A 72089-nucleotide genomic window follows, 5' to 3' on the forward strand; every position below is an offset into this window, starting at 1 on the left:
TATTTTATTCAATTTAGTATAGTGTTGTAACTGTTAAATTGGTGGCCAGTTGGCATAATTTTCTTAAAGTGATAGGTAAGTAACTAAAAAATACGCAGTGACACAAATGAATGGAAGTGATGTCATGAATTAATCAGCTTGATTGTGAAGATTCAAGGTCATACATTCTTCTTTTGACAAAGATACTGCTACGTTCAGTGATCTAGCAGGTCAAACAGTCTCTGTTAAATCTACTCAAGTCTGAACATAAAGAATAAAAGAAACTGTGACAGTATGTAAATAACTGGACATGGCTGTGGTCCAATAAAACTCTATTTCTTTCTTTACAAAAATAGGTGACAAGATTGGATTGAGCCTAGGGATCCCAATTTGTAAATTCTTGGCTTGGACCATGAGACTGTATCACTTAGGCATGCAGTAAACTGCAATAATAATGAGATCATAAAATATAGTAACTTATGCAAGATACCTATGCACTCATGTTCAGCATAACTGTCCAGTTCAGGCTGGTCAGCTGATCATGCCATTGTGGATTTGAGTCATTCACAGCCCCTTTTTCTTTTAGGTCTGAATTTTGCTTCCACAAACCCAGGGGTTTATAAACTAATACATTAGAAGTCTTTGCAGCTGATATTTTGTGTTGGAGAAGAAGCAGGATAATCACTAAACAAGCAGTGAAACAATGCAAAAAAGAAAAATAGAAAATAGAAAAAAACACTTCCTTTTAGAAAAAGGAGGTCTTGAAACCTTTGTCATTGGTTGACAACATGTGGAGCAGAAACATGACACCCTTCTACCACAGGTGTGGGCTTAAGCTCTTTGTTGAGACCATAGTTGTTCTGTCTGGGAAGGATTTCTTTCTTCATTGCCCTCTGTAGTCCTCAGCTTTCTTTCCCTCTGGATAAGTCTTGTAGTATTTTTTGCTTGTTTGTTTTTTTGTTTTTTTTGTAGTATTAACTTACATAACCACATATGAGTAGGCCCACTGTATACCATGACTTCCTTTGCCATATCACCCACATTTCACACTTTAACTTTTGAAGGTTTGGACTCCCAGGCTACTGTAGAAATGAGTCCATTCGGTTTTTCATATCATATTTCATATAATACAATTTTTGTGAAAATTCAGCAACTGTCTATTTGCTTTCAATGTGCTCTTTGTTAATATAAACACTGCATAAAATTCACAGTAGTCATAGGTGGAAACCTCCTTTGTTTAAACCACAGAATCTTTAGGTCTATTTTTACAGCTCCTTTGCTTCTACTTTAAAAATAGGCACATAGTGTTGTCGGAGGTTGTTATTGTTTTATGAATTCTCAGAACAATCAATTGCTTTATAATATGTTCATTTAATAAGAATAGAAGTGAAAACTGTATTAGTAGTAATCCATAGTTATACATTACATTATGCCAAGGGTATAATGTGAAAATACAAAGAAAGCAATTTGCTGTATTTGCTTATACGTTATAAGCCATAATATTGTACTTCTGTTCACCCTTGCCTTTTTATATGTAACATTCTAAGTTTTCAACAAAATTCTTGTGAAAGCACCGTAATGAAGCAGAAGTTTATACAAAATATGTTAATTCACCCCTACTTTTCACATGAGAAGCCCTGTGTTTATCTACTTCTAATGTTCTCCAAAAATTGATTGAAGCCATGAACAACATGCATTAAGAACAGGGTGAAAGAAACTTATTGGCAATGATCATGCTAACATAATTCACTTTGTTGAACATTTCTGAGTACTATAGTTTGCACTAAGTAGAAAACAAATGAGACAAAATTGAAGCTCACACAGCTAGAAAGAGGCTGAATGTTTAACAGAGGTGGGAAAAATTTCAGTTGACTTGTCCAAGGTATCAACAACCACAAAGTATGGAATGGTTTTAATGTTACAATTGCTCCACAATTAGTTCCACAGTTACTTATTTCTTCATTCAAATCTGATATTTATAGACTTGTTAATATAATTAATCTACTTTGAGGAACTTTTATTGGTAAAATCTTTATAATTTGAAGTCCTAATGCTCCAATATAGAATACAGACCAAGGACATTGCTAGGAAAATTGGGAAAAAAAGTAAACAAAACAGCTGGAAAGAGAATTAAGGTTAAAAAGTAAGCTTTATTATTATGGTTTTCATTAACACATTCTCTCTTTTCTTTAATATTTCAAGTTAGATGGGGTGGGGATTTAGTTCAGTGGTTCTGGCGCCTGCTGCACAAGTTTCTGAGTTCGATCCCCTGTACCAAACAAAAACAAAAACAAAAAATTTCAAGTTAGAGAAATAATCTTGGTACAGCTGAGAAAAACTGAGAAATTGGAAGCATATTTTGTATTACGGAAGTAAAGCAGTAAGTTCCCTTTCAACTAGGCTCTCAGTGAAGTAGAGAGGCTAGATCTCTTGAATTCTCAAGAATATATTCTTAAGGATATATATTTCATTTCTTTTTTTTTTTTACATAGCTATCACCAACTGAGTGGGTTCAAATATCTTGGCTTCCTTGTAGAATTTCTCTCTGTGTGTTACCAGAACATCCTCATTTCAATAGTTAAGATTTATTTCTGGTAAAGCTTTATTTTCAATTCAAAGTTTAGTTTGACCTTCCTCCTCTCTGAAAGGCAGAAAGAGCTTCCTTCTCTCTCTTGTTTATGGACTGTGCTCTGGCATGGAACAAAACTTGCAGAGACACAGGTGAGGGGAAATAAAGTCAGGGCCTTCTGACATGTAGTGAAGTCCTCATTTTGGTGTAGCCTGTTCCAGTTGACCTTAACCCTTTGCTCAGGTGTTGGTCTCCACGCCCTCAAGTTGGGCACACTTCTATTCAGCTCTGTAGCTGCCCAGACCCATTTTTTCTCTCTGTAAACCATCTGGGATGTGGAGTCATGAGGAGAAATGAATTTTTATTCACCTCTACTATGATATCCCAGGCAAATGATCCATTATTTTATTCCCATGCACACTAAGATGACCTACTCCTCTAAAACTGCACCCCTTCCTTGTTCCGATTTCAGACATCCCTTCATCAGAGGTGGATGATGCTCCTTATTTCAAACTCATACCAAATAATTTTCTCCCACAGGAGCTAAGAAGAACAAAAGCTATAAAATCCATAATATCAACTCCGTGAATATTCTCTGGAACAACTTGACAACACTCTGCTCTTACGTGGATGCCAGGTAGGAAAGCAAGTTAGCAAGTTCAGGAGGAGAACAAGAAGCCAATGTCATTTTTGCCAATACTTGGAGGATTTGCACGTGATTTGGGAGTGGAAGGACTTGATTTTAGGCCTTTCATTCATTGGCCCTACACTTCCTAAGAGGTTTATGATTTTCTCAGCCATCTTCTTATGTTAGCATGATATGGAAGGCAGAAAGAAGAATAGCAAAGTTATTAAGTTATTTACTTAGCCCAGAGCAAAACTGGCTGATCTCACTTGTTCATAACACTTTCACTTTAGACTGTGGAGTACTTGGAAGTTTTATGGGAGTTTTTGGCCATGGCTTCAATTCTAGGACAACAGGAAAATTTCCAACTTGATATTCTTCAAGACCTTGTTAGTCACTTGGACATAGAATTCTGGCATGACACACCCATTCCACTAGCTGTCATGGGTGGCCACAGGAAACACATACCTATTCTCTCAGACTAAACCCAGGAAAGTCATCTCCTTATTCTCTTCACAGAGCATCTCAAGCTCTTTTTGCCCGAGAGAATACAGATCTCTGCTCCTATCTGTTCTTTAAATTTAGCTAATGAAAGATGAGGGTAACAGCACAAATCACTTCCATGAGCACAATCAGAGTGAAATTCCTTTGACAGCGGAGAAAGACTGAATTCTTAAAATCAAGTCGTTAAATGTCAAAACTGGAAGGAATTTCAGAACTGACATAGGTCAAGTCTTATTTTACACAGGAGAAAACTGAGGTCCAAAATGGATGAAGGAGAGGCTGAAGACTGTTGGCTCTTTGAGAAAGAAGAAAATGAGAAGCCAGATTTCCTTGACAACTGGCGATTTACACAGAAGTTCTAAAGTTATTTTGTTAAACTATCTTTTTGAATATCATTACCTGTGGTTCTGGGTCTCAACCTATATTTGCAAGATTGAAAGATGGAATCTGTTTTGAAATTATCTTTACACAGAAAAAGATAATAGTTCAACAAACCTAAGCACACAGAGAAGTGAATCAGATGTGTGTCACTGAAATAATACTCAGTTGTTTGTTGGTTTGCACTGGAGATTGCACTCAGGGCCTTCTCGCTGGGTACTATTCCCAGATTGTTTTTCTTTTATTCATTTTTTTCTTTTGAAGGCAGGGTGGACTCTGTGATTCTCCTACTTCAGCCACCCAGGGTTATAGGCATCTACCACCAAGCAGGGCAACAAACTCATAACTATGAGTGTTCAAAAAAAGTAAAGATGTTTGGTATTGCTATTGGATACCAAGCAGGTAAGAGGGTTCTTCTTGGTGTTTCTGTGGGAATGAAGCAAGTGTGAGGATCCATTTCCTTCCAGGCCTTCAGGTTCATGAGGGGGCTCATAAAATCTCATTTGTATATGTCATGGGAAAAAGAACAGAAGACAAGTTTTCTGTGGTGTAGGTCCCCAATACTACTCATCTGCAGTCAGCACCAATAGTAAAGATATTAAAAAGGCTGCAGTTAAAGTAAAATAGCTGCCTAATGAAAATAGTACTCAGTACTAGTAAAGCATTGAATTATTTAAATTATTTATATTAGAGTATAAAGAAGAGTATAGAATAAGTATAGAATAATAATAAGAAAAGTATAGAAGAGAATGTATGGTCTTTGTAAAATAGAAGCCTATGTTAATTTTTCTTAAATTATATATTTAAAATCATCCTATTCAATATTTTGGGATAGCTTAGCTACTTTCCTTTCTTATCCTTTACATTGTTTCTACAAGCAATAAACTTCACTCACAATTAGTATCAACATTCATTTAAGGACTTGGAAATAATAATTTAGTCATATGCCCTGTCGTGACAAATGGCCAGCTTTAAGATGCCAACTTTTATACTGGTTGCAGGCTGCACCGAATAATAAAAACTCTGTTCTAATGAGCTGACATTTCCATCGCCCTAAAGAGGTCCTATAATTAGGCATCTAAAAACAGTGATGCTATTATGCAGTTGTAGTTATTTTTAATTGCTTTATTCCTAATGAAGGAGCATTATGGATTAACTCGCTACATTTATAATGCAAGAGAGAAACATGCTGGTGAAAATAATGTTCACAGATATCTGCCTTTATCTCAAAATAAGTAAAAGAATTTTCTTAATCATTTTATTAGCAGCTTTCACTGGTTTCCACTTAAGATGGAAAATGTTCCTGTTTCATACTGTGGGCAAAATCACTAGGGTCATTTTGAATGCCTATAGCATTGATGGAGAAAGTGCAGGAGGATACAAGGGTTTGAGTAATATGGAAAGGCCAGTCAGCTACTCAGGCGCGAGATTACTGTATGTAACAGTTAGTGTGAAGACAGTACACTCGAGCGCCTTTTACGTTTATGCTGAAATCAGGAAAAAAGTACAAAACTACACAGAGATTCGGGTACCCTTCTATGAGAGTTCTAATTATTGGAAGCCCCTGAAGATGATCTCATTAAGAATTCTACTTAATGAAATTCTACTCACCAGGCCTCTTCTTCAAGTTATCCTATCTCTGATGGTCTCTCTGATTCTCTCTGGGAGAATGTCTACTTCCATCCCAAGTGGGAAGGCTCTCAGAGACCACCACTCTCAACCACCAGGCGGTGATGGATTTGGGGCAAATATAAAGAAATCTTCACAATTTTGTCACCTGAGGCCAGCAGTAGTACAGTAGCACTCCCATGCAAAGTGATATGCATTACTCAGAATTCTTCAGAGACAGGGAGACAGAGACTGAGGGTGTATGTGTGTGTGTGTGTGTGTGTGTGTGTGTGTGTGTGTGTGTGTAAGTATAAGGAACTAGCTTACTGGCTTATTTGATTATAGAGGCTGAGAGGTCCCCAAATCTCCAGTCCAAAGGCCTGAAAACAAGAAGAAACAGTGGTGTGAATTCCAGTAGGAGACTGAAGTAAGACAACACCAATGTCTGACGTGAAAGATCATCAGGAAAAGAGAAAGAATTTTGTCTTGCTCATCTATTTGTTCTATCAGACCATCAATGAATGTGCGATGTCCTGCTTACATTGATAAGGTGATAAGGGCAATCCACTTCATTGTGTCCACCAATTCAAATCTTAATCTCAACAAGAATAAAAGCTCAGAGTCATCCTCAAAATAATGTTTAGCCATAAATCTGGGCATCCCCTGGCTCAGTCAAGTTGTCATGTAGAATTAATCATCACAGGTTCATTCCTTTGCTGGGCTTCTGCTTCTTATATCATGTCAGTAACTTCTTGGATCTTAACCTCTCTTAGCTCCGTAAGAATAAGAGATATTTTTTTCCTCGTAGTTACAAAGAAATTTTCATGCTTTAGTTAAGGGGCTCAATGATTTTTGCTTAAAAAAAACACACACTAAAAGGAAACAATACTGCTTGTAAATGTTTAGCCATACCTCACAGAATACTCTAGAATCCAGAACTCCTAATTGGAACTTTTTAATCTCCAATGGACTAAATAGACTTTTTTTCTCAAAGGGAAAGAGTTGTACCTAAAATATCATGTCTCACCTCTTTGGAGTAGATTTGAAAAGTTAGTCTTTACCTCTTGAAGACTTGGTACTAATTCAGGTACCAAGATATAAGGATTTTACTTATCTACAGTTTTTTTTAAAGAAGATTCCCCCATTGTATATTCTAGGACTCTAAACTTCAGCCTTGAGATATGAATATGGAAAAATTTACTTCCTTTCTTAAAAAATTAATTCAGAAGTTCATGATATTCCTTGATAAGACACTTTCAGCTTAAGACTTTCATGTATATAACACTTTAATTATAGAATCCATGGTGTATTAAGATACATACATAACTATTAGAATGGAATGAAATAATTAAGAAAATGAAATATAATAGCATTTGCTTTCCCCTGGTACTATCTTCTCTCTTCATTAATCAACTCCGGAAGCATTGCTAGAATGCACTCCATTTCTAGGTGGTGTATTTCTTATTTGTTAATGTCTTGTCTCCTCCCTATGGTTTCAATTTTAAATTAAGATGTTTCCCTAGATGGTTTTTCTGGAAGAATTTTCTTGACATAACATCGACATTAATCAGACATAATTCATAAAACCAATCCATACTCATTAAACCATAATAAAATTGTTCAAACTCTTATGCAAAATATTTATATTTGACAAACTATTTCCCTCACCTCTAAAAAATGTGCCAGAAACTGACCAGTTCTTTATTTTATAAATTATAAAATTATAACATGAAGAGACATGCCCAAGCTACAGAATTTGGAGTGCTGTGAGTTAATCTCAAGAATTATGATTCCCAGTGTCATGGTCTTTCCCATTAATATCCTATTTGAGCATCTAGATCTTATAAAACTTACTAGAGTAAAAATAATATAGTTAAACATATGATGCAGACAAGATTCCAAAAGAAGAAATCATCTTTTAGATTGAATTAGACACAATTTAATTTCAAATATTTCTTAAGCATAATTTCTACCAATGTGTCATGCATAACTACAAAGGAGCCAAATAATTACTATATCTGTGAAGATATACATTTATTTTTACTTTTAAAATAATTGGTAAATCAAACAGCAAAAGTGGGTTGTATTTTTTTCCACTGTTTATTGGTACATATTAGGTATACAATACAGTTACATTCATCATTGGGATCTTGTACCTATACATGATGTATCTTGGTTCTTATTTTTTCCCCATTCCCCTGACCTCTCTTCACCCCCTCCACTCTTTCCTATTTACAAAGACTTTGTGTACATTTTTTTCCTTTTCTTATATTTTTTCTTTTTCCCTTCTTTCCTTTTGGGATGTATTATTAATGGATGTCCTTAATATAATTTTAGATTACAATTAAAAAGTTCAAACTCTCCAGTGCATTATCAGGTTTTGTTTTGTTTTGGTTTTTTTGCTTCAAAAAATTATAAATTCAGATGTATGAAAAATGATGGTGTGCTTTTTTATTGTGCTTTTGTTTAATAGCTGCAAATTTTCCAGTGGGATTGATTCCCATCCATCTAACTATCCTTGTGGAACAAAAGTGAATAGACTCAAGGCAAAATAACTGTTTCTCTGAAAAAAAGAGAGAGCATTGCACTAAAGAAATAAAATTGTCAACAAATCTGTGCAAAATGGGAAGTTAATGAGAGCAATTTAACAAACAAGGTGAAGGAACAGTGACCTGGTGCTAGCTATGGTAGAGAGAACAGAGAAGAAGTGGGGCTTGGTTTGTTAGAGAAAACCCATGGTTTTAGCATACACATGCACACAAGTACACAACTACATAGCTACACACCATAACATACAAAACACACTTTAAGAATAAATGGGGTTAAGGGATTAAAAACTATCAAGATCTATTATATACATGGACCATTGCCCTAAAACAAATGTAACTGTTATGTATGACAAACATGTACTAATAATTTATATTTCATCTAAACTTGTAATTTTATTTATTACTATTTCTTTATTTTATACAGTATTTTCATTATTTCCACCTAGACTATTTTAGTCTTTACTTCTCAATTTTGAGTTTCCAATTTTGATTCCTCTTTCAGGATTCTAATAATTATAAGAAATCAAAAATTTTAGTCTGAAACGATTCTTGATTAGTTTTCTGAATACTTGTGTGTCTGAAATTTATTTGATTTGTTGCTTTCACATATGTGCTACCTGGTGCCTTACACACCAACTCAAACCTACTAAATATTGGAAGTCACTCCATTTTTGTGGGTCATTTATGCTGTAAAACTGCCTCCAAACCAGATTCACTTGTGTTGGTAATCTATTGTATTGGTGCTTTTGTTTGTTTGTTGAAGTTTCTTTGCATATGTGAAGGGTTATTGGATTATTTGTTTTTAAAAGTTAAATATAGACATGGATCTAATTTTATAAAATTTACCTAAACTATCATGCACTGTTTTCAGCTATGGATCTTCTTCATTATTTAAAAAGAACTTTCTCTTATGTCTATAATTATATCATTGGTTTGATATTTTTTGAGGAACATATTCTAAGTTCTAAAATAGGATTTGTTCTAAGTTCTAATATAGGATTTGTCCTGATATATTATCTCTTTTCCTATAAATTCTACCTTTTAAAGCCATTTCTCTCTTTTGGGGCATGTTTATCAAGTCTATCCTCTGCTTATTTATTTCATTTTTTTCTATGTCAGATATATTTATTTTATAATAACATTGATATTTATTTTATTATAACATTGACATTTTATAAAATGGATTTCCATAAACACACACACATATGTAGATATATGTTCTCTTATATCTTATTCAGAACAAGAGGTTATATTTTCACTACTATTGATTCTTAGATTTCTCTAATATCAGTACAAATGAAAGACAAAGGAAAGCTTATTCTTCAAGCCATCATTGAAAATAGTCTGAAAAAAGAAGCATGACATGATCTGGCAACCCAGTAACAGGTGTACATCCAAAGGAAATGAAATCAATATGTTGAAGAGACATCTGCAAACCAATGTTCATAGCACCATGATTCACATTATTCAAGAAATGAAAGCAACTTAAGTGTCTGCCTATCAATTAATGAATGGATAAAGGACTTTTGGTAAATATGCACAACAGAATACTCAGGCCATGTAAAGAAGGACAGTCTGTCATTTACAACAGCATGGTGGAACCTGGAGATCATTCTGTTTAGTGAAATAAGCCAGGCTCAGAAAGACAAGTCCTTATTGATCATATATGGAATTTTAAAATGTTGATCTCACAGCAGTTAAGAAAACAATAGCGGTTACCAGAGGTCAAGGTGAACAGCAGGAAGACAAAGATGGAAAAAGGTTGATTAATGGATGTACTATATATTTTTAAAAACAAGCAGAAAGGGTATAAAGTATTTTCATCATAAGTAAGTGACAAATATTTGAGGAGATAGTTATATTCACCCAATTAAATCATTACACAATGCATAAATGTATCTAAACACCACATAGTACCTCATAACTATGTGTAATTTTCATGTTTTTATGTATCAGTTCAAATAAATTTAATTTAAAAAGAAGAGCCATTCTTCTAAATACATCCATCATTTAAAGGCTATAGTAGGGATCCTAGGAGTTGGGTGTGAGAAGAGAAATTGGACACAGTAGGGGAAGAAAAAATGGTAGGCGAAAAGTTCAAGTCTTCTTTTTGGTTTAGCAATCCCACGAGAGTTAAATTTCATGAGCAGAAGTAAAACAAATATATACAATGGGCTTTTTGATGGGCACAAAGTCATCCTCCATTTTCTTCTCAGCTACATTTACCTTCCAGCTCATACAATATTATTGTATCTGACATAGACACCTCAAGTTAAAGCCCAAGCTTCCTCTGCAAGGGCTCTTCATTGTCATCGTGGTTCCTACACTGTACACCATGAGCAATTAGCTTCTGTGCTGTGAGGGGACTCATTTGTAAATATTGCAAACAACTGCTATAACACAGGCAGAGTCACACTGTCTCTCCTCACCAGGCAAGCTCATAAATATCTCTGGCATTCTGGAGAATGAACCTTGTGAACATATTATTATGGAATGTTGACAAAAATTCCAGATTGCTACCCAAACTGTATGGAATGCAAATGATCACTTTCCTATCTTATTGTGCTGGAAAAAAAAAGAGCACATTGTATGATGCATATCAATGAATCAAAACACTGAAAACATAAAACAATTTGAACTGGTTTAGTGCCGAATCAGATTGTAGCAACACAAAATGCAGTGAAAGAAGCATGTTTAATTAGAAAATTAATGTCATGAATTGGAGGCTAGAGGCAATAAACATTTTCCTTCAGAATCTATTGCTAATATGTGAATGGCCTGCCAATTCATATTCAGATGAGTATATGAATTTATATTCTCAGTATTTACTAATGTCACTGACTTAATTTAATTTATAATAAAATATGCATTTTCCAGAAATTAGTACTACATCACTTGTAAATATGTACTGCAAATATTCTACTTCCAGTATATAACTTGTTTATATTGAAAATACAGGGGTATATCTTTGAGAGATTTTAGTATTTCTGGTTTTGCAAACACATAATTGCCAGCAAGGCATTTAATAACTCAGAATTTTAGAAAGCTGACCATTTTGTCATTGTTAATGTGGACTACATTGATCTTATTTAGCTTTATTTTTAAATTTCTCATTTCATCTAGCAATGCGGGTAGAAGAAAGAGAAGCCATAGCACAGGTAGAAGAAAGAGAAGGAATAGCATTTGAAATAATATTGATAAAACCTTGTAATAATTGACCACTTAGATGACAAAGTACATGCTAAAAGCTGTATATTGACAAATTTCTTGCATCTTCAAGACATACTACAATTTTTAAATGAGTTTTACAGACATTAAGCAATTAGCTGTAAATCTTAAGGTATTTTTTTAGCCACTTTCCTATCCTAATGGCTAGAATTTTCACATTGAGACAGGTATTTGCATTGCAGAATCATGCCTCTGGATTGCTTAATGTTGAATTAATTTGTCCATAACATGTATTTATTAAACTCTATACAAGTGCCAGACCTGTGTTAGATCTCATGGATCCAGGGAATCAGATAAAAGAGCACCTACCTTCCGGGAGCTTAAAGGCCACTGCATTGAATGTCAAGTTATTCACTCATTTTTTATCTTCTTTTTGCCACATTTACTAATATATTGAAAAACATGTCAATAGGTATCTGTCATGTTTTAAATACTATATTAGGAACATATAATACAGAGCAAAATTTCTTTTGTTCAATAATTTCAAAGTCCACCTATTGCAAGAAGACAAACTGACAGTTACATGAAAACACAATGTGCTTTGATAGAAGCATGTGAAAGCGGATGAAGGGGTGCTTATAGGACCCAAAGAAGGTTACTCAAAACAATAGCAACAACAACAACAGATGACAATGCTGAAGCTTAAATAATGACTTGGAATTAGTCACACAAATCTGGGACAGGAGAGAATTGACAGGACTTTAAGCAGAATAAATAACATATGCAGATATGTGGAGACAAGCTAGAAAAAGATTTGAGGAAGAATGCCTGAGGGAGAGAGGTTGAAGTCTTGAAGAGATTCTGCACCACAATAGGGAATTTGTCCTCTCAATGACAAGGGCAATTGATTTACATTACGAAAGAGACAGATATGATCAGCTTGGCATCACTGAAGTCACCACAGTGACTGGATCATATGAAGGCATGAGGTATGTGTTGCATGCTGACTGGAGTTCTACAGAAAGCAATAGACTCTATTGTAATTAAACTGAGTGAAAGAGCACTAGGGTTTAAAGACATTTCCATTAGTTTATCTTTCCTGCCATTTCACTGGGCTTCGAACACACGTGGATAAACACAGTCTGACATGGAAATAAATCAAGCAAATGTTAAAACTGCAGCTGGCAATGCCGATTACATTTACCCAGTTCGATATACGTGTGCATAATGTTGTCCTCTGACTTTCTGCTTTAAAAGGAAAACTATTAGATCCATCATGTATTTTATTACATACCTAAAGTGCAATAAATATTACCTACCAATTTCTTTGGAATTAAAGAAAACTTTTGAGACAATTTTAAAGATTGAGTAGGCAAATTTATAATAGTTACAACTTTATGTTTAAAAAGGTGGGGGATAATTGTAGACTACTTTAAAATATATTGAAACATCATGTCTCATTTGAAAAGATTTGTGAAAAAATGCATATTTACCAAAGTTCTATGATCATCTCATTATTCATTACTTAGAGATTTTATCCTATGACTTCCATCAAAAAGCTTTGAGTGGTACCTAAATGTTCTAGGGAATGTTGGATACACTCAGGATCAAATCTGTGCCTCATCATTATTTAAGGATTCACTTTGTGAAAATATGCATTTTGACTTTTACTAAATTTTGCTCTGTGTCTGTGCACACATGTGTATACATGTACATGTGTATATGTCCAACTTAATTCTACATGGTGATTTTTTATCTTTAATTATTTTATTCCCAGAGGAATTCTCTAATATTTTATTCATATACATTTGAAGGCAGTTCTCTTCATAAGCTTAAGACAGTACGAAAGATCTCCTTACATGGAAAGTAGAAGGAAATTATTTTTGCTTCCCTTCCATATTTGTACCTGTGGCTATGCTGACCTGTGAAAAGACAATATCCTGTTTCCTTTGGACAGATAGGAGAGCTCAAATGAGAAGCAGGTTCCATTCAGGTCTTTCCCATGCTGAGGTGGACTCCTGTTCCTACACCCAGGATACCCCATTACACATAGAATTTTATGCTTGGTATATGGAATAATACATCCCGCTGGCAGTAAACCCTTAACAGTCTTTTGTATATCACGAAATGTGCAGCTGGCCAATTACGTTACTCTTTATAACATCTACTACTGCAGCCTGAGAGTTCTGTCTTTTTCTACCTATGGACAGAGGAACAGCAGCCTTTGGGGAGAGATGATCACAATCCCTTCGGTGTTTGCCTGAGAGTAGCTCTTTTTCTGTTTTCCAATGGACAAAATAGTAGACTTTAAGCTGGCCCGAGCATGCATGGGTCACCCAGTGAAAAATGTTTAAATGTAGAGTAAGGTTGTTGATATTCTTCCATAGTAAGCTCAGAGAGTGACAATAATCATCAAATGAAATATGTTCTGATTACTTCTCTTATTGCAAGGTGACAATTTCACATTTATCCTTGTGACATTAAGCTGAGTAGTAATTGATCCATTTTCTAGTCTCTTAATTCAGGACCTCTAAAAAGGCTAAGCAAATTATTATAAAAAATGATCTGTGCAAACACATTTTACCTATTATTTCCTCCCATATTTGAAGAGTACAAAATGCAAGTAGTTTGTTATCATCATCATCATTATACTGCTATTACCATTACACATGCATCAATCTGTATTTCATTTAAAGAATCTTTGAAATATAAAATATATTTTTAACTTGTGCAATAGATTTATCTAACAAGTCCTGCTAATTAGCCTAGTATGGCAAAATAAAAGAAAATCATATGAATAGAGCTATTTATTTGATCTTACACATTTTCAGGAAACAGAAAAATTATTGTAAGCTTAAACATTGACGATTTTTACATTTTTTATATTTTTCTATGAGGTGGGTAAAATTTTACTGTTATTTTCTTTCTTAGAAATCATAAGAGAGGAAATTTTGCAACAAAATACCTCTTAAGCATAGCTAGGGTCAGGGATCTATAACTAGTCATTTTTACTACTTACTTAAGATCCTAAATTTCTAAGAGTCAATCATAAAGAGTATCATGAGTTTGAAGATGTACCTGGAAGTGAGTTTAGCCTAGATCAGCTAAATGACAGCTTTTTATTACCCTGAAAAGTAAGATGAGATCTAAAGAGTAAAGAAAGGATTTTGCCTTCATATGATTTTTATTATATTAATAAAAGAAGTAGAATTTTTAGGAAAAATGGAAGTACGATTTTGATTCGTAAGAATTTTTATAATTATTGCAGTTGATCGATGATCTTTTCAATTTAATAAGATCAAGATTACTCTTACTTTTTACATTGAAAATGTGTTAGTCTAGAAATTTGGGGATAACTGTGGCTTGCTCAAAAAAGAAAATCAAGGACTGGAGATGTAGTGGAGTGGAAGAGCATCTCTCTACTATTCACGAGAAGGCCCTGGGTTTAACATCACTGCAAAGGAAAGAGAAGAAGGAAAGCAAAAGAAAGAAAAGGGGAGGGGAGGGGAGGGGAGGGAAGCATGATTTTCGAGTCTGCTCAATGAGGTCGTCATTGTCAAGAAGATATTCCTAGACTGTTACAGACACAAAAAGTTACTAACATGCTTCTGTATATGTCTACTTGTGAGTGTGATGTACCAAGAACATACCACCTCACCAATAGAAGAAAAAATGCTCTGGTAACCACTAACCCATTGCATAACCATCCCTGAGTATCTGGATAGCCATCCCCATTGTCAATAAAATCCTAATGGAAAAAAGTGGCATATGTATGAAGTAGAGAGTAATCAGAAATTGGAACTCTATAAAGGACTTGGGTTATAGATAAAATTGGTAACTGGTAGAAGCTAATTTTTATCCTACTGGTCTAATGTTCTTTGAGCTAACTAATTGATTATTCTAAATGTGCATTGGTTCACTTCCTGTAGCATCAGCACATGTATCAAAGGGATCCCTGAGTGAGAAAACATAGAACTGGTAGCATGGGTATTGAGATTCTAATAATTACAGAAGCCTACACCTTGGATTATCTCCTTACTCTTAATGGTCAGAGAAGGTTTAGTCAATCCAGTGGACGTGGTTGGATTTTATCACAAGAAGCCTATGAACATTATTAAATAATGAAGAACACAAAATAGGAACTGGAAGCTACTTTATATATAGCTACATTTTGATGTTTATAGAATATTTCAAAACAATTATTTAAGATCTAAGAGCACAACCACATTTCACCTTTGTATTACTAAGCCATATATTCAAGGTGAGATGTTTTATTGAGAATGCCATGTCTTAGTTTAAATTGTCATGATATAATTTGCTGCTGATGGGATAGTAAAGAAAGGAGCAAATAAAGGATTTGCCTAGGGTGACACACTTCAACAGAAATTTTGGGGAAAATCCTATGTTCTGCTATTTAGTAGTCAGTTAAAATCATAAAAGCATGCTCTTTTCCAAGTCACTTTTACTAGGAAGTAGGAAGTAATAAATATATTCCTTACTTTGTATACAAGCTAAGTTTTGATGAGGTTAATTTTCTCCACTACATTAAATCTTTTATAAATGATTGAAGTGAAAATATCCATGCCAGGGAGAAGACTTCATCATGATCTCATTACACATCAGAAAACCAGAAAGTTTAAGTCTATAGCATCAGACTTTCCTCACTCATGGTACGTGTTTCATTCATTCATTGTAAACACTTTCTAGTACACACTTATTTAGACAAGCTAAACATCAGTAACAGAATAATTAAGAACACTTAAAATACAGGTAATTAGTGATGTAAATATACATCCTCTTACACATACCTAGCAGGCATGCAAAATGTCAAACCAAAGGAGTGAAGAGCAACTTTCATCGTATCGTACAAATGCTACGAAAACAAATTTCCAGGGGGTAGAAATGTATATTTAAATTTTCTACAGCTCTCTCTTTAACAGCTACTACATAATTAGTCCTCCTGCAGAGGTGAAGTGTATTTCTGAGCTCCTATGCACAACTGTAGAAATACTTTGTCCTGGAAGTGTATAAGAAAAGTTCCCCTGTGGCCACCTGAACACCATTGTTTTCATAAGAAGATGATTTTCAAGTTCTAAAAATATTTTAAGAATGAACTTTAACAAAACAGTGTACCTATGACGTAAAGACTACATATATTAGTTCCAATGTTTTTAAATGTCAGAAACCAGTCTTTTCATGAGTAATTTATTTAGCGTATGCTGTGTACCAAACTTTCATTCATGTACATTTCTCTGGGAGTGTCCTGGCTGCAGTACCACAGAGGTATGAGAGAACAGAAGAGTCTTTGAGTGGGAGCTGGGGTTGGACTATTGAGGGTGACCATTCCAAGTCATTAAAGATGATCTTCAAGTACTTATATGCACCAGATATTATCACTAGGAAATTTAATGTAGTTTACATAGAATTCCTTTACTCTTTTCCAAGTATAATTTATATTTATTCAATACAAACTCATAAAAATGTCAAAGTTTTCAGTAATGCTTTCCTGTTACTGGCTTGCCTGTTTGTCAACATTCCTTTATGTGAGGTCTGCAAGTCTACGTATTTTCACCTTTTATGACATTTTTGGAACTCATTCTCTATTAGATTTTTAAACAACGACTTCTAAATAATACTCTAGTTTCTCTAGCCTAGTATCAGATAAAAATTATCTATGCTATGACCAATTTCATTATACCAGCATATCATCAAAATTATAATCTGGGTGTGGGTTTGCTGCTGTGCATTCTGGAGTTTTTCTTAACTGACTCTGCAGAGTTGTATTAATTTATTTAGGATAAGCATTTATTATTACAAATTCCTGTTAAAAATATTTACCTAGGGCTGGGGATTTAGCTCAGTGGTTCCATCTCCTGCCTCGCAAGCACAAGGACCTGAGTTCAATCCCTAGTACAAAAAAAAAAAAATTTACTTTCACGAATAGCCATATAATAATTAACATCAGTCCCTTCAATATATTCCTTTATTCTTAGACTAAATATTAATAGGCACAGTGGAGAAACATGACAAACCTTAAATGAAGTATGCAGAAAGTAGGGAGAGGACTTATGAAGTACTAAGAATTTTATTATTGAGAATTCTGTCTACCCATCTATAATTTCTTCATCTTTTATTCTTGAAAATTACACTATGAAACCCTGCTTTCATCGACAGCTTTCTTAGTTTTAAAGATGAATTAAATGTTCTTCTCCCACTTCTTCTGTAATTCTTTGACCATCTTATGGAACAGAAACCTTCCCTGATCTTACTTTGCACTCTAAGTGTAACAAGTAATTATAAGGAATAGTCATCCCAGCCTTTTGGCATGGCCAAGTTTGGTTAATATAAGCCTTGTTAGATGATGACAATAGACATTTCTGAAGCGATCAGTTGCTTTCAAAAAGGACAATTACAAATGACAAGGACCTTCAAACTTGGAAGTAAGTCAGCTTTCTCTTGTTTATTTGCTAGACTCAGTCTGTGTCAAAGTAACTCAAGTTTAGTTTTCACTTAAATAATATTTTGGGAAACAAATCACATTAACTTGATGAGATTTCCTTTTACTTCATTCCTCTGTTCTTCAAAATTATGAATTGCCTTTCTTGACACTAAGATATCCACGATGATTAACTTGGCTGTTTACTAAATTAGTTCTTTCTAAAATTAGAAACTTCAAAGTGCTTTTATATTTAAATGACTAGCACTCCAGTAAGACTGCTGATCAGTCATTTCAAGCTAATGATTAAAAACAGCAAATGTTCTACTCTCCTTAGCTACTCTAAATAGTGTATCAGGCACAGTGGGCTCTATTTATTATCTCTGGTTTTAACATGGGCCACACAGATGAGACAGCCCAGGTTAGGCACTGTTCAGAGTTTACATGCTTCACGCAAATATCTGATTTGAATGGTTGTGGAAAATGACTATTTAATAATTAAAAAGTGTTCTTTAGTACGCCATGTTATTTTGGGATTTGTTTTCCCCAAGAAATGAATTTTGTTCTTTGAAAAGCTGTATTTTCATAATTCTGTACAGCATAGAAAAATGATGATTTTCTGAATGATTCCAAAGATCTTTTAATTATTCATCAAGGAGAATGTGTGCAGAAGAAAATTAGGGGGAGTTGGTAGACTTCATTATAAGAACCATCATTTAGTTTACAATTAATATTCTTTAAATATTGAAATCATTAATTCAATTCAGAAATAATAATTGTTGTTTTTCAAATGATACAAAACAACCATGAACCATCTGGCTTGAACAATGAATATATCAGTAGGTTGCTTTGTTAAAATAGCAGGATCTCGTATCTTTCATGACTTTATAAAACTCACATCTGAAGCATCTTTAAATATTTATTTGAGAATAACAGTGTAAGATATAAATAATTTGTTTGTTAGCTAATTGTCCTTTCTTAATTTTATTTCCCTTCTTTTACCATTCCCTACCATCTTCACATGTGAATACACCGAGGGTCATGGACCTAGGCATTCTCTGTCTCTATTCTCTGTCATCTTTTGAATACTGTATTATTGTTTGTTTTGTTCAGTTCTACTTTTGTGGCCTTAAACAATGCTATAAATGTTCCCATATAAGATTCAGACATTTTTTGTTAGATTTCTTCCTTCTTTTCTTGGTAATGATTTTGGTGTTATTATAAATTGATTTTTTTCTGTCATCTCTTTATTATTTGTAAGTTGAAAAACTATTACTTTTTGAAAATTAATTTTATAGTCTGCCACTTGAATGAATTATTTTATTATTTCACTTAACTTCATCATTTATTATTATTGTTTTATGATGTTCTATCATATCTCTAAATGGAGATTCTTCTACTTTTTTATACCTTTTATGCATCTAATTAATTTATTCTTTGTAATTGCACTGGCAATAAGAGTAGAATAGTATTTGTTGTGCCCAGATCGCGAAGTCCCCAAAGACCACCAAGGAGCTGATTCTGATGCAAACACACGAGGGTCGTTTATTCAAGCTCGAGCAGGGACTCTCAACCGTCGCCGCCGACGCAGCGGGTCAGGATTGAGAGCCCCGAATTTCAAATTAGAGGGTTTTTTATTGTGGTTACAGCAAGGTTTGGAGATTTTTCACTTAGCAGTTACATGATTGGTTGGCATTTTGCAAGCATGAACTGTATATTTCTGATTGGCTAGGCCCATCGGGAGTTTGAGGGGCGGTTACATGTAGGTTTTACGGGGGAAAAGAGGGACAAAGGTTAGTGGTCGACTGTCACGTACTGATGGTCAGCACATTGACAGGTTGTTCTATAGATAGTAGACCCGGAACGTTCATTTCCTGGGCAAACAGATGGTTGAGTAACTAATTTAGGAACTTTGCTTCGTTACAGATTGTGTCTTTTGTCCCAGAGAAAGCACATTTTAACCATTAATTTGTGAGGACAACAGAGACTAGGGGAATAGTGGATTTTAGCAAAATGGAGTCGTTTTGGTCTCACAGTATTCATCTTTATCTTGTTTCTCATCTTAGTAGTGTGAGACCAAAGTGACTCCATTTTGCTTATGTGAAACCAGAATGACTCCACTTTTGCCCAAAATGGAGTAGTCTCCTTTGTCCTCTCACATTAATGATTAAAATGTGCTTGATCTAGGACAAAAGATACAATCTGTAACAAACCAAAGTTCCTAAGTTAATTACTCAGCCATCTGTTTACCCAGGAAATGAACATCCTGGGCCCACTATCTGTAGGAGCCGTCTGTCAATGTGCTGACTGTCAGTGCTGAGTGGTCGTGACCATTAGTCACCGTGTCTGCTGACCATCAATACGTGACAGTGGGCCACTAACCTTTGTCCCCATTTTCCTTGTAAAAACCTATACATAATCCCCCCTTATCCCTGATGAGTTCAGCCAATCAAAAATGTACACTTCATGCTCACTAAATGTTAACCAATCATGTAACTGCTAAGTAGAAAATCTCCAAACCTTGCTGTAACCTCTATAAAAACCCCGCTAATTTGAAACTTGGGGCTCTCAATCTCGATCCGCTGTGTCGGTGACAATTGAGAGTCCCTGCTTAAGCTTGAATAAACGACCCTCCTGCGCTTACATCGGAAACGGCCTCCTGGTGGTCTTTGGGACCTCACAATCTGGGCACAACAGTAGTAATACTGTTCTCAGCATTTCTCTATTAAAGAGAATAGTGAAGATTCTGAATCAAAGTACAGTATACAAATTCCTCCTCTCTCTTCCACAGAAAGAAGCCATAAAATGTGAATAGAAGCTATTTATGATAACTAAAAACAAGCAAAAAGTAACCAACCCTCAAGCAAGGCTTTATACTTTATATAAAAAAATTAACTCAAATTGTATTGTCTAAATGTGAAATGTGCAATTGTACAACATGTGAAGTAAACATAGGAGAAAAATACCTATGACCTACCAAGGAAATCTCTAAAATTGTGAACCAGGTGAACCTTTTCTCTTTATATGGTTGTGTAAAATCTGTGTTATACTAATGTTACAGAAATCTTGGAAAGAAATACACAGAGACACAGAATTTGGATAAAATAAAATTTCTTTTTGCAAGTGGGCAGGAACACCAGAAACCAGTCTGGTCAGTATCCTGGCCCCTTTGTTCAGCTTTTCCCTTTTTATATCCTTTTTAACCATTATCTCATCCCTAGTGGTCTTTGATGTGTAAATACAATTCCAGTTCCTATTTACAAGTCACAGACACAAGATAGGCACATATACATTGTAAATTCACCCTGGCATGGTAACTTTGTTAGGTTAATGAAGTTACTGGTTAGAGTCAGATAATTGTCACCTTAAACAAGGAGTCAAGGGAAAAGCAAATCTTAGAAGAACACATTACTTATTTTGCTTCTACAACTACCTTAATATTCAATCTATTAAATTATCTAAAACTTTTCTCTATCACTAACAGGAAGTTAATACAGAAACAATGTAAGACAATGTAAGAAATTTTAAAGTTTCTCAAAGATCAATCTAGTTCATATTAAGTGAAGATGCAACAATTTAAGCTTAAGGAAGGGAAATAATTTAACAGGTTAAATGTTTTCAAATCTATGACTTCCTAGCAATCAAAAACATATTTATCATTGAAGGATGGCTATAAAGCAACATATTTTACAAATAGACAATTTCAAGAGAAAAAATTGAACACTATCTTATTTTATCTGTAAGCCATTATAGGCAAAGCTGTAAGAAAGGTATAAATAAGGTAAACCTATAGATAAAGCTTTATCTTTGTAAAGCCAACTCATATTAAAAATTTGTATTCCTTTGGAGGTCCTTCACTTAATAAATGAAGAAACACTAGAATTAGAACATTTCACAACTTGTAATTGATTAATGGATAGAGGGATTAGAAGTCAAAAACTAGAAAAAAAATGTGAGACAAGCTAACATTATGTGCTTGTGGATTGAAAAACATGCCCAGAACCTAAAAAGTAGTTTTGTCAAAACAAGTCTATCTTTTATCTGTTCAAGATTCTAGATCTACCAGGCAATAAAGAGACAGCTTAGAATGCATCCTGATTAAAACTAGAAAAATTCTTGATGAGTTCAGAACAAGAAATTTGTTTTTTTTTCAACAAATAAACTGAAAGAGGAGGGAAAAGCACAATGAAAGTAGAACCTATTAATGTAAAGAAACTTTAGAAGAGTAACAAGGGGTAGGCCCTATGTGAATTTCCTTCAAAGAAAAAAGTATACAGAATATTCCTTTAAGGTTGATTTTGTGATGTTTCAAGGATAATAGGTTGAACCTTGAAGATATTATGCTAAGTAAAATAAGTCAGTCATAGAACAAGTATTATATAATTCCATTTTATGAAATACCTAAAATAGTCAAAATCACAGAAACAGGTGACTTAAGGCTGGTTGCCAGGGGATATGAGAATGTGGAAATGGAAAATCATATTAAACAGATGTAAAGTTTGTTATACATACGATGATGTTTTAGAGATCCATTATAAAACATCGTGCTTATGGTTAATAATAATATGTTGTACATATACAGAAAGCAAGGCACAAAAAGTTTCCTGTAGAAATTTTGTTCTTCATTATACATATTCTTAGTAAATATGCATAAATATATTTACCAAGAAACAAATGAAGGTTCACAACACTGATTATAATTGCCCCAAGCCATGTAGAACTCACATATTTAACTACAGTAGGTAGAACTGGGACTAAGGTGAGGTAAATAAATATTGTTCTTAAGAGAAAAATATAAAAGAAGCAACAAAAATCTTATAGTCGTGATAACTATTGATATAATATTAAAAATCAAAATTAATGCAAAAACTCATGATGAATAAAATTAAAGTAGTAAATTCTTAAACTGAAATTCATATTATTTTTCCTTTAGCCTCAGGATTCAATATGGCACCACATGGAACTAACAGTACAATGAATAATACATTGTGATGTGCAATGGAATGCTATACAGCAATGAGAATGAATGAACTATGTGTACAGTAAGTAACCTCGATAAATGTATGTCAAATTCAAAATGAATGTAACTAATCTAGAATACTAGAAATCAGGATAATATTTTCCCTTGGAAGAGTGCAAGAGAAAGTTTCTAAGAATCCAGGAATATTTTGTTTCTTGATTTGTATGTTATGTGAGTTTTATACTTTGGAAGACTTCATCTATCTCTTCATTTTTAGTTTGTGAATTTTTAATGTCCTATCCTTCCATATAAAAATTTTTAAAGAAATTAGATAATTGGAAATCTGAGCACTGAATATTTGGTGATTTTAAGAGATTGCCAAAAATTTAGGTGTGGTAATGATAAAGTAGTTTCATAATTAACTATAAAAGAAACCTTATAGTTTAGATAGTTACTGAAATACTTATGGATAAAATGGTATCAAGTATAGAATTTGCTTCAAAATAAAATGGAAATTGGAAAAGTGGAAGAGGGAACAGAAGAAACAAGACTGGCTGTGGATTCTTATTTGCTGATAGATAAGTGTACTTTTTTATGCTTTCATGCATAGTTACAATTTTTATAATTAAAACATCGAAGAAAACTCATGGGATCACCACCAAGGGACTACTTTGACAGGTATAGAAAGAAGCAGTATGCCGTGCTAGCATGATGGTGAGCACCTTGCTCACAGGAAATAATCAATAAATATACGTTGACTGTATGAATATATTCACATTAAGAGTGGAGAAAGGTGGGATTAAAAACACTAGCAAGTAAATTCCTCTCCTACATTTTATTCCTTATCTAAACCTAGTCACTGAAATGAGACTTTGTAAGAGAATCATTATTGTTTTAGGCTTGTTTAAATATGATACAATGAATTGAATTTGAAATTTTTTTGTGAAAGGTATTTTATTCTTAAGTACCCAAATGCATTTTAAAATCATTAATATAGAATGTCACATGACTTGTACTTTCTGCTTTTTGCTTCCAAAAATATTGTTTTTACTATCACAGAATTTGGATGAGAACTTCTGATGTCACATTAAACACATATTTCAAAGTTCAGTATTGTGTTCATCTCTCCAGAATGTTGTAACTAAGCTATGTTATACCTCAAATGCTTTCTCTCTCTTAAAGAAAGGCCTCAAGCCATGAACAGCAATTATGCAACAATAAGGTGTTCCATTAGATGTGGAGTGTATCGAAAAAGTTTAAAGGAAAAGTATTGTTAATGAAATGAAACTATGATTTCTCAAAAGTTAGTTGACTTATTTTCCCAAGTTTGATTTATCACAAAAAAAGGAGTGATAGAGTTTTCCCTACTTCATTTGAAAATCTACTATGCCTGAATTGGGATGGATCAACACAGACATGGTGGTTCTACTACCAGCTCTCTTAGTAACAAAATTCTATGATGGCCAAGTAGTGATCATAATTGCTTTCTATATTTAGCATTTCAGAGGTACTTTAGATTTTGCTTTATTTTGTCTGTCCTTTCTTTGATCTTAGTTCCATTCAAATTCAATTTTTAATTCTTGAGTTATTACTGACATTCACAGCAAGTTGAAGAGATAATTGCTTCACTAGGTGCCTCTAAAAGCATCAAGTGGAGCAATCTGAAGAGGATCTTGTTTCCTACTCTCAGGTCCATAGGGACTTGAATGTCTCCAAACTTCTTTGTTTTTCTACTCACAGGATGAGTAGGTTAAACAACAAAAGTGTTTCTACACAGAAAATTGTGCATATATGAATATGCTCTGGAAAATAAGCATATTCTTTAAGCCTTCCGAACAAAGGCAGTTAGTGAAAATCAATTAAGCTCCCAATATCTGAATAAAATTATTTACTTCAATGATGAAAAAGTCTGATTTCTGTGCCCACTCTACCTCATTACCATTTTACAGACTAATAAAGATGTCCCAGAACAAAGTAACTGTGGCTATCCATGCATGGACCAATTCAGCTGCTGTGCTCATGCCTTCAGACCACATATTTATATTTTATAGTGCAAATTGATTAGCTTCTGTTCTATGCAACTGGGTAGCATTTCCTAGAAATACAGCAGTACTCACCTGTCTTGGTGAGTCCACCCCCCCCAAAAAAAGAAAAAATTAACATACTCAGAGTTGTACACTCTCCATTTAACTGAGTTTTCTGCTTTGACTTAAAGACCTCAGCTTAGCTTTAGTGTGTGCCCTTTCTAAGCTTTGGAGCTGACCTCACTCTCCCTCTTGTATGGCCTCTATCTCACTGTTACTGTCCATGATGTATGGCCCATATGTTTCCCAAACTCTACCTGATACATCATATAAGCTCACATACAACTTTGATGTTTCTGTCTCTGTTGGCACTGATATTTCAGAATGTCTACTGCCCATTATGGGTACAATAAATTATATTTTAAAAGTATTTACCCAAATCTTCTATTGAGTGAGGTTTCAAATGTTTAGTGGACTGATATACTGTTATAATTTCTTGAAATTTCATCTTAGGGTACATGTAGAGGATACTGAACTCATTAAAATATTCTTCACTTTATTATGTATAACAGTAGTAATTTAAAGAATATCTACTTATCTCTGCTTTTAAGCATTTTAAGCTTAATCTTACACAGCAGGCATAATAGAGAATAATTCCAAGACATCTTTACAGAGAGAATATCTTGGGATAAAACACTGTGTGTTCTGTTTCTTTCTTTTTTTTTTCTTCCTTTCTTTTAAATTTTTGTTCTTGGAGTTAGGGTCACCCTATCTAGTTCAGGGTGTCCTCAAACTCACTGTGTAGTCCAAGCTGGAATTGAATTTGTGGCAATTCTTCTGCCTCAGCTTCCCAAGTGCTGGGATTACAGGCATGTGCCACCATGCCCAAACTGTGTATTCTTTTTCATCTCACCTTTATTACTTTAATATATCAAAACTGTGTCTTTATGATGGGCGTGACACTATGCTAGATAATAGAAACTGCCATTCTCAAAAATTCAGGCTGAATTTTGGTATTTAGCAAAGTTCCTAATTAATATCCCAATATGATATCAGACTTATCAATTGTAAAGGGCTCTCACCAAAATCTTTGGATTGAAAATAATGTCCATATTTATTTTTTAAATCTCAATTTTAAAAAATAACTTATGCCTCTTTGGTTAAGGGTTCCTGAACATTTCTCTACGAAGAGTGGAGAAAACATTATATCCAAAATTAAACATCTTTTTTTTACCATCTTCCCACTCTCTTTGACGTTCTTAGTTAATGTATAAATATTAAAAAGCTACACAAAATTATTCCAAAGGTTGTTGGTTGCACGGACACAGTAGGGGGTTGTTTTTCTCTCTTATGGGAACAGATTCTGAGCACAAATGTTACCAATACCAAATATAACAGTACAGTTTAATGATTTTTTGTTTTCATTTTGTAACAGAAATATGCACTAAATATACATTACAAAATACAGAAGAACATGAGGAATAAAATGCGCTCAATTCATTTCTACGACTGTTTACCTTATGCCTGCCATGTGCTGCTGTGCCTAATCAAGTTGGCTGGGCCCACAGAGGTGAAGAATTCAGGTAAGGTCCCTGTTCTTATGGAAATTTTCTTGTATGTGGTGGAGAAATTAATAAGACAAAAGCAGACTGTAAAATCAAATGTGATAATGACCATGTATAAAATCTTAAAAGGATAAGTGGTATCAACACTACTACTAAGTAACATGGGCTTTTAATTTCTAGAGTCAGACCTGCAGCGATTTCTACCTGGCTGGCAGCGCCCTCCGGATGTGATGATCCTTACAAGGAATAAACCCACTTGCTCTGAATGCACAACCATTGTCTGGTTATGATCCTCCTAACAGTGTTCATACATCAAAGCAGCACTCATTTCAAAGCCTTTTTGAATTAAATTAAATATTTGAAGCACTAGAAAAAAATCTTCCTAAAAATAACCTATGCTTACTGAATTCCTTTCATCTAATGCCATGTTCTGACAAAAAAAGTAATTGGGGTTTTTCTTGCATGACTTTGCTCTCTCGTATTCTTGCCATCTGATTGGTTATGGCGTGGCCAGACCACTGCTTCTCATCTCTCATTTGGCATGTTATTAGTCTAAACAGAATTCTATGCAGGCAAACATTAATACTGATACAGAAAATGAGCCGGACTTTAGCCTTTAATGTTAAGTTATTTAAGAAGCATATATTTTATACAAGACATTGTATTATGTTACAAAGCAGAGAATGAAGGAAAGTATGCATGAAATTAACAATACATTTTTATATACACATTTGAAGTAAGATACTAAAATGTATTTAATTTATTCTGTTGTTTTGTTTGTATAATCACAGCTTATGCCCTTTATTTCAGCTATTAGATTGTTCCTTTCTACAGTGTCATGTCGTTAGTGACCAGGAAATATCATGAAAGTCCCACTCTCATAAAAATGTTTACTATGGATCAAAATCTGAGAGTTTGTTAGATTAAATTTCCAGATACTGATTGAAAACAATATCAATGGAAAAAGACATGTGTTCTTTTGACAGGATATAATCTTCACATTTATATATAATAAATGAGTATAAAAATGCTATTCTTTATCATATTTAGACATTTTAAGAATTCAACAGAATCATGTCTATGAATAATATTGTAAAGAGATGATTTTATTGCTATTAAAAACTGTTGGGCCAGGGATTTAGCTCAGTGGTTCTGCCACCTGCCTCGCAAGTGCAAGGTCCCAAATTTGATTCCCGGGACCAAAACCAAACCAAACCAAAACAAAACAAAACTGTTAAGTCAGACATAGGAGAAAAAATTCAAAATATGAAGTAGACATGAGTTAAAGCCAGAAATTGTTTATGATTATGGAAAATTTGTATATTAAATATAATGTCAACCACATAAAATGCATACTATGTTACATGTGTATAATATATAAAATATTTGTATATGTGTATGTGTATTATATATACGTGTCTTAGTTGCTACATCACTTATTTTCAATGATTTGATGATTTCAGGGGAAAATTTACAACTAATAGGTTTAAGTGAACAAAGCTATAATTCTGATCAGGATCATGTTATAGTTAGTTCCAACCAGTTGTAACATGACAGCTCCAGAAATTTTTTATTTTATAAGTTTACTTGTTAGGGCATAAAAATTGAGATTTTAATTACAAGAGACAGCTATGTCTTTAGCTTTAAAACAGTACTATAACAATTAGTAGGCACAATAATCAAATTTGCTTTCTGTTTAAATATATCTCCAATTCACCTTTGATGGCTTAGAGAGTTTGAAAAATTCAATAATATACAATTTATTTTTCTTCTTTTGAAAATAAAATAGAAACACATTTGACCTGTCAGGCTTGTCAACATACTAATGATGAAGTTTTTGAGTACACACGATTCATAGGTAAATATCTGAGATTTGACAATGTGAATTAATACCAAAATCTATAATAGACCAGAGATTGAAAAGCATACCACTTTTCTGGTCCAAGGTGATTGAGCAACAGCTTTACCTTTACAAAAATGTCATCATGGAACTTTGCAGAGCAGTAAACGGAAGGGGACATGGGATAGGCACCTTGCATGCAAAGCATCCTACCAATTATGGCCTTACTTGTAAGTGTCACTAGATGATAATTTTAAATGACTTTAGGGTCTTGTACATTTTTATTGATGAATGTGTCACAGGGTGCAAGTTCTGAATAATGGCACAAACTTCACTGCCCTACAAACAAAAGCTTGTAAAGAGAACTTTCAAAGCTGAGACATGAAAGGCCAGCTCAGCTTCGCTGGTCTGTCAGGAATGGCTCTTCGGTTTGAGTGTCTATGACATCCAAGCATTATGGCCTGGTCCACAGCCTTTCCCCTTATTTACTTATTTGACATGATCAGTGTGTTTTAAATTTTTCAAATTAAAAGAAAAGAGGACTAATGTGGTAAACAAACAAACATTCCCCCTAGTTACCTTTGATGAAATTATTGCTAACTGTTCTTGGTTTTTCTTTGTTTTGCTATGGGCTTTTTGGTTATAGGAAAAGCAGAATTATGATCTTTGTCTGCACTTCACTGTTATTCCTAAGAAGTTATTTATTGGTGATAATGGATACAAATATTATAATATAATAGGTAATTTTTAAAGTATCCAAGACTAAGTTTATCTTTTTCAATATTTTTTGTTATGTCTGTATCAATGACTTATTATGTAAAGTTATATAATGTTTTGCAGTATGTTTTTAATTATAGTTTATGATATTCAATTAAATATAAAGTACCTGGTTTAAAACATTACAAAATCTCAAATAATGAATTTATAGACTATTTTATTTGCTATAGTAACTAGAATTTTTTCATCAAGAAATACATTCCTTTGGTAAATAATTATGTGAAAAGCTTCAAGTGTTTTACAAAGTTTTCTACCCAAAAATCTTCCCTTGAATACTATGCTCCATTTGAACTACATTCCACATTAAAGCCAGAGTGAGGTTTTAGAAACTCAGAAATAACCATGCCACTAATCTATTTAAAATGATCCAATGACTTTGATAGCTTTCTGAATCCCGACCAACAGTCTTACCATAAAGGTCAAAGTCTTGTCTGATCTTTGAATGTTCTCTTTGTGTTACTCTCCTCCTTTGTATTCCAGCTACACTGGCTTTTAAGTTGAATCAGGCTCAGGTAATTAACCAGCCCTTCTCTGTCTACAGAGGCTTTCGATTCCCAGCTCCACAGCCATCTCTCCACTAACTGCACCACTTCCAAGCTCAGAGGGACTTCCGAAGGAATCACCCATTCTGCCCCTCCACACTATCCCCTTCTCTATCTAGGTTAAGTCTTTCTGATATTATCCTGTCATTTTTCTCCTTGGTTCTTAACACAATGGCTTTTATTAAATATTTATTTGTATTTTTATCTCTATTTCAACCTCCAGTTCCTACTAAAGTATTATTATTCATAATAGGTATTAAATACATGTAATGCAAATGTTCTAAATATATAAATGAGGTTATTCAAACCAATATTCTATGCGCTTTGTTGATGTTTATAGAGCCATTAAAAATAGGAAATTTTTCTTTCCATCTTATCATTTTTGCTCATTTAGTTTGCTGTCATGAAGATACTGTTTGCCATTTCAAATTGCATTTGATATGATGTTTAATACAGATTATATGAAATGATTTTATTCAGAGGAGAAGCAATCATAGATTTTATTTAAAAAACCATTTACCCATTCACCCCATGCTGAACCATTGATTCCAAAGTGTTGCCAACTAAACATTTTCAGAAAATGCCTTTGTGGGTATATTTGTGCTTTCGACTGATAATTCTGAAGTTGAAATAGGTGCTGCTTTATGAATCCTCCACCCTGCTCAGCCCAAGGCTAACTCTGCCTGTGGAGGGAAATCACTATTACTGTGAGAGTAATACCACTTTCACCCCTGCTGCTACAGCTGCTGCCCATTCCGATGCCTTGAGGATTGGAAGCACAGCAAATGATAGCTACCCAGGGACTAGATTTAACTATTTAGGAGAGTAAGCATTTAATTGAGGGTTCCTTCTAACTGAAATACTAAATAAAAATAGCATTGAAAAATATAATTTCAAAAGGAATCAAAGAGCTCCCCGGAATACTTATGCTAAAATATGTATCTCATGGCTTCTCCATTTCAGGTATTCCCACTTCTCAAATGGAAGAGGAGCTTGAATCTATTTCTGTTCTCTACCAAAGGCCATTTCCTCCATGATATAATGCCAATTATTTCTTAACACTGGTGGACATAATTTAAATGATCACGCCTTAATAAGATTTCTGTCCCTTGATATCATCTGTTCTTTTGCTAATGTCCACTGCACATGAGATTTTTTGGGTTTTCACCAAGCTCTCTTCCATCAGCGCTACATGATGAGATTTATGGGCAAAAGTACCATTAATATTAATAAGATTATCTCTTCGTAAATCTGATGTTACTGCTGATAGAGTAGATTCTGAAAACAGTAAAATTCTTTACATTAATTAGAGAACAAATCAAGTTATTTTGTCAAATATATAAATACATAAAATAGTTAAGCAATGAAGTAATTAACATATGAGTAATTAGTCAAAGTCATGAAAATTCTAATAATCATGATGATAAAGAATTTCAAACAATTACCCTCTTTATTCTACAATCCTGTTTTTCTTTCAAGCCAGCTGTATAGCTCACTTTTAAATAGTAAAACAATATGGCCTTTCTGGATATTGTATGGAGGAATGGTTACTACTGAAGAGTTTTCATTTGCATGGTACTCATCTGAGGTAAATCCACATGGTATTATATCTCCTCATGTTTTCTGTTTCTTCTTGTCAGGTAAAAGGGCCCAAACCCAACACCAAACCAGGCCACAACAAGCCTTTATTAGGGGAATAGATCTGCCGGGCTGTCTCTGAACAAAGGAGAGACAAAAGCAATATGGCTGGGGCAGGGAGAGTCTTTTATAGAGACTGGGGCTGAGGCGGGGTTGAGTGAGGTAGTGACTAGGGAATGTAGGAGCCGGTGATGTCACTAGTGGTAGGAGGTGAGCAAGTATTAGGTTACTCTCTAGGCGGGAACAGGGGCATGGTGGGAAGAAGGGTTTGTTCTTTGGTGGGAGCAACTATCTTGGCATGATGTCACACAGAGGAGGGGGCAAGGTATGATAGGAAGAGGGCAGCTACTATACATAATAGCTGCTGAGGTAGTGGAAGACCTATCACTTCTCATGTGAAATATCCCATGATTCCTTGACAACTTCACTTCTGAATTATATATTTGTATTTTGTTTGATGTTGATTTTTTTCTCTTGAACAATTCAAACAATTTTCTATGGCAAGATAAAGAATATAGATCTGACTACAAGAAGGCTGTCATTCGTTTGTTAGTTTTCCAACCCACATTTAATGAGCATCCATTATTTACTAATCAAGGCCAGATATGTAAAGATAAAAAAGACTTCTCCTGCCTTAATTAAGTCAAAGAAGAGCTACAAACACAGACAAGCAAAGTAGCAGCGTAGATATACAGTAGTGATTATGTACAATGGAAGCACAGAGAACAGAAACTCCATGAATTCTTTTTTTTTTTGGTACTGGGGACCAAACTCGGGACCTTGAGCTTGTGAGGCAGGGAGCAGAACCACTGAGCTAAATCCCCTGGCCCTCCATGAATTCTTGATGTGAACAACACAAGCAATCTGGAGAAGGTAACAAGAGCTGAAAAAGAAAGACCTTTGTACTCCTGTATTCAAATTAACTAATTCTTTGGGCTACTAAGGATTTTAACCTCCAGATATGGGGAATTATTTAGATAAAAATCTAATTGTTGATATCATGCTTTTAACTGCATCATACAACATAGTACCCATTAAATTTTTTCACAGGTAAGAGAAGTCACACAGGTTGAACAACGCAAAGAGACAGGGAACTATAAAGTCTGCTTAGGGAAATAGAAGAGATTAGAGTATGGATATCATGCGACCACACTGTTTACCCTTCCCAGTGGCCTTCCTGTCATCATGATTGTCCCACTCTAAGTCACTATCACACTGCCTTGCTATCAGTCTTGGGATAAGTGAACTCTAAGCATGCCACCTCTATCCACATTCTTTCAGAAGAAAACTCAAGAACTTTAAAGGCCTTCTAGGCTTCAAATTGCATTCACTGACAATACTGTTAGGCTGCATTGCCTCAGCTTCCAACTCAGACTTTACACTGAATCACTGGTGGACCTGAGCCTGCAATTCTTCTTCATGGCAACATATTGACAATGAAATTGTCTTTCACAGACTCAATTCTTTGTTTTCCTTACAAATGTTCATTTTATCTTCACCTGGCAGCTCAAAGGTGACTGTATTGGTTTCCTTTTGCTGATGTAACAACTTATTATTGCAAATTAAGTGGCTCAAAACAGCAACAAAATGATTACCTTGTAGCTCTTGTAGTGAGACATCTGAAATGGGTCTTGGGCTAAAACCAAGATGGTTGCACAGCTGAGCTCCAGCTGCAGGCTAGAAATCTGGGATCAGATTACATCTTGGTGTGGCTCTGGTATAATTACAGGCAGCCAACTTAACCTTCTGTTTTCACATAACAGGAACAGAAGGATGATATGTCCTCCTCTTCTAAGAGCATCAGCTCTTTTGGGTCAGTCTTCCACAGCTGTGAACTCATTTAACCTTAATCATCACATTAAAGGGCCTATATCCAGCTCAGTCACATGGGAGGCTAGGGCTCTGATACATAAAGTTTAGAGGGATACAATTCAGTCTATAGTAACATATTTTCCCAGATTCATATACTTGAGAATTTTCCCTGTACCCTAATTAGCTGTTTTTCTCTCTCTTTTAAATAGACTCATTTTTTTTAAGGATAGTTTCCATGCCTCTGCAGTCTTATAGGTATAGTGTCTTAAAAATAAGTGCTTATTTAACTGAAACATTTTTATTATAAATAGAAAAATAGTATCAGCTGTCCTTCGAGAAGACAAAGTCAACTATTTTTTAAATTAACCTTAACAGAAGAACATGGTCAAAGCATATGATAAAGCAAGCAGGATATGATCTATAAGAGCCAAAACATGGGAAGATCTTTAGTGCTCCATGAATGGGGTTAAAATTTATTCAAGCCTATTGTCTCCAAACATCACTGTTATTTCTACAAATCTCTCCCTTTTGTCAAAATAACAAATGGTAAAATAATGGGGAGCCCTGCCATAGAAGAGAAAAAAGTCTTATGATCTACAATGAATAATCTTTTGAGTTACTTTCCATATTATTATAATTGTACTTATCAAAAACCATGTAGAATTATAAATCTTCACATCTTTTATGCTTTCCTCTCTAAGTTCACATTAGAATGTTTTTTAGAATGTTCAATTAGAAATTTTGACAAATCCTTCAACAAATATGTTTCAGTGTCTCAATAAATATAATGCAATGAGCAGTTTCATAAATACATTAAAGTGTTTTTACTTGACTTACTAGCTAATGTATACATTCAAATAAATTTATTAAGGACATCTTGATGGCAGTGACGTATTTATATCTATTAGTAAACAGAAGATGTTTTATGTTTCTATTAACTCTTTTACTTTACTGCAATTAAATCAGAAGAAGAAATAAGAAGATTGTCCTTTTAAAAATTTTTAAAATCTTACTCTGAACTAAAAATATTCATAGCCTTACATGGATTTTCAGTAAGAGAGTCATCACATAATGCTATATATTCTTCTTTATTTGTGATAATTGAGAAAAGTAAAACCAAAGATTTTATCGTCTTCATCATTATCCACTACCATAATTTATGCCAGGTAATGTTTATGCCAATATAAACATTGAAAGAACTTTTATTACAGCAGCAGCTTTAAACACATTTGGCAAATTATATAACAAAATATTGTTTATTATAATAATGTGAGTTAAATATGATTGCCTCTTGGGCACTATAGTTTAATAAATTATTATTTTACCAAAACATTATGCTAAAGGATTTTTGTTTGCTCTGGAATAAAATAAAAAGAAGGACAAAGCTGTCTTTGTTTTAGTAACTGAACAACATTGCAAAGAACACAATAGGAACACAGTTGTCTAAACCTTATGAAATCTATAGAACAGAATTCTCTTTGACTTGATTATCTGAAATTCTTAAAACTAGGAATTTTGAAAGAATGTTATTAATGCTGAGAAGAATGAGAGATAATGGGTCTAGTCTCTGGTTACTCATCTCGGGAGTTGAAAAATGGCGACCAATATGATCCAAACTATGGGTGTTTGTGCACATATCTGAGAGTGAAGGTGGGTAGGAAAGAAAAATTAGTCAAATATGATATACAGAATACTGACCAGATACCTAAATTTCAATGAAAATAACCATAAATACTATTTCATCCATTTTGAAGAATGTACTAGAACACTTAGGTGTGGTATTGTATCTAAAGACAGCTGTCTCAGGTGCTAGTACAGATTACAGGCTTGGAGAATTTGTCACAAAACTTGAAAAAAGTTCATAAACAGTAGAGCCAGCAGTAGGATACTCTTTCACTCCTATCATGCAAGGTATATTCAGTGCTTGGCAAGGTCAAGTATGTTTGATATTTTAATGATGATTTAATTCTTCCCCATCTTCTTATTTCTCCATTCCAAAATATCCAAAATTGCAATAATGATGCTTGGTTCATTAAACTTAAGATGTGGCAGAAATTTTAAATTTATTCATAAAGGTACATTATAATGCAATCATTGATTGTTTCAGGACACTGAAAACAAATGTCAAGTGTGTCCCTTTGTGAAATTATACAATTGTTGTGTTTTTCCTTAATTTATTCCAAATGATGCAACTGGATTTTAGCAGCTGCTCAACTTGGTGTGCTGAGAGGAAGATAATTGTGGGAGGACCTTACTCAGCCACCATTTTTCTTGCTCAAGAGAGTCTGAAGTTGTATTTTTTACAGTACATTACCAAAAGTTTTTCCAAGTAGAAAATATACTCATTGTTCTAACATTTTATAACTATAAATCAGAGAACAGAGTCTCATTGGACATGTAGTCTGAGCCATCAGACAACCAGAAATATTATCACACACTGCTTTACAATTGCATAGCAGGGACTGATAACTCTTGCCCCAAGAAACAATTATTCTCACTTTTCTCTGTGGTATATAGACTCAGAGAGTTCCTTATTTGTGTCTTCAGTAATAGCAACATTACTGAAAAAGTTTCTCACCAAGGGACAAGGTTCTGGTTATATATTTTCATCTTTATTAAGAAGTATAGTCTTTGCAAACTTGGCCTAAACTAAATTAAATTGAAAAAATCATGTATAAAGTCCTTTACAAAGCAAGACGTCATATTACAAAATATTGAAACCTACAGGAGCTCTACCAGTTTCTGATACACTTCTTTATATTCCCTTGCTCTCCTGACCCCTGCAGCTACTGTCCTTCCCTTGGACTTTTCCTTTGCTTCCCTGATGCAGCAAGCTTTGGTTGCTCCTAGGCCTTCCATTCAGCTACTATCTTTGTCTCCATCTCCCTAAGGATGTCTTTTATTTCTCTCCCATGTACAGCCTCTTAGTTTTTTGGATTTCATGTTTTTGCCTTTTTCTTGGTTTTCTTTGGCTTTTTGTTTGAAGGTCATTCTCTACAGGATTCCTGAAAAATGGGTTGCAAGACATAGTTTTTTGGATCTTCTCATATCTGGGGATATAAATCAACCATCTTAATATATAGCTTGGTAGCTATTGGTAGATAAAAATAACTAAATCTGAAATATTTTATGAGTTTGAATACATTTCTGTATTGTATTCTGCCTTCTTTTGCTGATGTTGAGAAATCTAATACTATTTTTCTCCTTCTCTCTGTATGCAAATTTCAAGGATTTTTTTCTTAATTCTTTCTGATCCTCAATTTCCATGGGTGTGCGTGTGTGTGTGTGTGTGTGTGTGTGTGTGTGTGTGTCTTTCACTTATTTGGGCTAAGTGCTTCGGGGACTTTTTACTTTAGAAACAGACTAATTCTGAAAGAGCTTTTTCAAATTATTTTTTTGATAATAGAAAGAGCCTCGTTTTCATCTTTTTTATCACAAGTGACATAATCAGATGTGTGATTTTCTAGACTGAACTTGTAACTCATTTTACATATTTCCTATATTTTCATCTTTTGTGAATTTGTTTCAATTTTGTGATATTTTTCTCAACTTTATTTCTATGGTTTTTAAAATAAAATCCCATTCTCCTCTTTCTTATATCCAAGAGCTTTCTTACTCTCAGCTTTTTTTTTCTTTGCCTTTTTTGTCTTGATTGTTTGCCCATCTTTGAGAAATAATGTCCAACACACAACTTAAAAGAGAGGTTAATTTTGTCTCAGTTTTTCAGTCCATGGCCAGCTGACTCTATGACAAAACAAGATGGCAGAGGGGCCTGGTGGAAAAAAAGGTGCTCACCCATGTGAACCAGGAAGCAGAGAAAGAAGGGAGGAGCCAGGGAAGGAGATACACCCTTCCAGGTTACAGCCCCAGTGACCCACCTATAAAATCATTGATGAGTATGGCACCCCATGATCCAATCATCTTCCAAACGCATACGAATGTTGGAGGACATTTTAGGTCTGAACCGTAACACCTTTCATTATTATTTCATCCATATGATCTTTTTTTATTTCTCTGAACACTAAATTCCCTCATTTCTGAATCGCTTCAGCTTCTTGCAATACTTCTGAGTTCATTTTTATGATTACAGGTTTTTACCTTTTTTCTACATGTTTAGGTACTGTATTAATCAGCTTTCCTACATCATTCCTGACACAGTGTCCAACATTCACAATTTAGGAGAGGTTTAATTTGGCTTAGCATTTCAGGGGATTCAGTCCATGTTCACTGGCTCCAAAGCAGTAAGGTCATGGTGGAAGGGTGTGCTGGAGCAGAGATACTCAGTTCATCATGGCCAGGAAGCAGAGCAGGAGAACAGTGCCAGAATGAAAAGGGCCAGGACTATATATTGTACCCAAAGCCACCCTTCATGACTCATCCCAGACACACTCAGAAGTGTGCTTTATTAATCCTGTAGGTGGTTTCCAGGACAGTTCAAGTTGATATAGTTAAACTTATCCACTACAGAAACTTCTCTTCATCATCTGTCAATCTTTGGCAGTCATAAGCATAGCAGAACCTCTGTGAGGGTGGGTGACTTGAAAACTAAAAACTTTAAGATGCTTAGATGCCAGTTTCTGCACATCTTTTCATCTTTGGCTTGTGAGATTCCCTGAGAATTGTCCAATCTCTCTAGCCTTTTACTTTCTTGAAGGACTGTAGACACAAATATATCAGGTAGGTTTTCATAGTACATAGCCCCCCCCCCCCATTTCCCAGTGTCCCTTGGCGTAGAACCTGGTTCAAGGTACTGTGTCATCTCAGGATGGGGAAGTATCATCCCTGAGATAGGGTGGAGGAAGGTATCTAGATGTCCAATTCTTCTTTATAAAAGAATTTTTGATCAAAAGTCCTTTTTAGCTCTTCACTGTCAATTGTTGAGAAATGTGTTTGTCCTTAAGCTTGTGTCACTTTATGTCAAATTGAATCTTCACTCTGTAGGCTTGAGTTTCATCACTGAAAGTGGTTCATCCAGTTAATATTCTTTCACCCACTTTGAATTTTATAACATTTTGCTTTCAGTCCATTTCTCATCTTCTCTATCACTGTTGATCCTTCTCTAGTTTTTGTTTAGTATACTTAGGTCTTGCTTTGTTTTACTCTCAATCTAGTGTGGCTTCTGGAAGAGAGATCAAAGCAGATTACCAATGTTCTTCTTTTAACTGACATTAATCTGGCCTACTAAACCATGTTCATGTATTAGTTTGATAAAAACAAATAGAAATGAAAAATGTCCTTCCTCAAATAACTATCTTTGTGTAACAAGTACAAAGTTACAATGATAGCAAATAAGCTTTAAAATGTGGAAAATAGACTTTTATTTTTTGATTTGTCACCAAACTTCCCATATTGGCTCCTTAAGCATTATTGCTTCACAGTGTAAAAATGACTCAGTTGTTTTCCTTGAAGGGTAGTCAACACCGAAGAATTAATGGTCAAATTTTACTTTCAAAAAGTTTCTCACTTAGCCTATGGCTGAGCATATTTCTTCATTGTTACTAAAACGCAATTTTTGTTTTTTCAGCTGCTTATTAAATGCGTTCTGCATTCAACCACCTCTCTTAAAATAAACACATATTGTATCATACAAATATTCACTTTCAAAGTATCTATAGAAACATTTTTTTCCAAAATCTTTTTTTTTCCAAATATTTGTTTAGTCCTTTTGGTGAATCTGAATGTATAAGACCACAAAAAAAAGTAATCTTATTGCTTCAGTCATACTCATTTCTGTGCATTAACTTCACCTTTTTAAAAAAAAAATGACAATGCCTGTATAGTAGGTTGGCAGCCCCCAAAAGATATAGCCCTGTCTTAATCGATGAAACCTGTGAATAATACCTTGAGGTGATGATTATCTAGGCCCCTAAATTCGTGACAAATATAAAAGAAACTCAAAGAAAGAGTTGACAATGATGAAAGAAATACAGTGACACAGAGAAAAGAAAGGAATTGGAACACAGAGCCAGAAGTTGGCTTCACCCTGCTACTGGACAGTAAGGCAACACCAAGAATTCCCAGTCACCACCAGAAGCCAGGAGATGAATGGGAAGAATTCTCCCCCATACACTCAGAAGGGACTAACGTAGTTGAAACTATGATTGTAGACTTCTGGCCTCCAGAACTGTGAGAGAACAAATTTGTGTTAAGTCAACTCAGTTTGTGGTAATTTTCTCTGGAAGCCCTAGGAAACTGACTGCATTTGTATTTTTCTGTTTGAATAAAAACAGTGCAGGGCCTCACACCCAACTCCAATTCTCTAGGTGATCCTTCAGCCAGTGTTCCCAGGACTGTGGGGGCCAGACGAGGAGACAGAGGAGTGGGAATCCCTCCTGGCATCCTTCCAACTGGCATCTTTCCTGAAGAAAGTGACCTGTGGGGCTCAGGAAACCTCAACTTCAGTTAATTTGTGTTTTGGCTGATGAAAATGCAAAGTCTAGTACCACTATGATAATATCATGCTATCAGTTTTGCTCCTATGAAACTTCCCCTGTGTCTAAATAAGCTGAGTTTTCAAAAACAGCCCTGCCATAGCAATTCTCATGAAAACCTCCCAGAACTTGTGACAAATGCTGAAATCCAGTACTGGACAAAAACTTCCCCATAAAGAGTAACATAATTAGAAAAAAATTCATGATAGTCCTCCTGAACTTTCACATTTCCTGGGCTAATATTATTTATTATTATTTATTTGCTGGGATAATATAACATGTAGGCTTAGTGATATCACTCTTAACCTTTTTTTGCAAGCCACAATTGACACTTAAAATGCACAAAAGTACAAGATAGCAATAACAAATATGTGGGAGCACTACACTATTATTGATGCGAGGCAAGCAGTGAGTGCTGAGTACCAGGTTTGACCAGTTCTGAAGCTGAGGAATAAAAAGGATGACTTGAATCTATCAAATATCATATCTATGGGGCCAGCTTCATTGATGTATGATAACCATATATGATGAACAGCGTGATTTTCTACAGGGGCACATTGCAAAATTATTACTACAATCAAGCTGACAAATATATCCCTTACCTCACACAGTTGCCTTGTATGTGAGGGGAGAACTCCTGTGAGCTACTCTCTCAGCAAATACAAGTTTTGAAATGAATCCCACATAGTTCCATCTCCAGCAACACTGAGAACACCTTAGCATTAGACTGTTAAACAAATCATCATGAATTCCTTGAAAATTTTTGATTTATCAAAGGAAAATCCCAATGTATTCTAATTAATCTCCTATTCTCCATATATATTTGCTGATAACTAAGTAATTTTCTTCATGTTTATACCAAGCAAATAAACTATGTTGATATTTACTGTTCCAATAAGCAATACCTGGCATTCTAGTATATTATAGCAATTTTTTGTCTTCTTTCCGTGCACCTACCAAAGCCTAAAAAATAAAATGGTCATTGTTATTATTTAGGTATAAAAATACATCCCAGAAAAATCTTTCAGCTTTGTTCTGAGGTCCATAATTGTCCATGATTGGGTACATATTTTCTATCATTTTACTACAATACCACTTTGCCCCCCCCTCAAGTTTTGTTTTATTACAAGTACATCTGTGAAGTAGAGGGAGAACATATTCTTTGTATTTTCTAAGTCAATTTAATTTTGATATGACAAGCTAAAGCTGCCCAAATTCTGTGTTTAGCTTCTTCTTACCACGTTCAGCCCAAAGATTCAGTTAGTTTCTGTTCTGAAACATCTTAGAAGCTTGAATGATAGAGGGATGATTACTCTTCCTCAAATAAACCAGATATTAAATAAAAATATAAAACCTTACTAAATACTGTAAATTTTCAAACCTTTTAATGTCACAATGAAAATCTGAATTTCAGCACTTTGCATAAATGCAAAAATAATAGGTAAGCAGAAATTTTCACCTATAATGTAATTTTCTATAATATTAAGAAGTTTAGTTGCACATTGAGAACTTCCTTATGACAAGTACTATGCCAATCACTGAGACTGATACCAATATATTAACAAAAATAGGTCTCATCTGGCTTATTCTTTAGTAGAGAAAAATCACAGGATTAAACAAAACAAACCTCAACACAACACAAAATAAAACAAAAAAACAAAAAATAACTAAAGGCCAATAAATGTTGCAACACTTTCATCCAAGGAGAATGGAAGCATAATGAAGAAGAAATGTTTGGAAATGTTGAAGGAATTTCTTGTGTAAATATGGCACACGCTTCATTGCCATGCCCACACCTGGGGCCACACAACTTTGGTTAACTGAAGCTAATCCTTACCTTCTAGAATCTCCACTTTCTTGTCAGAATTGTTTTGGCCCTGAACACAAGAAAGGACACACATCTCTTCTGGCTAGGAAAATAAGAAATGGTTCTGTATTAATGGCTGGCTGATGTATAAAGACCTCAGGCCTTTCCTCCCTGGTGGAAAAGTTGCCAAGTTCCCCATTCCCAAGCTTTCCCAAGTCATAAGCCTGGATTGCCTCTCATAATGAAGCTTTCTCAACTACCATTTCTTCCTTGTATGAACACCTCCCCACCCACCATCTTCCTCCAAGCTTTTTCTTTTTTTTTAGCTCCACCTTTCAAATAAACAGTGCACTTAAAATTCTATCTCAGGGACTCCTTCTGGTGCATATAATAATACAAATGGTTACAGGGAGAAAATAGGAATAGGACAGTAGAATTTGAACACTTCACAACCAGATAGCAAACAAACTCCTTCTGCAGATAATACTTAGGGGACTAAATATTGGGATGCTAGAATACTAATTAATAACACCTCCACATGTGCTGAACTGGGATAAGATTCAGAAGGAAGGGGAAGTACTAGCTTAGGCAGTATCTATGTCATCTGAGAGATGTGATTGTGATGGAAGTTCTAAAGATCTGTTTTTGGTTTTTTTTGGTACTGGGGATAAAACTTGGGACCTTGCATTCTCGAGGCAGGCGGCAGAACCACTGAGCTAAATCCCTGGCCCAGGAAGTTCTAAAGATTTGAAGCTGGATCATTGTTGGGAAGAAGGTCACTCACCAAAGGAGAGGAGGACATACTCAGGTCAGTCAATTCTTAACTTGAGGCACCATATGAAAACCATAAGCCTTGTACTGTAGCATTTAAGGAGACCTGCATCTCCTGCTGCCAGAGAGCAGGTTTGCTGAAAATCTGGCCAGGAATTAGTTATGAAAGTAGAATTACAAAGAAGGTCAAGTACAGACCACTAAAGTTTCTCCAAATACAAATATTCTAGTCAAAGTTGTAAAACAGAAAAGTACCATACATCGGATGGATTAATGTCATATTCCAGAAATCAAATCAATTATGATACATGAGAGTAGAATATGATAACATTACTCAAATAGCATCCACAATCACATTAACCAGATGGATGCAGCATCATACTGTATTGTAAAAATAAGCTGTACAAATGTAACTTCCTGGGGAGCGCAGTGGGTTGAATAGCATGTCCTGTCAAAAGATGATTCTAAGTCATGACCCTTGGAACCTGAAAATTTGACCTTATCTTGAATAAGGTCTTTGTAGATATGATTAAGGTAAATACTGAGATGGCACATACTTGATTAGAGTGGACTCTAAATCCAATGAAAATAACATTATAGGAGAAAGTGAAAGACACACAGAGACCCAGGAAAAGAAGCCATGTCAAGGTAGAGGCAGAGCTTGGAGTTATGCTGACAAAGCCAGGGAGCTACCAGAAGTTGGGGCAGGCAAGGAAGGATTCACCCCAGGGCCTTCAGAGGAGTGTGGCTCTGCTGACCCCTTTGGAACTGTGAGAGAATGGATTTTTATTGTGTTCAGCAAATTCAGAGAATTGTCAACCCTTACGTATTAACAGGGCTGTTTCCAATCTCACTGATATCACAGCTGACCCTTGTGCATATCTAAAGAAACTGAAAATCCCCAGTGAAAGTTTGTGTGGAAAGCCTGAATAGAGTATGAGTGAATCAACAAGAAAGGCATGTGCACCAGAGCACAATTGCAAGATGGAGTGAAAATCTGCCTTTTATACATTTATTGAAAATTAGAGTGCATATAAATATTTATGCAGATTTTTAAATTTAGTTTTAGAACTGAGCTGTAATACTTCTGCCACAAACATGTTATCAAGAGGTAAATATGCTTTGCTTTCCCTGAGCCTTAGTATCTTCATTCACAGAATGAGACATTTTAAATAAGAAGAAATCTTTTGCTGTAAAACAGTCTCATTCTAATTTTCAGGTTAATTTTATATCCAAAGCCAATACATTTTACTGTAGAACTAAGTAGATCAATAAAGGTACAAAAGTAGAGTTTATCATTTTTTAAAAATTACTTCTGTAGAGTTTCTTTAGTAAATTGTCTACATTTTAATTGTCTGCATTATATCTATTCATCCCTTTTTATCTAAGAGGCAATAGTATAATGATTCAAAAACATTGACTTTTGTTAGTATTGGCAAAATCATGTGTTGCTTTAATTATTTTCCTACTCAGTGGTGCACCTGCATTAAGTTCTACCACATTGATTCCATGACCCATTTTATATATTCACTTATAACATTAACAACCAATACAATCACTTTTTACATCTACTGTTGAGATAAGAAATTTGACTCTAATGATTAAAGTTTTATTGAAGACCATTAAAATCTCATTCATGTGCTTCTCATTATTAATGAAATAAAAAAGGTTTGTATTTGAATACAGTATCTGGAAAATGCTAAATAAATTGAGTATACCTCAATTGAGGATCCAGTGTACAGAATATACACAAATTACTTTCAGTAATTTTTAAAACATCTGCTATACTTACCTGTATACAAAGCATTTTCCATTGTGTACTCAACATTCCTTTTGCCTGTCCTTCCTCCAAAAGAACATTCTGTTTCTCTATTGCACAAGTGATTAGAAAGATTTTTATTTAAAATAATTTCCATGTAGGTTTGTAAATATCAAACACATATGAAAAACCCGTGAGAATCAGCATTTGTTTTCCTTCAAGTAAAATCTTGCAATACAGATTGTGTTGTCCAACATTTTAGTCACCATGCCTGGTTATTGAAACTCAAAATATGTCTAGGAGGAACTAAGATGGGTTATACTACACATGTAAAATGCATGGCAGAGTGAAAAATTTAGTGTGAAAAAAAGAATAAAAATTATATCTGTAATTTTAGTGATTTCATATTGAAACAATAATGTTTGACTACATAAGATTAAAATATGGTATGAATTCCACTCACTTCTTTTTATGTTTTTCTTAAAATGTGAGAGAGAAAATGTATATAAAGTACTGGTCAATTTGATATAATTATTAAAGGCCCTGCAGGACTTCAAGCTACCTTATAAAGAAAGAAATTACAGGAAAGAGGAGATGATACTTATTGAATAACTATTTTGTGTAGGGCTTTCTCATACAATAAAAACTCACCATATCTTCTGAGAATTGTGTTATATGATCAACATTTTATTTTAGGATTGCTAAAGCTTGATTGATTAGGCCACTTGCCTTTTGCACAGGGCAGGTTAAAAGTCAAGGTAGAAACTGAAGCATTTATCTGCTGCTTGTATATTTCTTCTATTTAAAAAATAATTCTAATAGAAGATATTGGAGAGTGCTATCATTTCCAATATCCACTTTCCCCTTTCTCATAGTAAAGAAATTTTATGAAGGCCTGCATATCTGAACCCAGTTGTAATCATGTATACCAGAATACTCAGGTCTGGAGTTGGGTGAAGGCTGATACAAATCTTCCTCCATAAAGCTAATGCATGTCCTTTGCCCCTTCTCCATCCCTTTCTCCTTAACTGAGTATGATGACTCAGGAATCAAGGAATCAAGGTGGGATTGTGCCATATGTCTTAGGACTAAAGAACACACCTAAGAGAACAGCAATGTTTAATAACTTGCGCTGCCAGAGATCACAGAAAATTAGCGTAAAATCAATGGTATGACTTACCTCAGATTTTGACGTGAGAAAAAGAAAAACAGATATTGTTTAAGCAGCTGATATCTTTGTTATTTTTTACCTTTAGGAAACTGAATCCTATTTGATTCCAATAGTAATATAATGGCATTTAAGATGGAATAAAACAGTTTTCTGGAATAGGTTTCACTTTTTGGAATAAACAGTAACTGAAAAGCCTCCAGAATAATGACAATCTGACAGCAAGAAATGGGAATATTTCAACAAAGGGATTTGCAGGGCTTTCTGACCATGCTAAGAATGAGAAGGGGTAGAAAAGGGATGAGAGTACTTAACAAAATATATATGACAAGGAATAAAAGTCAATCTGACATAGTCCCTTTAAAATTATGTACCAAAAAAAGTCCCTTTTCCTTGTTTTTCAGGGAAGACTTTAACTTGTGTCTAACTACTGCCACTTGGTACTCAGTTCTCTTTCCCAGAACCATCCTGAGATCAGAGGTAGCATAAATATGCCTGTAAGTGTCGGATATAGGTTATGCTCAGGGACATAATCAGTAGTTAAAACTTGATTACACAAGTCATCAGAATGGGAAAGCAGCAGATAAAAATTCCTATGCCTTATCTATCTGTCACAAAATCAGGGACAATGCACAAAACATGTGAGAGAAGACTCACACTGTAAACTACAGCACGATGGAAGTGTAGAGCTAAAAACCAATACAAAAGTGCCAACAATGACCGATTTCTTCAAATGCAAAGTGGACAGCTAGAACCAAATGGAGAAGCTATTTATTTTATTTTGCTATGTGCTCAAGGCTTGATTTTCATTTGCCTGCTTTCAGACTGTCATTTTGCCCATGAAGTTTTTCATTAAACTTTCAGCTGACAAGCAAGTGATAGTCTTCAAACCCGGAATTAGTTTAGTAATAGGAATCTTTGCTTGAGGCTCTATCTGCATTTATGAGGTGGAGCAATGTCAAGGAAAAGTTCTGTTAGAGGGAATTTTTAGAGGTGGGAGCAGATTCTAGATGAACTCTCTCAGTACTTTCAGTCCACACAACCCTTTCCATCTAGTCCTGGTGTGTTAATTACCTAGTCTAGGCTCCTTCTAATTCCAGGGACAAAATACAGGCAAGCATAGAAAATGACCAGCAGGAGCAGAACAACCCCCAGTGACTCTGTTGAAAAATAAATCAGTGTCAATGTTTTGACTGAAAGGATAGATTTTAAAGACGTTTATCAAACCTATTTCCTGCATTTAATTTGTAAGTTACTCATTACAATATTTAGTGGCTTGCCAAAACTATATTCCTAAGTTTATCTTCCAATTGCATTATTTTATCTCTTTACATTATGCACTAAAATAAAACTTTTCTATTAAAATATTGGAAATTAAGAAGAAGATAAAATTAAAGCTTACCTGGGTTTCTTTTCTCCATGAAATAATAATGCACTCAGAGCTAATATATTTAAGAAACAAGAACTTTGCTTTATAAGAATGGGTTAAGAGGGCTGGGGATTTAGCTCAGTGGTTTTGACACCTGCTGAGCAAACGCAAGGACTGGAGATCGATCCCCAGTAACCCCCCACCCCCCCAAAAAAAAGAATCGGTTAAGCAACAACTCAAGAAAGATATGAATCTATAACAGGGAAAACTGGGCTAGATTTCAAAACTAAAGAACAAACAAAATAAGTGCAATTATTGAGCAGATACCTTGTCTGTTTTCTCCCAATTATCTTAATTAGTGTTACAGAGGAATTGCCTTCACATAGAAGGTACCACTGGAAAAAATCCCATCTGCTTAAGGCTTTAAAATCAGTGTCAAATTTGAGCATTCCTAGGATGTAGCTAAATTTCTTGGAGAACCTATAAATATTTCTCAGGTGCCTTTGAGTATGTGAAGTGACTCTAAGCTAATGAAAATTGAATGGGGGCTGGAGTTTTCCCCCAAAGCCTAATGTTTAGAATTTTAATCTACCATATTCAGTCAGCACTAATTAGAGTACTTCAGAACTATGCAGACATCTATCACCATGATATGACTCTGGGGAGGCATGTGTGTGTAATTAATCACCACGAATACCTGCCGTTCTCTTTTCCCTTGTGCAGATTAGAAGGGAAAGGGATGAGTAGAGCCACCACATTGTGTAAACAGCTCTGCATCCAATCAGTTCAATTAGTTTCCTTTCTTAGAAGAGGCTCATTTAAAAAAGTTGTTAATTCTGTTTGTTTATTCACATATATATGAATATATATATATGAATATATATTCTCTTTACCTGAAAACAACAGATCTGCTTCATTGAGAGGAAGGTGAGGAATTGCTGTCTTGTAATGAGTGTGCTGTTCTGTCTCCAGGGACAGTGTTTCTTCATGTGAATCCCTAGTGCCTAGCTGTGGAACACCTGGCTCTTCCTTGGAGATTTCCTTCAAATGTACTGAAAGAGTCTGACCTTTTTAACTCATGACACAAGAACAAAGGCTGCCAAACATGCGTTGTCTCATAATTACTTTTACAGATATGTGCCATAAGCTGTGATAAAATACGAGAGGAAAGGTCATTAAAAGATAAAAGAGAAAATAGCTTCTTTTTGGAAATGAATGATTTAGAATTCTTTAGCCCTATTGGGGTAAAAGATAAATACAGTGAGAAAATAAGTGTCAGTGAACACCAGATGTTTAAGAACACTTGTCTGCTGGGCCATCGACAGCTTTTAGGATGAGTGGCAATTTCTGCATATTAAGCCCTGATATTTTTATTCTGTAAGACAGCATTTGGCCAGAGTGAGGTTGTCCTTTAATGTAAAATAGCAAAGCCTGATAGAATGAAGGAATATATTCTTTGAAATTTCCCCAAAGAACTATGTTTTTAGTTCCTTTTAAAAATTTCAAATTCAAGTTCTCCCACTAGGGCTCCAGATGTAACTCAGAGCTCAGAGATAAAGTGCCTGACTAGCACACATGAGGCTTTGGGTTCAATCCCTACTCCAAAAAAAAAAACAAAAAAGAGAGAGAGAGAAATGAAAAAAATTCTTATCAGTCAAATCAGGACAGGAAGAAGCAATATAGATCAATGGGCCCCAGTCTCATAAGCCACTGGAAGTTATCAAAATAAACCATAGAAATGGTCAGACTGAAGCAATTATTAGCCTTAGCATAAAACTTGCTTTTGTAGCAAATATTTTTTATAATAAAACAATACACTTTAAAGCTATCATGTGTAAATGTTCAGCCCTATTGTCCAAAGACCAATCAACAGATTTTGAGAACTCTGAGAGCAGCTGGTGAAGAAGAAACTTTACACCTGAGAACAAAAGCAGACCTCCAAATACAAAATCCTAAAGTGGATACAGAAAGGAAGTAGAAATCAGAAATTATTTGAGGTTGGAAAAGACGAGAGCAGAAGCATAGTACTAGAACATAAGTTGTGCATTAGAATTTTGACTTAAATAAACAAAGACAGAAGGGAAACTTTCCCATGCAAAAATAGCCAAACACAAAATCTTAGAAAAGGATTTAAAATTCAGAGGACAATCAGAGCTGCTATTCTGCTCCTACCTATCTGAAGCTAGCTTAATTCTTGAATTCCTTAACTAAATGAAAGCATCTTGATGTTACTAAAACTCTTGAATTTGTAATTTTCACAATTTAGAATAAAGAAATCCAAAAAGGAAAAAACTAGGCTAAACGATGCCATGTCGAAGCAGGAAAACAGTGAGGACCCCTGGTACAGAAAACTCTTTAACACAAAGATAGGAGCAAAAAGTGGCTTTTAATGATGCCAGTGACTCAGGAAGTGACTTCTGTCATTCTCTAGAGCCCTGAATAGAAGTTTGCACTTCCTTGTATACCTCTTTTTACATCTACTTAGCTTAATTCCATTGGAGTGTCCATGGAAATACAGCAAGCAGGATTTACACAAAGCAAAGCAGTGGAGAGGGAGAGAGCAAAGAGTTCTGGCAGAACTTTCTGAGTCTGTTATGTTCCTTGGGTGACAGATTACAGAAGTTGTCACGGCTACTCAGGTATATTCTGTAAAGAGCATAGTTACTTACTTAATCCACAGTTGCCTAATAACTTAACTCATAGCTGCCCAATTCCATGTGGAGAGATGGTCTCCTCTCTCAATGTTAGCATATTTTATTTTATTTAGCTCTGATCCTTATCAGGGAAGCAAAATGTTACTGATTCAAAGTTTACCTCGAGCAGGAAAATAAATGGGAAGATTATATCAAGATTATAGATTTTAAACATTTCACTTTATTTTCTTCTATCATAGCCTCTCATTTTATTCCTTCCACAATAACTCTCATTTACACATTATCAGTGAAAATATTGATAAGACAATCTCTATTTAGCCATGTCTTTATCATCTTTTTGTTAGATTATAATATTCCCAAAATTGCTTCAGGTAAGCTAACGCTCTGAATCCCTCCAGATCACATTACCTATCAAAGATTTAATGTAATGTCAGCATTTTTCTAATAACCAGTGATTCAAGATCCCCAGTGATATAGGATTGGTTGGCTCTGTGGTGGATCTACTCTCAACTTCCAAGACGTGGAATTTTTTAGATTCTATAAAGGAGTGAGACTATGTGGCACTTGTTTTTTTTTGTGTGGCTTACTTCACTTAGCATAATTATCTCCAATTCTACTTATTTCCCCCAAATGAGAAAATTTCATTCTTTTTATGGCTTAATACCATTCCATTATGTACCTATACTACATATTCTTTATCCATTCACTAGTTGATAGACACTTAGGTTGTTTCCGTTCCTTGGCTATTGTGCATAGAGCAGCAATGACCATAGGAGCAAAGATATCTCTTTGATACACTGATTTCATTTTCTTCCTTTCTATATGTAGTGAATTACATTATATACGGTTATTCTATTTTTAATATTTTATTAGTATATGCTTGCAGTATATATTGATTACATTCATTGCACAGAGTTGGTACATGTATCCGGCACATTTTAATTTTTTTTCATCTCCTATCCCTTTAATTTTTACCTTCTTTCATCTCTTTGCCCCTTCCCTTTGCAAAAGTTCAAGGTCACTGTTTCCTATTATAAATCTTTTTTTTTCTTTTAAATTTGTTTTTACTTTGAGATTCTCTTACAAGAGAGACCATGTGCCAGTACAACATACAGAAATCTAAGGGACACAATGAAAGCAGTTCTTCATGGGGAATTCATAGCAGTGAATGCCCATATTAGGAAAACAGAGAGAACTCAAATAAATAACCTAATGCAGCACTGCAAGCTCCTAGAAAAGGAAGAGTATAACAAACCCAAAGCTCATACAAGAAAGGAAATTATAAAGATCAGAACAGAAATCAATGCAATGGAGACTAATGGAATGATACAAAAAAAAAATCAATGAATCAAAGAGTTGGTTTTTAGAAAGAATAAATAAAATTGATAAACCTTTGGCCAACCTCATCAAAAAAGGAAAGAAAAGGCTCAAATAGATGCAATTAAGAATGAAAAAGGTGAAGTCACAACAGACCCATCAGAAATCCAAAGCATCATCAATACCTACTTCGAGAATCTGAACTCTAATAAAATGGAAAGCACAGAAGAAATGGACAGATTCCTAGATACATATGAATTGCCAAAGCTAAATGAAGAAGATATAGAAATTCTAAACACCCCAATTAAAATGAGTGAAATTGAAAATTTAATAAAAAATTTACCAACAAAGAAAAGCCAAGGCCCTGATGGCTTCACTGCTGAATCCTACAAAACATTTAAAGAAGAACTATCACCATTACTCTTTAAATTCATGAAGGAAATTGAAAGGGAAGCAAGGTTTCCAAACTCATTCCTGGAAGCAAGTGTGACTTTGATTCCAAAACCAGGGAAAGACCCAACCCAAAAAGAGAACTACAGGCCAATCTTCCTAATGAACATAGATGCAAAAATCCTCAACAAGATATTGGCAAACAGAATACAGAGGGTCATCAAGAAGATCATACACCCTGACCAAGTGGGATTTATCCCAGGGATGCAAGGATGGTTCAACATTCATAAATCAATAAATGTAATACACTATATTAACAGAGTCAAAGACAAAAATCATATGATCATCTCAATAGATGCAGAAAAGGCATTCAAAAAATCCAACACCCATTCATGATCAAAATCCTACAGAAATTTGGAATAGAACCTGATTAAGGCTATATATGAAAAACCAACAGCCAACATCATACTAAATGGTCAAAAGTTGAAAACCTTCAAGGTAAAATCAGGAACAAGACAAGGATGCCCACTATCACCACTCCTTTTCAATATTGTTCTGGAAACATTAGCCACAGCAACTAGAAAAGAGAAAGAAATAGAAGGAATAAAGATAGGAAAGGAAGAAGTTAAACTCTCATTTTTGCTGACAATATGATTCTTTACATAGAGACCCAAAAAACTCAGCCAAAAGATGTCTAGACTTAATTGACAGATTCAGCAGAGTAGCTGGATATAAGGTCAACACTCAAAAAAACAATAGCCTTTTTTATATACAAATAATAGACTCAATGAGAGAGAAATTAGGGAAACAATTCCTTTTACAACAGCATCCAAAAAATTGAAATATCTAGGAATCAATCTAACAAAGGACGCAAAAGACTCTAATCTGAAAACTACAGCTCTCTGAAAAAGGAGATTGAGGAGGATATAGGAAAATGGAAAGACATCCCTAGTTTCTGGGTAGGAAGAACCAATATAGTGAAAATGGCCATACTTCCAAAACTTCTATACAGATTTAATGCAATACTGATTGAAATTCCAACAATATACTTCACAGAACTAGAGAAAAAAATCCAAAAATTCATTTGGAACCAGAAGAGACCTAGAATAGCAAAAGCAATTCTAGGCAACAGAGACATGGCTGGGGGTATCACAATCCCCAACTTGAAACTATGCTACAAAGCTATTGTGATAAAAACAGCATGGTACTGGCAAAGAAATAGACCTGAGGATCAGTGGAATAGATTACAAGACGGAGAAACAACTCCAGACATATTTAGCCACCTCATCTTTGACAAAGGAGCCTACCACCCTCAGTGGGGGAAAGATAGCCCATTTAATAAATGGTGTTGGAAAAACAGGATTTCAACCTGCCAAAGATTGAAACTAGACCCATACCTATCACCATGCACTAAACTAAGATTGAAGTGGATTAAAGATCTAAATATTAAAACAGAAACACTAAACTTCTGGAAGATAAATTAGGTAGAACTCTTGAAGATATTGGCATAGGAAAAGACTTTATGAACAAAACCTCAGTAGCACGGGAACTAGCAGAAAGAATCAACAACTGAGATCTTATCTTATTAAAAAGCTTCTGCACTGCAAGAGAAACCACCACCAGAGCTAGGAGACAACCTACATTGTGGGGGAAAAAATTTAGCAGCTGTACCTCAGACAAAGGACTACTACCTAGAATTTATAAAGAACTGAAAAAATCAGACCTAAACAGACATTTCTCAGACAAAGAAGTAAAAGCAGCAAATAAGCATATGAAAAAATGTTCAACCTCATTGTTCATTTGAGAGATGCAGATGAAAACAACACTGAGATTCCACCTCACCCCAGAAAGAATGGCTGCTATCAACAAATCAACCAATAACAAATGCTGATGGGGGTGTGGTGAGAAAGGAACCCTTCTCCATTTTTGATGGGAGGGAAGACTGTTGCAACCACTGTGGAAATCAGTATGGAGATTCCTCAAAGAACTAGGGCTGGAGGTCCCATTTGACCCAGCTATTCCCCTGATGGGTATCTTCCCCCCAAAATTAACAGAATCCATACCACAGAGATATATGTGCACCCATGTTTATAGTGTCATAATTCATAATAGCTAGAGCTTGGAAACAGCCCAAGTGCCCATCAACTGGAAACTGGATAAAGAAGATGTGTGGGTTTTTTTTAATAAAATGGAGTACTACTCAGCCATAAAGAATGAGAAACTAGAGACATTTATAGCTAAATAGAAGCACATTGAGGCCAATCTCCTAAGTGAAATAAATAGGACACACATGTGTAAATACCTAATAGTATCTCTAGGGTGAGAAACTGAAAGTGTAAATAAGGATTAAAACATTTAAAATGAATAATTGATAATTAGAAATAGGAAGAAAAGGTCCAAAGGGGTAGGGGAATTTGGGGGGAGGGAGGGAAAATCAAAGAAGGGAAAGGAAAAATTATGAGAAAAGAAAAAAATTGAAACAAAATCTTTATAAATAGGGAAGGGTGGAGGGGATGAAGGGTGCACAGATAATGGGGAAAAAATAAGAACCAAGATACATCACGTACAGGTACAAGCACCCAATGATAAATGTAAACATCTTGTATACCTAAAATGTACCAATAAATGAATTTAAGCAAAAATAAATAAATAAATAAAACAGATCCTTAAGATTGTATTCTTATATACAAAAAAAAAAAATAGAGACCATGTGTCATTTAAGCTTGTGTATCTGATTTATTTCACTTAATATTACAGTCTCATGGTGGTTTTACTTCCCTACAAATGACTCATGTTTTAGTTTATGTCAGAGCAATATTCCATTGTGTATAAATACTCCATTTTCTTTATTCACCTGTTGATGGACATACAGGTTGCTTCCAAGATTAAGCTACTAAGAATTGTGCTTCCATAAACATAGGTATTCATGTATCTTTGTGATATGATGTCTTTAACTTTGTCTGGAAGATACCCAGGAGAAAAACAGCTGCGTGAAATGAAATTTCTAGTTACTAGCTTTTTGAAGAATCTCCATACTGATTTTCACAGTAGTTCTACTCATGTGCATTTCCATAAGCAACGTAGGAGGGTTCCTTCTCCAACTCTATCCGCACACCCTCACCAGCATTTGTTACTATTGAATTCTTGATGATAACCATTCTTTCTGGAAGGAGATAAAATCTCTGTGTCATTTTAATTTGCATTTCTGTAATGGCCAAAGGTGTTGGACATTTTTCATGTTTTTATTTGCCATTTGTACTTCTAAGTAGTGTCTATACATTTCAATTGCAACCCCCCTTAAGGAACCTATATACTGTTTTCATGATGGCTACACTAATTTAAATTCCCCAAAACAGTTTTCAAGGATTTATTTCCCACTTGAACTTCTGGAAAAGAATTTAAGAAGACTTAAGTCCAAAAAGGTTTGTTTTATGGGGAAAATGTAACAAAGTAACGAAAGAATTAAGTGATTAGAAAAATAAAATGTTCTCAGAATGGAAAAGGAATCAGGTAAAAATTTGCTGATAGAGTAATAAATATTATATGATTATCACTTCTTTTAAAACAACAGAATGGTAGAATCAACCCTCTTCTTTGTAAGAAGATAATCCATTTATGACATATAAGTAAAGGCAGAAATAAAAAAAAGAAAAGATAAGTAGGAAGAGGTAGGTTAGTATTAAGGTGGCATTTTAGGAAGGAAGGTAAAACTGAGACAATGCCTCATTGCCTGACCCAAAGACAAAAGCACTGAAAGGGAGAAGGAATTATTTGGGCTGAAAGCACTTTTGGTTCTCTGTGGAATATTCATGTTTTAGATCATTTTTTTTTTGTCTACTGCTGATTCATCAGCTTAGAGAAATAATTAAATTCAGTGCCAGGTGGAATGTCGTGCTCCCTGTGAGAGCTTAGTAAACATTAATCAAAAAAACTGATGAGAATTTATAAAGCAGAAAAACAGTATCATCCACACATTTATGGTAATAATAGAAACTATAAGCTCTGACACTTCAATTATAGGCTAAAATGTACAATATAATATGTGGTTGTCTGTCTGAAATGGGCAACCTTATTTCTAATGCAAGTTGACTGCTTTGACAACTGGTTAATTCTGTCCTAAATTTTTTTTGATCATATTACCTTGTAAAGTTTACTTCCAAGGAAAAAGGAAATTAAAGTACCAAGAGTTGCCTATCCAAATTTTTAAAATATACTTAACATCATTGTACATAACAAAAATGATATTAATAATTATCCAAATAAAATTGTTATTATTAGATCTGAGAATTTAACTTATTTGCTGTTCTACATTTTACTAACTCAAAATGTAAATGTATTTGGCATTTACTAAGATCCAGGCTATCGAAAACGAACACCACTCTGGTCAAATACTAAAACTGGCAGGGGCATTTAGCTGGTGACTGAGTCTAGGCACTAACATTTGCAGTGTGGTAGTGGGAGAAGGAAAGGGTGGGAGAGGCGTAGGTTCCAGGAGGATGGAAAGGCAAATAGTAACATTCTGACAATGTGGATACATCAATGCACCTCACTTATTTAGTCTTCAATCTTTATAGCACTTCTCCGAGTTCCCTCACCCCAGGAAATGAAAACTTTTTGGCTTTAAATTGTGCGATTCTCCTAGTTAATAGGTCCTGGAGCTAGTATATGAGACTGGGTGTATTTTATTTCTGATTTTATAGTTTTAACCATGCTGCCTCAGTATCTAGGAAGAATACTTTTGTGGTCACATTTCTGTTCAACAGTGTCTAACAGGAACCCTTAACATCAAGAGGCCTTATCACCAAGTCTGACCTAATCCACTTTGTTAAACAATGCAATCATTAAAAATCCTATTTTTTACCACTGTGTGAAATAGCTGTAATCTTCAGAAATGATGTGAATCAATTTATGATAGATCACCTAAGCTCTAATATCCTTGCCTTCTTGGACATCTTTGTATTCCCTTTGTGAGGATAAAGATTAAAACACTTGGAAGATCTAGACCAGGAGGTAACCATCCATATATCATCCATCACTTCCTTCAAACGTCTCTGACCTCAACTCAATCTTAGCTGTCCACTGAGGACTGAGCTGCAACCCTCAGATCTAGGAGATAAACACGATGTCCTCCATCTTCAATAGCTTTATTTTAAGCATCTCATTCTCCTACCACTACTTTTTTTTTTTTTTTTGGTACCAGGGATCAAACCTGGGTCCTTGCGCTTGTGAGGCAGGAGGGGAAACTGAACTAAATCCCCAGCCCTACCACTACTTCTTAGTCCAACTGATGTATTCTACTCCTCAGCATGCTCTTATCTGTACTTCCATTCAGTTTATATATTGACCCATCATTAATATGACTCCATTGAGCATGTTCACAACTCTCCTGTCCATTCAACCTTCATCATTCAACTCAGGGTACTTCTCTGAATATGGTACTGAACTACTGAAGATAGCTGAGTGAAAATACCAAAAGAACAAAGATCAGTTTCACTGTTAACTCATATTTACAAACATAAACAGGGAGCAATAATATTTTTCCATCAAGTATTTTCCCTTCATCTCTCAAGTTCTCACCACATACCTACACTTCTTCCCTCAGCTCTCAGGCAACAATTTCACTTCATATTTCAAGATGCTTTCTTTTTCCTTGGGTCTGATTGTTCATTTAGCTTACACACTATTTATTCATTACCTTGTTCTGAATTATCAAATTATCTTATTTACTGAGTTATTACTGTGATAGTTTAGATCTAAAATGACCCCCAGTGATCTCTTGTGTTCACAGGATGGGCCTTCAGGAGGTAGCTGGATTATGATTGGCTCTTTCCTTTTCTCCTTCCTTCCTGGCCACCAGCAGGCTTTCCCATACCATGCCCTTTTGTCATGATATTACTGCCTTACCACAAGCCTAAAACAATGGGGTCACCAACTGTAGATGGAGACCTCTGAAATTGTGGGCTACAGTAAAATTTTCCCCTTTTGTTTTTGCTGGGTATTATGTCACTGCAATGACAAACTAACACGATTACTATTATTTAGGATCTAATCATCCTAATGAAACGATTATAACTTTTTGTCAAAACACCAAAATGGGCCACATCCTATTTCTTTGATTATATAACTTTCTCCTATGAGGAGCCAGATCCTATTTCTCTTTACATAAAAATATTTAATGCTTCTTCTTCTGTGATTGAATTGGTATCTCTATCATGTCATCTTCTATTTACTGGTCTACCAAATTCATCTGGGATTCTTTTCTCAAGAACTACCAAGATCACACTAATCAAGGCTATAGGAAACCACAGCATCCCCAGAGTTATCAGTATTGCTGTAGCCTCCTCATATTTGAACTGTCACCAGCCAGTGACTGTCTCTCTGAGATAGCTCCTGTCTTCGGTTCCTTGGGGCACACAACTTTGCCTTTCCTCTTCTCCTGTTCCCTTCTTCCTAGGCTGTCTTTCTAGGCCCTACCTCCTTAGAGCTTTCAAAATGGGGAAGCCTCAGACTTCAAATTACCTGAGTTTTCTATATATCTTTACCCCAACTGCTTGCAGCTAAAATAATATTTATGATTATTTAGGATATCTGTTCAGCTGTCCTATTCTGCATCTTGGTTTGGATATCCAATAGTATCTCAGATTTCTAATGCCCAATACACACCACAGTTTGTACCTACTTCTCAAAGTCCTCTTAGAAGTAAGTGGCACCATGGAGCCCTTGCCCTTGGAATCACTCTTTGTTTCTCTCATTTATTTTCCCCCACTCAACCCATCAACATGTGTTTTCAGGATTAATTCATACATATATAAATGTAGCAACATTCTGCCTCAATTACTTGCTCCCTTCAATTTTTCAACACCCAGAATGACAATATGTTTTAAAAAGTCCAATCTAATAATATGATTTTCCAGTCATAAAAGTCTTCAATGGCTTGGCATTTTATTTAAAACAAAACCCAAACTGTCTGCTGTAGCCTTCAGAAGAACTGGCCATCCCATTGGGTTTGATTCATCTTAGATGTCCCTCATTCCCCATCCTACACCAAATCAGGCTTTCTTTTGGTTCCCTTGGTGCCCCCTTTGTTCCCTTGGGGCTCCCACAGTTGTCCTTTATGTTACCTTGCCTGATGTTCCTCCCCTCTTCAGACTCCTTCATAGTTTTTTCCCCAGTTCATGTCTTATCCACAGTGAACCCCTTCATTTTCTACGTAGGCAATCTCCCACATTACTCCATCCTATCATCTTGTTTATGTACTTTATTTCACAAACTATTAATATTATGTTTATTTTTCTTTCCCATTTAAATTTAATTAGATTAAGGATCTTCACTATTTTGATGAGACTTGGAGCTTTCTTGTTTAGAAAAGTTACACACACACAGTGTGTGTCCATTTGATGTATTAGCCACATTCTCTAATTCTTTGTCAGGCATGGTGGTGTGTACCTGTAATCCCAGCACTCTGGGAGCCTGAGGCAGGAGGATTGCAAGTAGAAGTACAGCTGGGGCAATTTAGTGACTTAATGAGACCCTGTCTCAAAATTAAAAATAAAATTACAAAAAAGTTCTACAGATGTACTTCAGTGTGAAGGCTATGTGTTCAATCTCCAATTCTCCCCCCTCCAAAAAAAATTTTTTTAAAGAATTTGTGAATTTGTCAGTGTATATGTCATATCCCAGAATCATCACTAAGCAAAACAGAAATGCTTAAAAAAAGAAATTGTGTTATCCAAAGCTCAAAAACCATTATAAAATCTTTATGAATAGAATTGATATAAGTGTAATTTAATATATATGATATGATCTTATTACATGTAAATATAGTGATGAAGATGTATAGAGAACAGGAAAGGGGACGTTAAGAGCTGTTACTGAAAACTCTGGCCATGGGTCTTGGGCTCCTGCGAGCCAGTATGATGTCTGTGTGATAGGAAATTGGGAACAGACTTCAATACCTGGTACCAAAAAAAAAAAAAAAAAGAGAAGAAAATCCTGAGCAACAAGAGCAAAGGAGCAGACATCAGAATCATGGACTTCAAGTTAGATTGCAAATCTACAGTGATAAAACCAGCATAGTACTGGCACAAAAAATAGACATGTAGATCCAGGGAAGAGAACAAAAAATAAACAAACAACTCCACACACATTCAGCCACTTGATCATTGAAAAGGGGAACAAAAATATACACTGAAGAAAAGGTGTCCTCTTAAATAAGTGGTGCTGGGAAAATTGGGCATGCATATGCAGAAGATTGAATCTAGACTTATACATCTCACTACGTAATACACTAGAACCAACCTGGATCAAAGATCTAAATGTTAAAACAGAAATACTTATTCTGCTGAAAGATAAGATAAATAAAACTCATGAAGACACATGTACAGGCACAGACTTTCTGAATAGAAATAGACTGAAACTCTATTGGACTAACGTATATTTGTCTAGTAGTGTTTACGTATTTTGTTAACTAGGAAGAAGGGAGGGAAGGGAAAGGGGATGAAAAAACATAATTAACATGTATTATGTACATGTACCAATTACCCACAAGGAATGTAAACATTGTGTATTACAAACATGTACTAATAAAAAGTGAGTTAGTTATATGATAACATATGCTGTCCTGTACTATACATAGCACTGTATTCTAAAACTAGCATATTTAATGACAAAAGTTCATAGAAAATGACAGCTAAGTCACAAATTGGCAACCAATGAATTTTATTCTCAATTAAGAACTTTAACATCCCCAAGGGTCTTTAGGATGTTGGAGAATTTTTCTGATAAAGCTAAATGTGTAGTTAATATTCCTTACTAGGATGAATATTGACATGTAAGTTTACTAATTGGTACATTAATCATAATAATTTAGCATTAATATTAACTCTCCATATGTAGTCAAGAATGTCATAAGCTCAAAGATTCTTTTAGTGCTGATGATATAAATATTTCACTTTCAATATTACAAAAAGATTTTAAGCATTGCATTAAATTGTGGTGTGCTACTCAATTTTAACATAACTTTTAAATATTAAGCACATGTATAGGAAAAATATCCTCTAAGGAATAGTTTAAATATACAAAGATAAATTTCTATAGGCAGTGTAAAAAGTGCTTCTCTTTAAATTTGCAAATTAAATAAATAGGATTAAAATTTTCAAAATTGATTAGTATAATCATATTATGTTTCAGATATGGCTACATACAAGGATTTTGTCATCCTGATGACTCAAACCCAGTATCATTTCCTCCATACTTCTAAAATACAGTGAAGCCTATTTTCCCAGGATTCCCAAGTTCATTTATTTAGTTCTTTTAAAAGAGAATTTCTTGGATGCATCCTTTGCATTATAATTGGATAGTCTCCTTATAGTTGAAGTCTATGCCTTTAAAACTATGTAAAAATTATATGTCATAAAATATTCCCTGAAATAGTTGCAGGACTAAAACTTTCACACAAAGATAAGAAACAGAATTTTCCCATTGAATTTTAATTCTAGACTTTTAACAACAAAAAAATGTACTTGTTCCATGTTGTTTATTATGGATACTTTGTTTACAAATAACAATATAACTCAATCGGGCCTTAGAATAAAAAAATTCATTCAAAGGAGAGCATTATCTAAAAGCCTGGCTGGTTCAAAGATTTGTGAGTACTCTTTGTCTATCTTTACCTATTTCGATTCTGTTTGACTTCATCCTCAGACTGATGCTGCCCAATTGAAGTAGCCAATTTCCCAGACAATTGCCATCATATATGTTTTTTGGAGACCGATATGTCAGAGCATAAAATTAAAAGTGTATGTTTTCCAAGTGAGTTTCATTTCAAGTCTCAGGAAAGATTGTTATTAACCTAGCTTGACCCAAATGCTGATTTGTGGACTAATTATTTGTCTATGGAATGCAAAACTCTGATTTGTCAGATGTGTATACATATCTGCAATTGGAGTTTGGAATCTAGTGTTGAATCTCACTAGAACTAGTCATTCATTGAGATGATGCATATTAATCACCTCTCCATGACTGGGATACAATACGCTAACATACAAGCTTAGAGGAAGATAGGCTTATTTGGGCTCATGGTTTAAGAGGTTTTAGTCCATTGCTGGCTGGCTAAAAGGCAGAAACACCATGGCAGAAAGGTGAGGGAGAAAAATATGTTTAATTCCTTTCAGCAAGGTAGCAGAGAACAAGGAAAGAGCCAGACAGGAAGGGGCCAGGGAATAGTCACAACCTTGAAAGCAGCCCTCAGTGACTTACTTCCTTAAACTTGGCCCCACTTCCTAATAACTCACTCAGCCAAAGTAATCTGTGCAACATTATGTGGAAAAAACCCCATAACCGGGCTGTGCACATTCCAACTTCTTTACTTCTTCCTGTTCAGTTTCCGGTTGTTCTCTACTAAATTCTACTAATTCAGCTCTATGTTTATAGATACATAATCAAGTATTTGAGAACATCAGTGTTGAAGTCAGGGTGAATGGGAGTTTAATAGTGCAAGATTAACCATTTCTACCAGCTATCTTGCCTTGAGTAAATTTCTCAACTTATCATGAGGTTAGAAGTACCAATTTAAAACCCATTGCCAATTCTTTTACACATATCATTGCCAGTGATATTATTTCTTTTTCCCTGATGTCCCAACTCTTATTCAAACCAACCTCTTAATTTTTGGAATTTGAATTCATGAACTGTTATTTAAACATACACATATGAAACTAGGCAGGTAGGTTATTTTCTTTCTATCTATAGACTTCCATCTTTATAAGGCCTTCAAACTTCCTGTACACAGTCTTACAGTTCTAGCAGTTAGAAGTCTGATATGGGTCTTAATGGGCTAAAATCAAGGTATCAACAGGCCTGTGTTCCTTCAGGGCCTTAACAGTGAAGCTCTTTTTTGTCTTTTCCAATTCTAAAGGCTTATTGAATTTCCTCACTTGTGGTGCCCATTTAGCAACTATATGACACCAATCTCTGATTCTGCCTTCACATCTCTGATTCTAACAGTCCTGCCTTGCATTGAAAAGAACTATTGTGATTACAATGAGGCCACCTGCAAAATCCAGAATTACCTTACTACCTCAAGATACTGAACATTACCACATCGGCTAAGTCACTTCTGCTATGAAAATTGACATATTCAGAGCTTTTGGAATGAGGACATAAACATCTTCAGGGGACCATTATTCAGTATATCACACCTTCCTATCAGCACTTTCAAATTTTCATTATTTTACTTTTTAATCATTAACCCCACTGTATAGTCACCATATTTCTGACATCTTTAGAACACATCTTCTTGAGCTGTTTACACAAACACCCTTTTTCTCATTATCCTACACCCACACAGAAATCACTCCCATCAAGGTCACTATGACCATTTTTAATCACAAATTTCCTTTCAATTCTTACCTTACTTGATGTTTTGGTTGCATGTGCACTGCTGATATCTCATTGCTTTTTGAAACACACTTCCGTTGACTTCTAGGATCCTATATGTTTTTTGGTTTTCAACTTAGATCTCTTATTTTTTGTAGTTTACTTTCAGCATTTTTCTCCCTCTGTGAATTATCTTCATGTTAGTTTTTCTCTGGATTTTGTCATTGGGTCAATTCTCTACTTATTGAACAAATCAGTCTAGGTTGTTGTTAGAGAAAATCCATCATGGGCTGAGGATTTAGCTCCCTGATGCCAGTGCCTGCCTTGAAAGCACAAGGTCCCAAGTTTGATCCCCGATACCAAAAGAAACCCAAAACTCCATCATAATTTTAGATTCTTTTAGGAATAGCAAAACCTTCCTAGTTCCTAATTTAAGTATTGAAAATGTTTTTATTTTAAAGAAAATATGTAACTGTTACTGTAATTTTCAATTCAAGTGGAGATAGCACCCCTATGCCCTAATCCTGTTTTATTTCCATCTGTCATAATTCTTGCTGTTCTTTCTTCTAAACATGCCCTGTAATTCTGTACTTCATTCCACTTTTATGGCCATGAACATAGCTCCGACTGAGGTTATCTATCATCTGAATTATTTTTATAGCCTTCAGGAAAGTGTCTCTGCTTCAACTAAAGCTTCATTTCCAGGCTATACTATGTATGATAGAGCCAAAAGGATATTTCTAAAAGTCCAATGATCTTTTACATTCTCATGTTTAAAACTTTTCATGGTTTCCTTCTACTCTTATGTGGCACCAGCTTTATGGACATGTGACATGTACAATCACACAGAGCCTGCTCTTAGAAGGACACCACGATTGGCTTAATGCACTATTCCATAGTCTTAAAATCCTTATGTTTTGAGGAAGGCTCCTTTATATTTATTTTGGACTGGCCCTTATAAAATGTAGAACCAGGTCTGCCCTAAGACTTGCATATATTAATACAATTTAACAAAAATTTCACAACAGGGTTCTTGTCTTCTCTCCATTTAGTTGCTCCTGCTCTTTCTTTCTAAACACACTTGCAAAAAAAATACAGACATACTGTATGTTCTCACATGCATATATATTCTCAGCACAACCATGGCACTCCATCCCCAGTATTTTATTGAATTTAACCTGTCTCTATTTCAGTCTTTATTTCCAGGGAAAGTTAGGTCATACAATATTCAGTATCAGTCACAGGACTCTCTGGTTCACTCATGGGGCAATTACGTAACTCTAAAGTAGCTGATGATCTACTTTTATGTATCTTCTAGTGCACTCTAAAACGTGATATTATGGGCACGTATATGTAAATTTTTGAATAATTAACAAAAAGAAGTTTTCTTTATTATCAGTTAAAGTAAACGTGTAACTGTTAACATTGTATACTTAATATGGACCTGTGTTAGAAAATATAATGCAGTTATTATATTTATACTGGTCAGATTTTCACATCTTCCAAAACTCAGAGAGACACTAACACCTTGTTTTTTACTTCTACAAGTATTGCAAAAAAAAGAGAATATTTTCGAATGAGAGTTAAAATGTTTAAAATATAATATTAATCATTGACTACTTTCTTTATTGACTGTTACTGGGATAGACTTTTATGGTCATGCAACATTATTATTCTAAAAATAAAATCAATTGCTAGCTAAACCCTATGATGAAGACCAAAAGAAATGAAAATATGATGGTCAATTTTCCTGTCTGACTATGGTTGTCAAAATAATCCTTATTTGTTCTATGTAAATTAAAGACAAGGAGGATGATAGCATAAAAGTATACAGAAGGGGATATTCTCAGGTATTTTGGGTAAATAAAATAGCAATATAGTGCATCATGCTAGGAAGGAACCAAATAAATAGCTTCTGCAAATGTCTAAGGTAGACCAAAGTGGTGAAATAATTTCCCACCACAAAAATGTAGTCCTAATGCCTATCTCATCAAGTTATTCAGAGGTACTGGGTAATAGGGTAGAACTGATTTCATTACAATATCCCTAGTTATCTGGTTTTTATTATCCTCATTCACTGAATGACAGGCTTATCATCATCATCATCGTCATGAAACAATATTTACTAAGAATTTTTCTTCTCAAGATGCTAAGGGAATTGCAATAGGAATCAATGCAGTACCTCAATTTGGTTAATTTACATTCCTGAGAAAGTAAGCTAAGTAAAATAAACCAATCACAAGAAGAAAAATCTCACTTATATGCAAAATCTTCTCACGAGTCAGCTAAATAGAAACAGAATAGAATAGTGGTTAATGGGCAGAGGAGAAAGAAATGAGAAGTAGGTCGAAGGGTATAAACTTTAAGTTATGTAGGAGGCTAAGTCTAAAGATCTAACATACATTGTTAAAACTATAGCTAATAATACTGTATCACAAACTGAGAATTTGCTAAGAGGTTTTAGGTGCTGTTACCATGGTTGGCACAATAACTATGTAATGTGATTAAGAAGAGCAGTGGTTTCCAAGAACTTATGCTGAGGCAGGAAGAGATGAAGAGGTGGAGCACAGGGTATTTCATGCAAGCGAATGTGTTCTTTACAATACTGTAGTGGTAGATGCATGACTTTAGCATTTGTGAAAAGCCACACAAGTGTACATCACAAAGAGTGCTCACTCTTTTAACTACAGGCTTTAGTCAACAGTTCAGCACTGATGTTACTTCATCAGTTGTAGCAAATGCCTCCAACACGGTGTATTAATAACAGGGAAACTAGGAGGGAGGGTAGGAGAAGTCAGGATTTATTCCTCATTAAGCAAATGCTTTTGATCTTGCTTTTTAAAAACTCTTCTTAGTGATTGTTGTGGTTTACCCATCTATCTCCACTAGAGCACTTCTTATACACTTAATGAAAGTAAGAAGGAAGATGAAATTAAATAAAAGCTTTGGGACTTTATAACTCCTAGTGAAACTAATGCAGACAATTCCAAAACATAAAACCAATTGCAAAGTAATGCAGCCCAAAGTCCAGTAGCATGTGACCAAATGACTGGTGCCCAAGTGTGAAGACTTTGTGAGCTGGACACAGACAATGGCACCAGGACAAGAAGGATGCTGTCCACAGCATGCTATGTAACCACATTTGGGTACTACTAGAAGGGACATCAGATCCTGAGAGTGCTCATTAGAGAAACTGGAAAGAGGGAACTCATGTTTTTCTTGCAAGCACTCTACGCTACTATGGAGTTGTCAGTCAGCCTTTGGAGACCTCTGTGGTTGTGCAGATGTATCTGCTGTCAAGATGCACAATCAGATCCCTCATTAGCACCTCTGGAGTCTTCCACATTTGGCCCCAGAAGAGAGTGCTTTACACACATGGCATCAATCTGAATGCAGTCAAAAATAAAATGGAGATTGTTTCTAGGATCTTCTTTAAATTTCTGTGATCTAATGTGAAATTCTACCCTTTTCAACGCTATGACAAATTTTCCAGTTGTCTATGTACATTCCTGCCTTCAGTATGGAAGACTCATTATCCAGGCAACAGATCTGTCCTTGCCAGTTTCACTTTAATCATGTCTTTCCAATGTGGCTGTTCCCTTGACTAACTATAAACGCCCATGTATTTTGCTAAATACTTTCCTTCAAAGTCAAAAGGAAATTAGGAAAATTCATCTGAAAAGCTTTTTGAGTCCTTGACCATGTTGTGGTTTTGCAAGTTAGAGATAAATTGATTTATTAATGGTGTATGTTGGGGGGATTAATTTCCCATTTTTCTCAAGAACAGAGATAACATATTCCCTTTTTGAGGGATGTATAGCACAGAAATTGTTACATAAGGAACAGACATTTGGGATGTACCAGATCCCAAGCTGCATACCTAGCAAATATCATGGCAATATGAGAACTTTTACAATCTGGATCTCAATAGAGACAGCCATGTATGGTTTGTTCTCCCTCCGTGGGGCCACATGGTAGGACTGCATGTTCTACTCCCTTTCAAGTCAGGCATGTTCCAGTGAATTTCTGTGGTTCAGGCTGTGGGCAGAAGTCTGAAGAGGCAGTGTTGAGTTGGTTCCGCACTCTGTCACCTGCTGGAGTAACCTCAAGAGGATAAGGGCTTCTGTCAACCCAAAGGGACTAAGGTTAGCAGAATCTCTCACCAACCCACACATCAAATACATAGTTTTGAACACCGAGAGTAGGGGGATTATTTGTTACTATAGAGTAATATAACTATCCTGACTAATACAAAGTAAAATCAAAATTTACCTTTCAACCATAATCAGAAGTTAATTAGTAAGCGGAATGGCAGGTGAAGTGTGTCCTAAAGAAAGATATAATAACCAAAGGTACAGACAGATTTCAAAGTCCATTGGGAGTGGAAACAAGATCAATGAATTGTTTAATAAAAGTTAGCAATGAAATCTACTCAACAAGTAGATTTTAACTGTGTATTGAAGATAATAAACAAATTGGTGAAATGCTTGATAGCATATGCGATGAAGGAACTGATAAGCATGTATTGGAAAGAATCAGATTCTTTTCCTAGCGAAAACAAGTTCTAGCCAAGTTTTCTCCTTGCTGCACTTCCTACTTCTTTACAGGGCCTGTAGCTTTTACAGTCTGGGAGGCTTCCTCAAATCCTCCTGAATTTGCTTTCTTAGCAAATCTACAGATTTATGTTTTAATGTCTTTATATCTTATGTATGATATTAAATGTAGAAAGGAACATTCAACCAAATAAAAACTTACAAACATTAAGAACTTAAGTTCTCATCCCAACTTAATGGTCTCATCCCAATTGTAAGATAATGTTTCCTAGGTAAATTTTACAAATTTGGGCAGATAGACATATAGACATGTATTTCATCTAATTAAACTTTTACAGATTCTATCAAAACATTCTTTGATAGCACCTTTATATTTTATCTTTTCTTGATAATCCTGTATTTTTAATAATTCATATATGTCTATAATTACTAATATGAGTCCTTTATACAAGGTTGGTTACTGTAAAATGCATTAAAGGTATCTGAAATTGTTTTTCTTTCCTTGAGAACTTGTTTCTTAGTACTATTAATGTTCCATTATTTTAAAAAAACAACCTTACTGGGCCAGGGATTTAGCTCAGTAGTTCCACCACCTGCCTCACAAGTGTGAGGACCCAAGTTTGATCCCCAGTAACAAAAAATAAATAAATAAATAAAATTTAAAAAATAAAAAATAACCTTACTGAAAGGACTAAACTAAAAAAAACGAGCAAAATAATCCATTTATCAATCTTCAAAATAATAGTCAAATTTTATTGGCTAATTGGTTGCTGTATAGTTAGTATGAAAATAAATATAGATAATCAGGCTTGCTGAATATAAATCTAAACTTGTCAGACTTACCTAGTTAGAGCTTTTTTTTTTGTATTTTCATTAGTCATAAAAAATATACAGAACTGCTTCCATGTCATTTTTAAGTAGCTGCACATTTCTATATATGCATATTCCCTGAGGATATTAGAAATAGAAATTCTAAAAATAATTAAGTACCAGATTGTCTAGAAGCATAAACACAAGGGGTAAAAATTTACCTTTGGCTATATTAATGCAAATCTAGTCATAGTCATGAATATATTATTTTTATTCTTCTGAATCTAAGATTTCTCATATTAAAAATAGAATTTTAGCCCGCTTATCATGTGGATATAACACATTACATATGTACTAGTGAGCACATCATTTTATCTGTTTTTTTTTCTTTGATATTACAGAAAGTAGCTGGTAGCATATTTTCTTGGTCTGACAACTCTCTCTATTTCTGTAATGGGTAGTTCATAGGGAGACTATCATTCCAGCAAGAACCAAAGAAGCATCTGAAGCTACAGATCCTGGTAGGCTTCCTTTCTAGATTAAACAATTTGACTGAATTGATTAGTGAGCTCTGTGAATCATTAACTGATTCCAATGAGAAACTCTGCCTCCCAGAAATTAATAAATTGCTTTTTAATCTTGATCAAATTGAAGAGTCATGCTAGGACTATACAGACAAATCTAAACTGACTATGCTTCATACCTGGGACCCCGTGCAGGGATGTGTGTGTGTGTGTGTGTGTGTGTGTGTGTGTGTGTAGGGGAGATGGAAGATTACAATTCTTAAATATCATGCATTATATTGCATTATTACATTTGCTTACTTTTACTCTCTCAAAATCCAAGAACCATAGATAACAACTATTAGGATCTAATGATATCAGGCAAGAAAATATAATGTTTTTGAGTTTCTCTGTAGAAAGGAGGCACACCAAAAAGATCTGAAATTACGTCTTTATTAATGTTTTATCTCATATATTTATTGTTGATATACATATCAAAATATTATCTTTCATGTCACTTATTTTGTTTTCATAGACTTATTAGCATAATCATAGATGGACCTGCTGCAAAGATGAGATGTCCAATATATTTATACTGAACAGTGTGTAGATGACAATGGCAAGTGTCTAAGAGTAAAGAGATTATACCAACCATAATCAAAATGCTGGATTCCAAAATATAAAGATAGCTAATATTTACTGACTTTACATGGACCAGGCACAATATCAGTGCTTTACATGAATAATCTTATTTAATTGTTTGCATTATCCTGTAAGGTATACACTGCTGTTTATCATTAGACAAGTGAAGTCATTACTTTCAACTCCATAGCTTGTATTCCTAAGCAACACACTATCATTATGTAAGACATTGCTCCATGTAATAGTTTCTTGAATTATAAGACTTTATTAACGTAATTATCAATGTATAATTCAAACCAAGCCTTCATTCTTTATCACTAACCACACATAAAATTGAATAGGGAATATCACAATAGTGTCAACAGTGTGTCTCTTGTTTGCAACATTCATAGGCTGAATATAATGCTATGACCAAAAGGAAAAAGAGGGATGCTATGGAGAGATGCTGAAGTCGAACTAGCAACATTTCTTAGGTTTATGGCATAACTACATTTGAATCATCAGATAATAGGGTGTTTAAAGATTCAGAGCTGGTAGGTCATTCCATTTCTTTACATAAAGCATTCATATTCTTTTCAGATATAAATTACTGCAATCATATTAAATATCATGCACTGTGTGTAGAGTTGGGTAATGATCTCCATCAAATAATGAGTGCAGAGGGTACACTTCACTCCAAGTGCCTTCTGTTCCAGCTGTTTCTACTTATCTTAATTTTCCTAATTGGGTTATAATTAGGCTGTGAATGAGATGTTAACATGGGAATTGAAGCTCTTCAACAAAAGGGTTTACTTCTTTTATTGTTTTGTGGTTCTTAACTTCCAGAAGCCTGTTTCTTGGTACATGTTAATTAAAAAATATTACAAAGTGTTTAAGACTCGCTTATTGCATACAAAGGGTAACCTATTTACACCTCCACAGCTCTAACAATTTGACTGCAAGGAAAAGCACTGTTTGGGAACAGTTCTATTTGTTTCTTTCCTTTTTTTTTTTTTTTTGGTACCGGGGATCAAACTCAGGACCTTGCGCTTGCAAGGCAGGCAGCGGAACCACTGAGCTAAATCCCTGGCCCTAGTTCTATTTGCTTATGGCGTGGTGTAACATTTATTTAAAAACCCTAACAATGCCTTGCATTTGTTTTTGTCCTCATTTCCAGTTCTGACTTTTCTTACTCATTTAAGAGCTTTTGATTGGTTGAGATTCAAATAGGAATGGTGAAAGTTCTGGAACTTTCTCCTGGACCCAGTTCTTCACTGTTCAAAGTGTGACCCTGGAATCCACATCATTAGTGACTCCTGAGAGCCTGTTGGAAACACAGAATGCTAGGCCCTGTGTCAGCCTATCACTCTGAGTCTGTGTTTAAATAGTATCCCCAAGTTAACTCATACACAAGTTAAACCTGAAGAAAGCCTGAGCGAATCTAATTAAAACAAGGAAGGCAATTCCAATTTCTAAAAAATTATTTGTTTCATCACACATTCTGACTATATATTATGAAAGAACAAAACCCCAACTAGGTCAAAGAGCACTACTTAGATATAAATTTTAATAGCACAACTAGCATAGCTTTTTATAACTGGTTAGAAGATTTTGCAATATATTATGTGAAAAGAAACACAAACCAGAGTTGAGTTGAGGAGGCCTGCTGTGCTGGGCTGTTCTTGAAGGAAGATAAGCAGCCCAATTTTCTCAGTCTCTGTGATTGAGTGGTGCTGTGAATTTGAGGATTGATGTAAAGGCCCAGACTCAGTGGAAAATATTTCATTGTGTACATAATTCAGCCCATTATATTTTGTTATAGGTAAATATCTACATCTATCTATATCTGTACTATCTATATCTATCCCTCTTATTTATTATTTAGCGTCCCTTTACCCAGGTAAGTATATTTTATCATTCTTAAAAGTATAATCAATAACATATTTTCAAAAACCCAGTTCCAGTGGTGTGGATTCTGAGGAATGTTTTCCATCTTTGGGTTTCAGTGTTATCTTCTTTCTATCACTGATGTCAAGATGACTTAGCTAGATTCCGCGCAGTTGTCCCAAGGGCCAGGACATGCAACCTTCTCATCCTGCCAGAAGTCACTTTCCTCACTTGTCTCATTACATTATCTTTCTCTACCTGTCCTTTTGCTCATTGCTGTCTTGAGACTTGAAAATCTTAACTATAAGTTCCATCTGTACTTTATTTAACTACTCAGTTCCTGGCTGAGGAGAGGTTCATAATGACAGGACCTGGAATCAGTTTGATGGGCAGGACTGATCAACTTGGAAGAAGTCACTGGATGTCCAATTCACTCAGACTTCATGGTTACTTTTCCTATAATTTGCCATGCAGTACATCTCATCCATATTGTAATCGACATTCACAATACCTGTGTGTGTCTGACCTCTTTATTCCTACTCACTTGCATGAAATGTTATCTCTCCAAGGAGCTCAAGGATGTAGGACTGGGCTTCTTGCCACTTCCATAATCACTATAATGCCGGAATGCATCTCCTGATCTTTGAATTTGTCTTGTGATAAGGAAGGCATCACCATTTTTGCTTTCTGCTCATCTACTACATATGGAACAAGGCAGTAACTACTGGCTCCGTTGATTGGTGGTCAGTTATGTCCTTCCTTATTTCTACATGGTCCCTTCCTGGGGACTTCATGTTCTTGTTTTCCAAGAACTACGTAGGCGTTCCTGGGACATTTCTCCCACCAGGTCTCTGTGATTTATTATCCTATTTACTTCCTGAGCTCTGTTTTTTGAAAGAGGATCATTTGTATCTCACTCTAACATAAGAGAACATAGTAACTTTGTACTCTTTTCTGTGTTAAATGTGCGGTTTTGTGGATTACCTGTGCAGCTAGTTGAATCCTGAGGAAATGTGGAGCCCTTTTCTAGAGTGTTCCCTCCTTAGCAGTGTTCTTGAATGGAAAGAATTGGATTACTATCATTGCTCCTTGGTCAGGACATCAGCCCACAAACTTGTCCTCATATTATTATCTGTTACTTATAACAATAAACCTGAATAACAATAAATAATACAGGCATACGAATGTCTTTATTGTCTAAGTCTTTATTTTCTTAGTAGAATTTTGGAAAGTGTGGCAAAAATTTAAGATTTTAAATCTAGATTACAATTTCTGGATGGTTGGTATATTTTTTACTGGAGGTTTGAAGTGTTTCATAACACTAATACTATTAAAATATAACTTTATAAGTAGTTTTAAGGATTAAGGTGCATGCAAATGCAATATACCGTGAAAACTTTGACAAGCTGCTGTAGCCTGTAATTGTGAATTCAAGTTCAGCAACAATGCTAGGAAAACTTTTCCTTGTAGTTTCCTCTATATTCTCTTCCAAAAACACAAAGTTTTTACCTTTACTGATTTCAGAATAAGAGACTTAACATAAGATAATATGTCCTGTTCTGTTAGGATGTCTTGGTGTATGGGTGCTGAAAGTGATATTTCTTGGAAACTCTTTTGAGGCCATGAGGATTTTCTTTTCTTGATTATCTTTGTCCTCTGATGCTCTGAAGGTTTATGATATCTGGATTCAGACAGAAGA

The 72089-nt window shown here is 34.8% G+C and overlaps 1 long non-coding RNA gene across 1 annotated transcript; it reads left to right on the forward strand.

Moving 5' to 3' along the window:
• The first annotated feature begins 19377 nt into the window (after positions 1 to 19377).
• On the forward strand, positions 19378 to 27169 carry LOC110350751 (uncharacterized). The gene is made up of 4 exons (XR_002397579.2): positions 19378 to 20821; positions 22750 to 22858; positions 26236 to 26383; positions 26546 to 27169. It is a non-coding gene; the product is annotated as an uncharacterized LOC110350751 (long non-coding RNA).
• Positions 27170 to 72089: the final 44920 nt, after the last annotated feature.

Source organism: Heterocephalus glaber, unplaced genomic scaffold, assembly GCF_053883595.1.
Source record: "Heterocephalus glaber isolate CG9 unplaced genomic scaffold, H.glaber_assembly_v1.0 deba00000901, whole genome shotgun sequence".
NCBI classification, from domain to species: domain Eukaryota; kingdom Metazoa; phylum Chordata; class Mammalia; order Rodentia; family Bathyergidae; genus Heterocephalus; species Heterocephalus glaber.